The sequence below is a fragment of the Gallinula chloropus genome (assembly GCF_964237585.1).
Source record: "Gallinula chloropus genome assembly, chromosome: 23".
NCBI classification, from domain to species: Eukaryota; Metazoa; Chordata; class Aves; order Gruiformes; family Rallidae; genus Gallinula; species Gallinula chloropus.
The window spans coordinates 480,210-551,007 of NC_140108.1; the positions used below are offsets into that span (position 1 = coordinate 480,210).

The following is a 70,798-nucleotide window of genomic DNA, read 5'->3' on the forward strand; positions in this document are numbered from 1 at the left end:
TCAGCATAAGCTGTAGCTGTCAGAGTCACAGGACCAGGTGTGATTTCCCGTTTGCTGGAATACGGAGCAAATATGGAAACTGGCTCTCGGCTTTTTTTAGCTCGGAAAGCAAGGGAGTCCTTTGAAAGATCCTCTGTTCACCCAATCACCGCTTTCCCTTCCACTGTACAGCATTATAATATTCTGACAGTGTAAATCCTCACATTTGCCTCCCTCCCTCCCTCTCTCCTTCAGTCACTCTCCCTCCCCCTCTCCCTAGGCTGCTGCCATCGGATCTGTGATGATATGTGATCTCCTGGATACAATCACACACACACACACACACACAAGTACCAGGCAGTGCTGCTCAGCTGAGCAAAATGTCTTTCTCTTAGAAATGGTGCTCACCACAGCTCTCAGATCCTTGACGATGTTGCCATGCTTTCCTTTCTGCCTCCTGCCTTTTGCTGTCTTTGTCTGCCTGCTCTTCTTACCCGTGGGTCATTTCTGCCCTGCTGTCTGTAGCTGTATGGACTACCACACTATAGATTGCCGGGATCAAGGACTCCCAAGTGTTCCTAATCAATTTCCATTGGATGTACGGAAACTTCTCATAGCTGATAACAACATTCAGGCGATACCAGCTGATTTCTTTATATTTTATGGAGACCTAGTCTATTTGGACTTCAGGAATAACTCCCTCACCTCTTTAGAAGAGGGCACTTTTAGCAGTTCTACCAAACTGGTGTATTTAGACTTAAGCTACAATAATTTAACACAGCTTGATGCTGGGATATTCAAATCAGCAGAAAAACTGATAAAATTGAGCCTTGGAAACAATAACCTGGTGGATGTGGACGAGGCTGCTTTTGAGAACCTGGAACAGCTCCAAGTGTTAGAATTGAATGACAATAACTTACAAAGCCTAAATGTGGCAGCCCTAGAAGCGCTTCCCTCCCTGCGGACTATACGCTTAGAGGGCAACCCTTGGGTCTGTGACTGTGACTTTGCCAATCTTTTCAGCTGGATACAGGACAATGCATCTAAGCTCCAGAAAGGTAAAGCTCGGTGGCTTACAGTGCAGTCTGTATGTTTCTCTGTATGTCTGTCTCGGAGGGAAGGCGGGTTCTCGGTCAAATTGTGTGTGTGCTGCCTGCAGTGACCCCAACTGTGTTTTGGTCAAACTGTAATTGCATGTTTTCAACAAATGAGTCCATTAAAAGGTCGTTGGCTTCTTTTTAGCAGCAGGTCCTCCTCCCAGTTAAGAAATAAAATTTAAAAATGAAGCCCTAATAATTTTGATTTATACACTAAACTTAAATAGGCAGTGAAAGAGCCTTTTCAAATTCATTCAGCTCAGAGCTGGTTCTCTTCCAGACCTCATTTTCTCTCTGGTAAATGTATTTTCTACAATAAGCCCTTTGAGCAGCAAAGCATTCCGTGCCAGCTCTGTAGGAAAACTGATTTTTCTCTTAATTTGCTGATCAGCTCTAAAGCTGCTACAGAAGAATTAAACCCCCATTTCATGCAACTGGTTGTCACCCCTTTTTCGGAAATATTTTGTTGTGATACCCTGTGTTTGAAACTCTCTTTGGTAGCTTTATTTTGGGTCTTTTCATTAAAACAGCATGTTTCCCATGATTGGAATAAATTTAGATAGCTCTGGAACACCCCAAAATGCAGATACATTATTCTGGTCTTCATGCCAGTAGTTTTCAGAAAAGCATGGGGGAGGAGGTAAATATTAGGGCTGCCTTGTGCAAGGAATTCAAACTCTTGCTCCACATTTCCCACCCGATCCCAGAGCCCCTCTTAATCCAGCTTTAGCAGATCATCTCACAGTTCATGCCGCCCAACAAGCACTAGGGCATAAACTCGTGTCATTGAGCTGCCTGGCTGGTGGCAGAAGGCAAATGGCTTGGAGCACAAAAACTCTGTCAGGGTTACTGAGGGTATACAAGTAATTACCTACATGAAATCCCTCATGTCTGGGCTGTGTATGAGGGGGGGTGCCTGTGTGGAAAACGGTGGGACCTAAGAAGCTGGGTGAGAAGAGCTCAGGAGAATGGGTTGAGGTCAAGCCATTGTTTCATTGAATTCAGACAAGGGAGAAAACCTCAGTGAACTTAACAATTTCAGGGGTCTTTTTTTCTTGATCATCAGAGTCTCTAGTCAGTTATTCAAGTTCATGCTATGCTCATGACCTTGGGGAGTATTTTTTAATACACTCATCTAGTTTGCCCTAGATACTCTTAGCTGTAAAACAGCTGTTTTAAGGAACAAGCCATTTGAGGAAAGAGTTGAGTGTTTTCCTGTCTGCCTCCTTGAAACTTGATTTCTTGAGCATCTAGATTCTTGCTAAACCAAACCTGGGCCTGTACTTCATCTTCCTCGATGCTTTAGCTCAAGTTTGTACTACTTGGACATCTCTTGTACTGTCAGTTCACATTCCCCATGCTTTCCATCTTTTTTAATGAACTTTTAGCTCTTTCCTCTTTGTCCAGACTGAGTCTGTTCAGGTTGAGACTCCATCCCAGACCATCTCTCTTTTCTCTTCTGCCCTGCCAGTGTATTAAAGCATATCTGAACGTATGGCTGGAAATCACAAGTGATTGAGCTTTCCCATAGTATTGCTGGTGTTCCCCAGCGACTTGCAAGCTTAGGGATGCTTTCTCACAGCATTTTCTCTCATCCACAGTTGTGTTTCAGCCAAATAGCTAAAAAATTACTAATTCACCCAGATCATCCAAACTTTCAGTTAGAGTTGATTTGGGAAGACAAGGAGGGTAGGCATATATGTTCAGATGATTAGTTTTATCAGAGTCATTACCTCAGCATGGCCTAAGCAAATGATTTGCATTTGTTCCCAGGAGCAAGTCCCCTGATACCTTTGCAGCCAGTCATATATGAGATCTAGTGCATGTATGCAGAAAAGCATGCCAAGTCAGCTGCTTTTCTCATTGCTTCCGAGCTGCTGCCACAAAAACACTGCCTGTCTCCTTTAATAAACCAGCAAGTTGTTATTATTCAGGAAGGTGAGGGCAAAGCTACGCCCAAGAAAGACAGACCGTCACAGTGACATTTTAAGAGCGTAGGGCCACAAGTGATGAGTGCCTTTCAGAGCAACTTTTGGGCAGTCTGTGTGTGCTGGGTTTGGCTGGGACAGAGTTGATGTTCTTTATAGAAGGTAATACCAGGCTATGTTTTGGATATTTGCTGGAAACAGCCTTGATGATATGGAGATGTTTTTGTTACTGTTTATAATCCCTGCATTATCAGCTTCAGCACAAATCCAAAACACAGCCTGCTACAAGCTACTGTAAAGAAAATTAACTCTATCCCTGCCAAAACCATCACACAGTTTAAAACTATCTCTTAAAAATATGACTTGATTCCTGTTTATATCTAGTTTTCAGTTTTCAAGGATGTCACAACATTATACCCATTAGGAACTACTTGCCTTAGCATTACTTATCTGGTTATACTGGTCCAAAGCCAGGTTTGCCGGGCTTTGCTGTGGAGGAGTGGAAAGAGCAACTTGCTGAAAGATTTAGCGTTCTGACTCCCTGCTGTAAGGCTGGAGACAGAAGTATACTTGCAGCAAACACATTAAGATAAGTAGGGCAGCAGGCATTATCTCTGGAGATACTGCAGAAGAAGACAGGGATACATTTTCAGGGCCCAAGGAAAGAGCTTACTTATCTGGCCTGCTGTGCTTTTCCTTTATAATTCTGCAGCAGCTCAAGCATTTGCATTGCGTGGCCTATACAAATGGGAAACAGGAGCTGGCTGACTTTTCTTTTGGTTTTCCTTAAGAATAAACTGCGATTAGCAGGACAGAATAGTTTCAGGACACATTGAAGTTCCCCAGCATTTAAATGGCAGACTTGGTAACCTGGATTTATTCAGAAGGGAAATGGCATTGAAGGGTAAATGACAATAAACTTGCATTGCTGATCCCCAGTCCTTCCACAAGAAGTACCAAGCACTGCAAAGAAACTAAAGGCTCTACACCGTGAAGTGTCTTGTGCTGACCTGGGATGTGTCACAACGGGTCAGACCCCAAAGGGTCTGATGCCAAAGCATGTCCCAGCCGATCTGTGGGCAAACTGGGATCCAGGGCTGCAGTTTGCAGGTGCCACGGTAGCATCGCAGTCTGGTACCAAGAAACAGGAGACAAATGGCTGGGAGGAACACACTGACAGATTTAAGTTCTGGGCATTCATTTGGATTCCTGATGTTGAATGACACTTAAAGTAGTTTTATGTGTCCTGTCTGCATGTCTGAGAGGAATCACTCAAGCTGCTTACTAAGCCCAGCTGCTGTGCTTCACCTTTTAATTCTGTCACTGTGGTACAGTGGCACCTGAGTCAGAGCAGAAGAAATACTGGGTTAATTTAAAAATCGGGAGTTTTGTAAACGAGACTGGAAATCAGACGGATTGATCCTGAAGCGCTCTCCCTCTGCAATGAAGGCCTCTCAGGGGAACTCGGTGATCTGAACAAAAGCCATACTTCAGCTCATTAGTTTTGCAAAAGCCAGGTCCATTTTCCTTCTGGCATGCTCCCAGAAATAGCTTGTAAAGTTATAACTTCTGCTGACCTGTCTGACCAGCTGACTGTAAAACCTCTTCCCAGCTGGGCCGCCTTTGCACAGCTAACTGGTCGCTTCACACAAACAGCTGGGATTTGAATAATTTTACAGATCCCAGCATTATTCATCTAACCTACCTTTCTAAATCAAGGCGTAATTGGCAGGAAGTGAATATTATCACATGCCAGATTTGCAGACAGGCTTATTAGTGAAACTGCACTAGAAGTTTTGTGGTCAAACTCGGTGTTTTAAAACAGCAAATGGGTTTTTGTACTCAAAGAGATACTAAAACCAGCGTTTTTGTCATACTCCAAAACCAAACCACATTTTTTCCCCTCTGATTTGTGAATTAATTGATCAAAAACAAAGTAGTGTGTGTGTAGTGCAGAGGAGACAAAGGAACTGGGAAGATCAGTGGGACGGTGGTGGTAGAAATGCCAGAGGTCCCAAGGAAGGCCTCGCAGGAGATGTACTAGTGAAGCAGCAATTTATTACACCTTCTTTAAGAGCTGGTGTCCTAGCAAAGTAGGCACTCCTGAGGGCAGAGGTTTCAGCAATTTCTAGGCTATTCCCACTTGAAATCCCTCCCTTGTTTACCTCTGAATTAGGTGCTTCCAAGGTTTACAGGCCTAAACCGAGGGCCTTCACAGCAGTACATCGTATAATCCACATCTCACCTCTGGCAGGCTCCTGCTTTCCCTTGCTGAAGAAAGTAATATGCATCAGTTTACTTAGGAAAAGACAGTACCTTTCTATTTACTGTTTTTCATCTTACACAGCCCTTAACTATTGCCCCTTTGTTAACATATATGATTGACAATTGTCCTTTATCTTCCTTTTACCTTAAGACTTCCTTTAGTCCTCAATTTCCCATAAGGCTACTTCAGTCTTTGGTAAGTGATTCTTGATGAGGCAGCTTAAGTCTCTTATGCCTCAAGTCAGGATCAAAAAATAATATACTTATCCTACTGTTTGCAAAAGCAACCTTCCTCAGCATTTTCTACAGTGATAAGTAGAGAATAGATAACTTAGTTGTTCTCTTTCCTGGAGAACACAAGGTGTTCACTATGAGTCAAGATGGTTAAGTTATAAAATTTATAAAGAGGGTTTTTTTTTGTACAAAGATGTTTAATTCTTATAGGTATTTATAAGGCCTGGGTGGCAGCTTGGTGACCAATAATTTGTATTAAAGGCTTCCCATTTAGGAGGGTCATGGAGATTGAGACAGTTTTTTGGAGATAGAAAAGTTGTACTTTTGCTTGTCCCTTTAAAGGTAGGTGTAAAACTTCCATGGAAAGCTGTAGGGGGGCATGCAACCACTCACAACAAAAAAATCTTGCAAGAACAAAGGTCGAAGTTGGTCTTAAATGTATTACTCAAAGGATTCAAGGAGATTGTATATCTGAGGTGTATGCTATTATGTTCTGCTCTCTGCTTTGATCCATCATCTTGAATTTTATAAAAAGCAATTTACAAGACCAAAGCTCTCTGAAGTGAGAATTAAAGCAGAGGAGGAAGAAGAGGGTTTATTTGGACTCTGACAGAAGAGATTAAGAAAAATATGAATAAAGGCAAGAGAGGTACTGAATAAAGGGAAATCTGGTTATAGGTTGAGTTCAATAATTTGGGGCCATAATGTTTTGAAATGTTTAATTCACTGGAGGCTAAGGGAATTTGGCATTAAATTTTTAAGAACAAGAGTCACCTTTGAGACTTGAATTTTCTGATTCAGTGCAAGCTGGAAATCCTACAAAAATACATGCAGTAATTTCTCATTTTTGACAGGCTTTCTCCTACTTTCAGAGCTTGATCTGCATCACGCTTTATCTTGGCTAAAAATGCACTTTTCCTTTCTTGCTTCATCTCTTCACCTACTTTTTTTAGTAATACTCTTGCAAACTCTGGGCTCATCCAACAAAAGGTTGTTGCTGCTGCACATGCCCTACAGAATAGAGGTTTAGGAACACTCCCTTTTCCCTGTTTAAATACAAGTGGCTTTGGTGGAGTAAACTTTTGGTGAAAGGTGCTGTTTAAAATTAGTGTGTAGCAACGCAAAAGCTGTTTCTTCAGCCCCTCTGAGGATCCCATCTCCACACCAGGATTGGGTTCAGACGAAATGCACGTAACAAAGGAACACAAGTAGCCCTCAGTGCCACACAAAACACTTTGGAGATGTTTCTGGTGTGGATTTTTACTTTCTCTGAACATGCTTTGGGCAGCTGTGCCTGTGACCTTGTTTGTTAATGACTAATGCATTTTTAACATTACTTTTAATTAGGGTTTAAATTCCTTGGAGTGTGACTGTAGTGTCTCCTTTCTGTCATCTTGCCCTCATTTTGCTCTTTACTTTCTTTCTACTCAGTGTCTTTGGAAAAGCCTTTCTGGGGAGTTGTGTAGAGTTTCTGGGATTGCAGGAGATGGTTGGTGTCTGTGCTTTTCACGCTGGGTGCAGTGCTGCTTTCTCAGCCATTTGTATTCAGTGTATGCTTCCTTTCTATCCATTGTGAGATTTAAAAATGTTGCTTTTCACAACTAGATGAGAAGGTTTAGGCTGAGCATCGTTATGTGTGTAACAGATATTTCCAGAAAGACTTGAAAAATTCATTCAGAAACGCCCAGTGACAGATTTCCAGTTAGATTTGTGCTGCCTGTGTGGCAGGTGAAGGAATAGATGTCCTGACCACCTGACATTAGAGTTTTAAGTGGGGGTGGGTGCTCTGAGTTGGGCTTCCCTGTTACAGCTGGGCTTAGGTGGCGCAGTGGCAGCACCCATCCTCCTCAGTGCTGGTGTTTACCTGCACACTGCTAGAAGCACAGCTGGGGAGAGAAACTTGGAGAAGACAGAACTGGGTCCACTTGCAGAACTGTATCATTAACTAAGGTAATCACTGAACTTTACACAAAGCTCATTAGTGGTATCAAATCCTACGTCACAACACACAGGCCATCACTAGCACTGTGCTTCCTCCTCTTGGGCTCTTTCTGTCATTCCACACCACTCTAAGATCTATTACTAACCTTACTCTGTAAGTAAAACAGCATCTTCCCTCAGTAGTCCAGGCCTTTATAGGAACCCTGGGCTCACTGAAAACGTTGAGCATTGTCATCAAAACAAAGTATCATAATTACATGAGAGCACAGGGTTCATTTGACCTTCTAACCTTTTGAAAAGCTGGTGAGAAAACTGAGCATTTTGTTACTCTTCACTTAGCATTCTTTATCGGCGTTTTCTCATCTGCTGTGTAGAGAAGGCTGCCTTAACTTCATCTGCTAATACAGAACTAGAGCAAGCCTCAGCTGCAAAGGACAGGCTGTTCTGTCCATTACAGCCATTCAGTTCTTCCCTAAGCACCAGGCAAGTGCTAGCACATCACCAGTACAGAACAGAACATCCCTTTTTTTTTTTTTGGAAAGGAATTAAAAGCCTTAAGACATTTCACACGTTCTGTGGCTTTTATTCTGTTCAAGCAGAAACTCCTAACAGAAATTAGATTCCCTAACAAGTGCATCAAATCTGCTGCTATATATAAATACACATATATAAATACATAATTTGATATCCTAGTCATTTTCAGTAAAATGATCTGAGTGCTGCTGGCTTTTCACTCGGTTTCTTCCATCTTAAGGTCTTTTGGAGCACTTCCATCTTTCGCGGATTTGAAGATGTGAGGGGACAGCATTTGCAGATGTGAACACCTAATGTTAAACTTTATATTTAGGCATTGAGACAAACTGTTAAATACCCTCTAATGCTGATCTGAGAGACTCTAAGGCGCTTGGCCATATAAAGTTTTATTTAGGGACCTGAATCTAGGCTTCAGCGGGTTTTTTAAGCCTTAATGTTCTGATAGCTTGAGGCTGTTTCCAATGAAATTTCATATCTCTTCAGAGGCAGTGCCTCTCACTGCTTATTACTACATCTAATGCATTAGTGACAGTGTTTAAGTAGACTAAAGAAAAACTATAGCTGGAGGAAAAACACCATACGAGAAATAAAATGCCACACTTAAACATGTTGAGTCTGCATCAACCACATTCAGCAACAGGAGAGAACAGCTAAATTGCACCCAAAAGGGCAAATACCAATTTTATGGGAAAAACCAAACAGCATATCATAGTGGTCTTATATTTATTGTATTTATGTATGCATAAAGCCAGTAGGTCTGGGGAGGTGATTGTGACCCTGTACTCGGCATTGGTGAGACTAAACCTTGAGTGCTGGGTCCAGTTCTGGGCTTCTCACCATCAGAAGGACATTGAGGTCCTGGAGCGAGTCCAGAGAAGGGCAACCAGGCTGGGGAAGGGGCTGGAGGGCAAATCCTCTGAGGAGCAGCTGAGGGAGCTGAGGGTGTTCAGCCTGGAGAAGAGGAGGCTGAGGGGAGACCTTATCACCACCTCCCCTGCCCTGCCAGGAGGGTGCAGAGAGGTGGGCGATGGTCTGTTCAGCCAGGGGACAGGAGATGGGACAAGGGGCAATGGGCTCAAGCTGCCCCAGGGCAGGGTCAGAGCAGATGGGAGGGAAATGTTCTTCCCTGGCAGAGTTGTGGGGCTGTGGCACAGGCTGCCCAGGGAGGGGCTGAGTCACCTTCCCTGGGTGTGTTTAAAAAAGGGTAGATGAGGTGCTCAGAGATACGGCTTAGCATAGGACGGGAATGGTTGGACTTGATCTTAAAGGTCTTTTCCAACCTTGTGATTCTCTGATTTTGTAAAGCTCACTTAAATGATTATGGCTTCAGATACTTCTCTGGATGTTTTTCTGATGGGCACTTTCAGTATCTCATACTGCTGTACACTGTGGAATATCAGGGAACTATTTCTTGTGATCCTCGCTTTTTGTGAACTCTCACAAAGACCCAACAGAACTGAGGCCTCTTTCTCTTTTTTCTTTATTTTTTTAAACTCAACATCCAAAATTGTAGCTGGGAAATGTGTCTCTGAAGGTAAACAGCCTGAAGTAATAATGAATTTCAGTAGTTCTCCAGTAAAAGATACAGTTAGTGCAGGTATTAGCAATAAGCAAGGACAGAAATAGAGTCCTTCAAAATAGTCAGGTAGACCTGGAGTAAGTGACACCTCTTCCAACTTGTCTTTAGCTGGAGGAATATAGAACAAAACCTGCAGTATAACATGCCCATCAGTCGAGATGCTGAAGGAAAAACCCTGTGGGATCTAAGAGCAGGTAATTGCAATGCCCTAATGGTCCAGCCAAAGTATTGTTTGAAACTTCCTGGGCAGACAGCACCTGTGAGAAATGTGGTTGAATTCTGGCTACAAAGTACCAGCAGGATGGTAACAAAACTGGGTATCTGGGGGGTTGCAGGGGTTTTAAGGTGAGAAGATCCATCAGTGCAGTTGTAACTTGGGGTATTACAGTGCCTGTCTGTTTTCATTTATTTCCAAGGAAATTATTAATTTGTATAAAGACTGACTGCAGTCTGCATCCATTTTCCAGGAGTTTCATTTTTACAGGGGAAGTGTTTCAGCCTCTGTGGCCCTATGCACAGTCTTTTGCAGAAACAACCACCAAGTGTTTCTTAGGATCTAGCTGCAGCTTCATTGCATACATTCATCCTCAGTGTTTAAGTGCTGGGTTTCAGTGGAGTTACAATCCTCAAAGTCATATTGTTTTAAAAACTACGAGGGAGTTTAATTGAAAGAAACTACCTGGAACCCTCCTGCATCACTTCTTTATAAACAGGTGTATCTTCTCTTTTCAAATGCACACCTCTCCTTTTAACATTGTGGTTCTAGAATTCTGGCATTTTCACACATCCCATGTAAATTAGACAATCTATTCCTTAGGGTACAGACCCATATTTTTCATCTTATTTTATTTCTTCAGTGTCAAGAGACAAGCCTATATAGAATCTAGCACCAGGGACTTCAAAGCAGTCCCTTTTTAAAAGCAAACAATACATTGCAGTTTGTCAGTATAGTACATCTGCTTCTTTAGATAACATAGCAGAGAGAGAGTGTGTGACATTGTCCTTGGGATAGCTGGAGTTATTACAGATAATGTGATGGCCCTGACCAAAATAACAAGCTATATATTTATAACACACACTTGTTATTTCATTTACAGATTTGTTTGGTATGAAGAAGCAACGCTGTGAACATGTGGGAGCGATGAGAGATATATATATAACTATCATCAAAGGGGGTTTTGCTGCAGACAAGTACTAAATATCAAACTTCTTTGCAACACCCTTTACACAAAGCCTGGCTATTATTTTAAAAGAATAAATTGAGCAGGTTGCACCAAATAAAAATACCACCAACAAAATTCCCCCAAACCCCCAAGTAAACTATAAAGAATTAATACTGCTGAACTGTGTGAAAGTGGAACTCCAAGGTCAAACTCTCCTGTCACCTGGAAATCCTGGTGGTGGGAAGCAGGTAGTTTTACTGAGCCCATCTACATGTGATGATACCACCCAGAGGGAAAACCCCTCACCTTATAATTGCTACTGTTGGCTTTATAGGAGCCATTCTCTTGTTCACTGTTCATGCAGAGGGTGGCATGATGACCTGGGATTGTTTCCTGCCCAAGCAAAGAACAAAACTGGATCTGTTGCTAGGCTTGAATGTGATAGGACAGTGGAGTACAGAACATTAGTTCTCTGCTCATGCTGCCATAAGGGCAACCTGCTTGTAAATAATGTAAAGAAAGTAACATATTGCTATGGAAGGAAGCAGATGAAATGGTATTGTTCATATGTCATCTTAAGCCAATGTGTGTGACCTTCAGGTTATAATGTTTTCAGGTAAACACAAGAGAAACTCCTTGTGCTGCCACAGATATAAGAAACTCCTTGTGCTGCCACAGCTGCAAGTCTTACTGCTGTTACCAGTGAGCCATTTGTTCCAAATTCTCTTTGGAGTGCAAAGAAAAGCTTCTGGTAACTGTACTGGGTTTTGCAACAGAGTCACAACACAGCACAGACAAAACTTTTACTGAACAGGCTGGGCAGATAAGCGTTCCTCTCTCCCTCAGCCACTGGCATGTGCTTCCACCCAGCTCTGCAGTCCTAGGTTGCTTCCAGCAGCATTTTAGGAGGCAGCCCTGTGTGTGGATAGGAGAGGTCAGTTCATTCCCGACTTGTTGAGAAGACGGTGCATATGCAGGGTGGCTGAAACTACAGCTGGGAGCTAGAGAGACCCCTGTACTGGCCCCGGGCTGGTGGTGCTGTATCTTGCCTATTGGCATCTATTATCCTCAGGGACTAAGAACTGTGTAAAAACTTGAGGCTAAACTAGCACGTTGGAGTGTTGCAGAATAAAGCAAGTAGAAAATTCCCATCTTCTGTCTATTTGGTTTGAGAACATGACCTAGATTCCAGTACCCATGGCTACATGGAGAGGAGCCTTTTTATTTCTCGTTATTGCATAATCAGGCTCAAAAGTCATTACAGCACAGTGATTCGCATAACAAGAAGTACCCTCTAAGTAACTTGGTATGTTGCAGCTTCTCTTCAATTTGTCTTGTGTGCTGTGATGTTCAGTGAAAGCATCTGGGGAACAGGAACAGATGAACTCAGGAACTCAGTTTTGAGCCGTTGTAAAACTGCTGCTGGTAATGGCCATGAATAAGCAGGCTCGCTCTTTTCCATCTCCAGGATCCTGGGCAAATGCCACCATCCTTAGTTATTTCTAGAGGCAGGGGCTGCTGTATGTAAACTGCTTGGAAGAGTAGTTTTCTTCTGGAGGCTTTTTTTCTCTGTCTCTTACTTTTTGATATATTCATTTTCTATTTCCTTCCTTCTGGAAGCTTAGATCTGATACTCCAGCTCACCGAGGCCACTCCAGCACAGGGGTGATTTTAAAAGCTGGCAGGTGAGGACACCAGAACTAGGAAAAGTAGAGTTGTTCATGATCATTGGTGCATGCCCTTTAGCCACGCTGGGAGGGTGGCTCAACTGCTGTGAAATCAGCAGTTCTCACCAGGTCTCAACAGCTGTTGTAGTGTTTTGTTTTGCAGAAATGCAGTTACAGAGAAGCTTGGGGGTTTTTTGTGCTGGTTACAAGTGAGATGGGATTAGTTTAGGTGCCATATTCACTCAGACCAGGCTGGTCTGCCGAAATTCTGGAGTGATCTTTTCCTATTTGGAAGAAATTTCCTCTGCAAATGAATTTGTGATGTTACATTCATTTTCTTGCTGTTTCTACACACAGCAGTAACTGCCTTGATTGCTGTGAATTGTATTGAAAATTGTTTGCTTTTTAAAATCAGATAGAAAAGATGCAAGTCTTGCATTCCAGCCCATGGCTTTTCACACCCTTATTTCTTAGGGCTTTAAAGCGAGAAGGATATCCATTTGTGTCCCCTTTAGCTTTTCACTCCCATTAACCCCTGGAGTTGCTATTCCCAAGTCTTGATGAAAAGAAAATATTAACTCAGTGAACAACTCTCACTTCATTCAGAAGTAAGGTTTGTACAGAGAGCTCTCTCACCAGCTATGGAATGCAATAGCACATGCTTCCTCTAGCTATCCATGCAGGCACAGGCATGCCTGAGTATGTCAGCTTGTATACAGGATGCAATATTTGTATACATGAACACTGCAGGTCCCAGATTTCCAGAAGGCTCAGAGGATGTTGGAAACCATGCGACTGTTTCACCTTCTGGGTCAGCTCTGTCAACAGGAGGTTTCGAAGAGCTGCAGAGCAAGTTGCCTCACCATCTGGTATACATTGCTAGTGCATTGTAGGCTCAGAGAAGGAAAATGTAGCATGTAGTCAGGTGGCAGTTTGCCTGGAGGAAAACATTCAGCCTTGGGCACGCTGACTGTGGTCCTGCTCTGCTTGCAGCTTTTATTATGTGGTCAGCGAGAGGAGCATGAGAAAAGAGGGAAGGTGACAGAACTTTTGGGAAAGACAACAGATACAGTTTGGTTTTTAGGGATCAGAATTTAGTACAATTCATCTTTACAAGGTCAAGTGAGTCGGGGTGATAATTGGATCCATAGCAGACCTAGCTGAAACTCCCTCTCGAATCAACGTAACAGCTGGGCTGGATCCAGGTGACCAGTCAGGTTTGTACCACTAATCCTTGGAGCCAGGGTTTAGAGGTAGAACAACATATGCCACAGCTATTCAGCCACAACAAAAATGGGATTCACAAAAGCAGAGGAAATCATGTCATCCCACATTCAGATTTCAAGTGATGGAATGGTTATAGGGCAGAGCTGCGTGCTGGAAGTGCCCTGTTCACCGTGTGCACCCAGCAGTGCAGAGTCAGACCCAGGGAGTCTGCTTTGTGATCATGTGCAGACAAAGAGGGGAAGCGTCTCAGTAAACCAGCAACAGTTCTCATTAGCACACAAGTCCTGTGTTTCCCCTTAATGGCAAGTTAAAATCCCTCTCACCAACAGCAGTGCAGACCTGGTTCCCCTCACTGCTTATTCTGGTCTAGCCCTGATTTAGTCTGCTGGTTTTTATGTGTTATGAACGAGTTGGCCATATGTAGTGAACTGTCCTTTTACTGTCCAGTGTCAAACTATATTTTCACCAGTTGTTAAATTTGGGGGGGAGGGGTTCTTTCACTATGAAGAACTCAGATTTAGGCATTCTTCAGTAATGCGTGGAGGGATCGTGTCTCCTAGTCCGTACAACAGTCGAAGAGAACTGGTGAGAACAGGTCACAGACAAAGCAGCATCCAGTACTCTGATCTGTGGTTCTGACCAGAAGAAAAAGACAACTGTAGTTTTAAAACTAGATGGAAAAAAGTACTGAAGAGAGCACCAAGGTGTGGAAGGAGCTTTGGTCGCCCTGTGACCTTGTTTTGCAGCAGGAATTTATGTTTGGATGGAATAGCTGGGAAGTCCTTCCAGATTTAGGTGCATCCAGAGTTCAGCATTCACTTCAAATCTCAAAATGGTGGTCCCAGGTCATACCTGACCTCCTGGAAGACCAAAGGTGAAATGATTTCCAGGAACCACTCAAGGGGGTTATATAATGGCTTTTGGATAGTGACAGATTTTATTCCATTTTTCCTGAATTTTGTACAAATCCATAAACCCAGAATTAACCCTAAACCTTTTCCTCAACCTTTCAGTCTGACAGGAGCAACAGAAGGATTCATCGACGTTCCGCTGATGTGTTTCCCTCTCCTCTTCTTTGCAGGTCTCCATGAAATCCAGTGTTCCCTGCCTGTAGAAAATAGAAGAATCTTTCTGAATGAGTTATCTGAGGTCAGCTTTAGTGAATGCAAATTTAGTTTGTCGTTGACGGACCTTTTTATCATCATCTTCTCTGGAGTCGCGGTCTCCATTGCTGCTATTCTATCAAGCTTCTTCTTAGCAACTCTAGTGCACTGCTTCCAAAGATGTGCTCCCAGTAAAGATGACGATGATGATGAAGACGACAGTGAGGACTGAACGTAGCCTATATACTTAAGCTTCCTTGGTTTCTAAGATACTAGATGATCAGCCAAAGTCTAGGAAGAAAACTAGTTGAGTAAAAGCTTTAAACGTGAATTAAATTAAATCACAGTGTGTAAGGATCCAGTCTAATCTCATGATGGTTACAGGTAGGAGCTGCCCTTTGCTCTTGAGACTGTTGGCTTTGCTTGCACATGTAACCTGATGTAATGAGACCGGGTTCATTTCTACCATCTTGAATCAAACACTGCATTTGGAACTGAAGATTGGAGGAAAAGCTGGGGAAAGGCAATAAAAAGTTCCGGTGTTTTAAAAGACTAACTCACAGCTTCCAGATTGTCCTTCTGATGGGATGCAGATGTGCTTAATAGCTTGTTCCAAACCCACGTGGAAGAGGACTGGCTAGATGGAGGCACTTCAGCTGGAAAATATGGAAGCAATTCAAAACAGCATCCTTCCTAGATCTAAGTAGGGGGAGACTCTTATTAAGCTCACACAACTTTCTAAGGAACAAAATGCAGTTAAAATGATTCCTAGAGTTGTAGAAAGCATTACAGGAAGGTTGGCATTTACGCTCTACAAATGTGCTCTGTGAACATTCATCCTCCATTTAATGATAGCAGTTGCAGGCATCGTTCAGCCAAAAAATGAGGTTTTTCTATAAGTGAATCTGATTCTAGATCTGAGTCATCCACTGCAGCTGCCTGGCACCTCTTTGGTCCTGGCACAAGTACTAAATATAACATTCTTTGGCATTTTTAGATGGAATGAAGTAAAGGATTTCCCTTCCCTGTAATGCTAGGCACAACGAACTATTGCAGTATTTAGCCCATTTAGTTATTTGAAAATACTAAGGGCTATATTCTTCTCCTGATTATACTAAAGTAACACAGCTGAAGTGAACACCACCCTCCAAATTGGCAGTTGTATAAACAAGAGTGGAATCTGGCCAGAGATGTTTCTGATTGTATTATAGATTTGTCAAAACTTGAGCTCTTCTATATAACGGTAGATATTTTTGTTAAAATTAAAAAAGACATTTATTACAAGAGATTTTTGGAATAGTGCAGGACAGCTTTTTAGGACAAGTATATTTTTAAAATATTTGTAATGGAAATATTTTTTTAAAGCTCTGTGTATTTAAAGTATTGTCTAGAGTAGCTGTGAGGGCATAAAGTAATAATGTAATAATAAACAATCTTAAGGACTGTATGCTATTATAAAAGCATTAGAGCTGATAAAAAAGTACCATCTATACTGTAAATGCCATTATTCCTTTACAAACACTCTTTGGTTAAAATACTGCCTTGCTCAGTTCATATGAATGGTCTTTTACAGCCAGGTAGTTCCAAATCTTTTGTGTCTGTTGTGCTGATGTTCAGGCAGACAGGAGTGAACTGCCCTCAGTGGGGTAACGTGGTCCAGCAGACAGGGCACAGGATTAGGACTCAGGACTCCAGAGCGTTGTCCTCTCCCAAACGTGATCAAGTAGAAGCCCTTCAGCAGATCCCTGTCTGTCTGTGCCTCAGTTTCACTACCTATAAAGCAAAGACCATCATAGCTATTGATCTTTTTCAAGTGCTTTGAGAGACACAAGTGGGGGGCTGGGAGCAGCATTCAGCCGGGGCTGTGTGCAGTGGTAACACATGTGAGGCTGAAGCAGATGCTGTGCAGTGGGTCTGATCTGATCTCACCTCAGTCTGACTTCACCAGCATCAATGGAGCTCCTCCTCTGGCTAATGGAATCTGCACCAAGCTGAGGTCAAAGCCAGGACCAAGAGTGTTTATTTCTCTCAGCTCTGCAGCTTATTCTATGCCATTTGATGCTACTGGTGTTAAGATTATTATTCCTGAAAACACACTGAAACAGAATTAAGTAGGACAGGGAGAGGCTATCCTGTGTCAATGCTGTCTTATTCTACTCTGATTCTTTAAGAAAACTGAAGTGAACACGATTTTCACTGTGTAGTGCCATGATTATAAATAACACAAATATATTTATAATTTCAGTGTGGGCTTTCATGTTTATTTGTGTGGGTGTGACAAAAGGAGGAAACCCCGTGCCTGGTTCTGTCATCATTTATAAGCAGGGTTTTGCAGTATGGTTTGGAAAGGCCCAACTTGTTGCCTGGTGCACTCCATGAAGTACATTCCCTTTGCAACAACTACGGATCTGTTATCAACAGCTTTATATTTAGAGCTCTGCAAATTGTTCAGTCACGGAACAAGAAACTGGGTCAGGCTTTTTTGTCTGGGGGTTTTATCATCCACTCAAAACTTGCAACCAGTTAGCAAAACGTTTGTCCTACTAAACTTTCCAGCCTGACATCAGTGAATGCTTTAGCAAATGTCTACCTTTCCTTTGGTAACAGATCTATGGGTTGGTTTGTTATCCGGTGAGGCTGAGTGATTTTTGCAGAGGTCACATCTCAAACTCAACTGTTTTGACTGGGTTCTGCTCTTACTTGCAGGTTCATCCTACTGTGGTGCCTCCAAATGAAGATCTAGATTTGTTTATAGTCGGTAGCTTTTTGTTCAACCCAACATAAAGCCCTGAAAGCACTGATTGTGTTTGGAACTTGGCACCCCTCAGAACTGCAAGGAGCAGACCAAGCTGACACCCACATAATCCAGTGCAAGCTGAAGAGTGAGGCTTAGTAGAGCTTTATTTATGAACCTGCCATTCTGGATGCACCATCACATCAAAGGGATTTTGCAATGTATGTTTTTTTCCAGATAAGAAACTTTGATGATGTTTTCCCCTACTAAGTCATGTATATTTCATAACTATTGAACTCATCCAGCTAGAAATATTTATCCATTGTAAGCATCAGCAGTTGCATACTGTTGGTATTGATTGTGCATAATTCTAATTGCTAGTAAAGGAAACAGAACTTGGGTTTAGTTCTTACTGGGATTTTTCTTATTTTATATAATCTTCAGAGCAACACATTCCCCTGCTGAAATACTGCCAGAACCAGTGAGCACCTCAATGATCCCCTGCAAAACTTTGAAAGCAGATTTTGCTGTGCATAGAAAGTGGCCCAAAGGGCCACTTATTACTGCAGTTTTACTTCCACAAAGGGAGGAACGTGCAGAAAATCCCATCTCCAGCTTTGTGGACACGGGATGTCATCGTGTACGAGGCTGTTGCTGTGGGTGGGACCGGGTGAGAACGCGCTCCCTGCTCAGCCTGCCGTAAGCGCCGTCAGAGGAGCCAAGTCACAATGGTGCCAAGTCTAGGAGCTGAATTTAGCTCCCAGAGCAGTACATCCCAGCTCAGGAAGCACTGCCTGGAAGGTGACTGTGGATGTGCAGCAGCGAGTTTGTCCTCATTTGCAATTTTCCTTCTGAAATGGGGTTACTTTAGTCGTGGCATCTCTCACTGTCAGAAACAAGCAGGCATTTTACCTGCTTCAAGGGGAAGGAGAGATACTATGCATGACCCAAAGAAAATGCTGCAGCCTCAAAGAGGCAGGAAGCAGCTGTCACATTGCCTGCAGATATGTCTCCTTGATGAAATGCTGGGTCTTGGTATGTGAGAGGATCCAGAAAATGTGCAAGAAAGCAAACCTGCATGATGTAATTGAGATAGTCTGGTTTTGGGTGTAATGGTATAAAAACTCTCTAATCCACAGAATATTAAAATAAAGACCACCTGAAGCGACTGTCCAAGCCTAGCATTTCATCCATAGCCAGCCAGCATCTTTCTGAGGCAGCTTCCATCCCTCTGTGAGTCTTACTCAGATGTGAATATTAATGGATCAGGTTTTAGGGCAGCGTAAAATGTCCTGGGAAAGAACCTTGAAGGGATGATTCTGGAGGCTTGTGAAGAGGAGCATACTGCTTGCTTACCTCATGTAAAGTAGAGGGCAAACCATTGTACACTGCCAACTAAGATTTAGCCTGCCACATTTAGAGGTGACCAAAAACGGTTTCATCTTCTGGCTGTGGGAAGAACCATGTGTGGATAGGGAGAAGGTGTGTGTGTGTATAACAATACTAGAGCTTGCTATAACTATCACCCCTGTAGACAGCCTCAGTGGGACAGCTGAAGCCTGATGGGGATGCTGAGCCCAGGACAGTCCTTCATCCCCAGAGGAGGTTCCTCTGTGCTGGCTTTCAAACCAACTCTGTGCAGGACCTTTTCCTGATTCAGCATGTGCTGCCTGTCTCCTCCGTGAGTAAATTACTGCAGTTTCCAGGGCTGCTCACTGGCATGTTTCTAAGTTCAGCCTGTGTCCCCCAAAATAAAGGAGCAGAGCTTTTGATAGCTTGACCATTCCTTGGAGAACGATGTCATTTGTGGTGTCACCTGTTTTACCAAGCACTAGTGGCATCTGAAATGTTATCCTGGGGAGGAAAGTTGGGATTTGACTCTTTATTTTTTCCTTTTCCCCCCCTTATTGTTTCTTTTTTTCTCCTGGTCATGCTACTCACCAATAGCTAAGGAAGGTGCAAGATACAAGTTCTGTACACCACCTCAGAACCTCTCCTTAGCTGGAAGAATGAGCAAAAAAAGAAGTGAGGCTTGAGCAGGAAAGCCAGCTTTGTGACCTCTGCTGAAAACCTAAACGTGATGCAGTCCAGCTAACTGACACTCCAAGGAGTAGATTGCTGGTGTGTGTGTGTGGGGGGGGTGTTGCTCTTTAATTAGGGCAAGTGTTGAAAGACATTGCAGTAGGAATAATGTTTGGTCTTCATGGTGCTTAACAGGGAATGAAATGACAGTGGATGTGTTTCACAAATGATTCTGGTCTATTTTTGCCCACCAGTTTTTCTCAAATTGAGAAACCATCGTCCTCCTAAGAGTAGATTAGGTTTGCAATCTGCAGTGGGTTAAAGTATTACTCTTTATCCTTTGAAGATCTGGCTTCAAATGTGAATTTGGGTCACAGGAGGAAATGACCAGAATAAATCCCTTAAGGTCATTTTGGTCAGTTGGGCAAATGTATAGAGATGCCTTTATTAACAATATGAACTGTGCAGTTGATGGGATGACTCTTCTCTGAACTCTAGAAGATTCCATGTAAATATGGCATTTGGCTTTAAAAGCACAAGGCCCACATGATGTGGCTGTGCTGTAAATATCATTAAAAAAGGAAATGGAGGCATAATTGGATTAAGGATAAATATTTTTATAGCTCACCATTATTTCTGAGTTTGTTACTTAGTTGGGTGCTTACCTGACTTTTAACTTTAACTACAGGTTAAAGCCTGTGTACTGGCAGGGGAGTGTGGGATATTGGCTATAAATCAGTACTAGTTACGTCTTTAGAGCTGCAGTGTCCTAACTAATAACCTGAAAAACTGGCCTGCCAGGGCTGATTCACTGTGCAGACCCTTGTTTTGTTCAGAATAATGCAGTTGCCTTGTGATTGTATCAATTAGAAAACAAAACTAGTTTGCAGCTTCAAGAGATGGGAGAAGGAAATGTTCTCTGCGTGGCTTCTCTGCTTTCTTCCCATGGCAAGTCCTAAATGTTGCATTTACTGACCTCAAGTAAGAGTTTGGTAAAAAAACAGCAGAGGAGCAATATATAAATATATTCTAGAAATATATAGGGTAACTTGAGGTTGGAAATTCTCAAAATCCAATTGTAAATTGCTTCCCAGAGTATTATAAATAACGTTGCCAGTGCAAAGTTAGATATATTGTCTGCAGCTTCAAAAACCTTCTTTAAAACAAAAATTGGAAGAAACAGCTGCTTCAGGGGTTATTCAGGCTGGGGTGTTTGGGGGTTTTAACAACCAAGCTCAAATAAACCCTGCAATGTAGGGTTTTCAAGGAAAGCAAAAGTGTGCTGACCATAAACGTTCTATGATACGGCAGGAAAAGCCTCTGGGTTTAACCTGGTCCGATTGACACTGTTCCTTGAGGGAACTGGTTTCATTCAGCAGAGAAGTTTGTATTGTTTTCAGAGGGAAGTTATTTCATGCAGGTGGATTCCTTCAGCATGGGGGTGCAGGGGGTGGGTTATCCACACTGAGCAGCGTGGGCTTTGTGGGCCTGTGCATCAGGGGAGTGATGGCTTTCTGTTTAACCCCAAGTCTGCTCTGACAAAGGAACTGCAGTTTTGTGTTGGTCTGGGTGCTCATGTCAGAGCTGGATTAGTTGGGATCCATCCCTTACCTCATAAGGATAGGTAGGATCCATTAACTTCACTGCTGGGATGTGCTGACTTAGTGGAGATACTGCCTGGACAGTGGAAACTCTGCTGACATGTCTGTGTGTGTGTTTGTTCTCTGTGTTTTCAGACAGAAAGAGAAGGTAACTCTGTGTGGGCCTTCGGTGGTGTTGGCCTGGCAGTAAGCTGAGTTGGTGGTCTCTGCCTTGGAGGGTGAATGCTAATTTTATTTAGGATTATAGATGGCATTATTTGGAGGTGGCAGACACTGTGCACAGAGAGGCTTCTCCAGGTTCCTTCTGGATTCAGGGGATTGTCACTCTGCTCTGTGAGAGGAGGATCTGACCCTCTTAGCAAAACTTGACTAGCTTGGGAGCAACACACAGGTTGTCACTCTGAGCACATTCCCTCTATCTGATAATCACTGCACATCTATGTCCTAGATTGATGATGGATTCATAATGAATGTCTTTAACCTCAGCCTAGCCCAGCCATCTGCTCTGTGGAGCAAGCTGGCACTCCAAAGCCATGTTTCCCTTCAAGGTGTCTCCTTGTAGTCCTACAGAAGGAATAGTGAGTCATCTCTTCCCACAGGAGTAAAGCAAGATTGTAACCTAGCTCAGAGCCAGTGCCCAGGAGGAAAGACAGGTTGTAAGAGCTCCACAGTCAAACAGCTTTGCACTGAAGAGGATAGAGGCTTCACAGGGCAAGTAGTATAGATATATGTATGTCCTCAGCAGGGGCTGGAGTAGTGATTACGTTATCCAGGCTTGTGAGGGGCCATCTCTAGAGCCTCTGTGGTGCTCCAGTCATGTTTTGGGGCAGAGAAATTGGGTAGATGGTGCCTATTTTGTTGTGTTCCTCTTACTGCAGACTTCAGAGCTATTTATTACTGAGCACAAGCACCAGACTTCAGTGTTACTGCTTCTCAGCTGAATCATGCAGAGACAAGGGGTGCATTAGGTATGGGAGTGCTTAACTTTGATGGTGTATGAAGGGAGGGATGTTCTTGCACATGGGATTTAGTCTAGGTGATCCTGCTCTGGCAGGGGGATTGGACTAGTTGATCTTTTGAGGTCCCTTCCAGCCCCTAACAGTCTGTGATTCTGTGATGGGATTGATGTTCTGATTAAAAACAAGATGCTTTTTCTGGATGAAGCCATTGGAGAAGTAGCTCTGCCATGCTGGTTTAATTGATTACTTCTCCAAAGGTTACAGCCAATGATAGAAATTTTAGACCAGTTGCTTGGGTTTGGTTTGGGTTTAGATGATCTTTGGTTTAATAGATACTTGGAAAAGATTTTAAGATGTGGGGTCATTACTGCTATCTCATTTTCATCCCTGCAGCATCCCTGGGTACAGTTTGTTCATGGCACACATGGATGGGAGCACACTTCAGCAGTGTGGTGTGTGGAGTACTTTACATACCCCTTCCACCCTGCTAAATGCACAGAACCTGAGTCATACTGTAGTTTGTCTGTAAAAGCCATGGTCACACAGGGAGTCCAACAAACCTGGGTTTCAACAGAAAATAGTGCATTCAAATTCACCTGTTATTTCACCACTTTGAATCTTTGGAAACCAGATCTAAATCACACAGGGGCTGAAGGCTCCCCACCACTCCCTACTGTGTAGGCTTTTATCAAGCAGAACACCTTTGGATTCTTCCAAGGACCTATGGTCTCTGTATTTATTTAAGGAAAGCCTGTCATTCAGGTAGTTGCCTGTTTGCCCATCCTGAAGTCCATCTGTTCTTTCCTTAGATGCAGGAATTGGGGTCTCACTGTCAGCTTTCACTCTTCTGGCACGCCTCCATCCCATACCCCTTTTGCAGCAAGGTGGGGACCCTGCCCCACGTCTACAGGCAACAGGGGGAGCCCAGTGCTCATTCTGCCTCTTCCCTTAACATTCGATTCCTGAGAATTTATTCTGAAACTTTTATGGCAACTGCCCATTTTTCTATTTAACAGGATGGCTCAGAAGGGGAGTGTCAGTGAGGGTGCTTATTTCATCAGGGGAAACGGTTTGGGGGTTACAAAACTGCTTTCCACCTTCCCACTGTTATAAAGAATGAGCCTTTGTCAAGTCTGGGGGATTTGGGGCTGTTTTCTGTTGCAGCACTAGAAAATTAGGGACGTCCAATCTTAAAAGGAAAAGTATAAGCAGCTTTGTCTCATCAAGTGACATGTAAGACTTGTCTGTCATTTTTTCCGTGTTCTTTACCAACTGATCTCCCCTGCTGCCACCTTCAGATGAAGTGATTTGACATGGATGGGATATTAAAGCTTTAAGACAGGGGTTTAAAATAAATTAAATGCTATCAGGACTGTAATAGTAACAAGCTGTTGTGTCTGCCAGCTGGACAGTGGACTTAATCACTCAGACAAATCCCACTTTCCACAGCACTGCACTTGCTTTCTCTACCTTCTGCCCTTTCACCAAAGTTGCAGCATAAACTCAACGCTCCTGTGGTCTCTCCTGGAGCTGTGGAGGGAGAAATCTTTCTCTGAATTGTCAGCACAGCATGTGCTGTACAGTCGAGTCTGCTTTACCTGGAACATGCTTTCTGAAGTCATGCATGGCATCTGGACAGGCTGGGAAGTTGGGTGGGTAGAAATGGAATGAAATACATCAAGGGCAAGTGTAGAGGCTTATGTATGGGAAGAACAACCCCAGGTACCAGTATAGGTTGGGGACTAGGCTGTTGGAGAGCAGCACAGAGGAAAGGGAAGAGGATGACCATGAGCCAGCAATGTGGCCTTGTGGCTAAGAAGGCCAATGGCATCCTGGGGTGTATTAGAAGGGGGGTGGTTAGTAGGTCAAGAGAGGTCCTTCTCCCCCTCTGCTCTACACTGGTGAGACCCCACCTGGAATATTGTGTCCAGTTCTGGGCCCTTCAGCTCAAGAAGGATACAGAACTCCTTGAAAGAGCCCAGCACAGGGTGACCAAAATGATGAAGGGAGTGGAATCCCTTCCTTATGAGGAGAGGCTGAGGGAGCTGGGCCTTTTTAGCCTGGAGGAGACCAAGAGGTGACCTTATTAATGTTATCAATATATGAAGGGCAAGAGTCAGAAGGCTAGAGCCAGGCTCTTCTCAGGGATGACAGCGACAGGACAAGGGGCAGTGGGTGCAAGCTGGTGCAGAAGAGGTTCCATGAGTTCCATTTTCACTGTGAGGGTGATGGAACCCTGGGACAGGCTGCCCAGAGAGATTGGGGAGTCTACTTCTCTGGAGACATTCAAACTCTCCTGGATGCATTTCTGTGTGACCTAATCTAGGTGATTTTGCTCTGGCAGGGGGTTGGAGTAGATGAGCTTTCAAGGTCCCTTCCAACCCTGACCAGTCTGTGATTCTGCTGTACTTTTCACAGATGCAAAGCAGGATTTGTCACTGCTGACTTGCAGGCTAGTGCTGTCGTTCAGAGGGGTTCCAGGTACCAGCCAGTTCATCTCTCAGAACTCACTGGTTAAGCAAATTATTTCCAACTCAGAAAACAACTTTTCAAACTTTTCAACTCTTTGAGTTACACTGAAGCTTTGTACCAAGTGTAGCAAAGGAGCTCAGGAGGACATCCCAGGGATGAAACTGAATTGTTTTGGTCAAGAAGAATGAAGTTTCTAGCTGTGTCTCACTTGGTTAAAAGAGCCGTTCAGAAGAGAACTGGTTTGAGTGAAAACCAGCATTTCCCTGGTTTGTGCACCAGCTGCCACATCAAGAAATGGAGTATTTATTCAGGTCTGGGTCCTCACTGCCACCAGTGCAGCTCAGTCATGGACAAGGCAGTTAACCTTTCTATTGTGTGTTTAACCATCTGGAAAATGGATATCATACTACTTACCTGCCCGACGCGGCGGTACAGAGGCTTAATTTTTAATCAAGCTCTGTTAAAACCCTGAGCTCACTGTACAGGAGATGCACAGAGAGGCAGAGTAGGTTTATTCTGATAGCATTGCTGCTGTAAGATTGACATTTCCAAGAGAAGTCTGTGGTGAACTAAACCAACGCTCTAGAAATAACACTGAAAAGGAAATAGAGTCTCAAGAAGCGTAAGAGATGTACTGGGATGGAGAACAGACTTTCTGGCAGTCTAGGGTTCCTTTGCTCCTATTAATTATACATGTGGAGCAACTTGTTAATGCATTTCTAAAGACATGTTGACACAAGCTCAGGCCTCTATCCTGGCAGGCAGTCTTTTGAGTTAATTTAACCCCAGGATCGGAAGGAACTGGACAACGTAGTTGAAGGCATTTCTATAACAACCACAGCAGACTGCTAGCACCAAAACAGATTTCCTGGGTCTGTGAGAGAGAACAAGAAGTAATGATACACCTTCGTTGGGAGCTTGTTATGAATAATTTCTGTAGAAGGCCCTGGCATTGCCTTTCAGGCTGATTGTCCGTGGAATATGACCAGGTATCATTCTCCATGTCATTTCTCGACCCCCTGTGCCCTCCAACAGTTCCAAAAATCATTATAAAAGTACTTCATTTTACTTGAGTCCTTCAGGAGGTATGTTTATGGCAAAATGCAGTATGGAACAGCCAACAGAAATGGAAACTAACAATTAACTATACTTTCACAGATTGCCTAATGTGTGCTACAGTAGCCAAACCTTACCTAATATTTTTAAGGAAATTGGTCAGTGTCAGATTTGCAGGCACAACCCCCCCATGAAATGACTGTAATTACTATTTTTTCTGCAGTAGAAGTGCAGCTGGGTGGTGTGAATCACAGAATCACAGAATCACAGGGGTCAGAAAGGAGCTCCAGAGCTCATGGGGTCCAACCCCCTGCCAAAGCAGCTCCCCAGCTCATATTGCACAGGGCGGCGTCCAGACGGGGCTGGAACCTCTCCAGAGATGGAGACTCCACACCCCCTGGGCAGCCTGTCCCAGGGCTCCCTCACCCTCACTGGGGAAAAGTTCTTCCCCATGTTGCTGTGGAACTCCCTGTGCTCCAACTTGCAGCCATTGCCCCTTGTCCTGTCCCCACAGACACTGAAAAGGGGCTGCCCATTTCCCCCTGCATCCCATCCTTCAGATATTGATAAACATTAATCAGGTCCCCCCTTAGTCTTCTCTTCTCCAGGCTGAACAGCCCCAGCTCACTCAGCCTTTCCTCACAGGGGAGATGCTCCAGGCCCTTCATCATCCCCGTAGCCCCTCTGGACTCTCTCCAGGAGATCCCTGTCTTTTTTATCCCAGGGACCCCAGAACTGGACACAACACTCCAGGTGGGGCCTGACCAGGGCAGAGCAGAGGGGGAGGATCCCCTCCTGTGACCTGCTGGCCACACTCCTCCTGATGCCCCCAGGATCCCATTGTCTCTCTCAGCCCCCAGGGCACACTGCTGGCTCATGGCCACCCTGTCACACACCAGGACCCCCAGGTCCTTCTCCACAGAGCTCCTCTCCAGCAGGTCATTCCCAGCCTGTACTGATTCCAGCAGATATTCCTTCCCAAGTGCAAGACTTTACACTTGCTTTTGTTGAACCTCATTCAGCTTCTTACTGCCCAGCTCTTCAGCCTGTCCAGGTCTGTTTCATGAGGTTTCCCTCTTTGTGCCATCTCAAACCTTGAACGCCGCTTGCGTTCTTTGCAACAGGATGGAGAACAGTGCAGCTGGAAACTTCCACAGACCAAACTGTGGCAATTTCTTGAGTATGTAGATAAATAAGGTGATAAAGAACACACACCTCAATGTGATGTGAAGCTATTGCAGGAGATGCAATCATTAGCTCACGAGATTTTTGTTGTCCTTTCTTCAGAGTCACTTAGAAAATTAGAGTTTCCAGGTAAAAAAAGACAACTGGAGTGGTGTGAATTAAACAAAAAGCCTTACTGGAAGACACATCCTCATTGAGTGTCAAAACTGTGCCCTTAGAAATACATTACTTTGATTATTATATGCTGCTGATTCATTTACAGGGAAGTACCCCCAGAGCATCCATATACCACTGTGTCACCCAGACAATTTATCAAATGAATCCTGAAAACAACCAAAGGACTGAAGCAACCCACTTTCTGAAGCAGCTCCTGATTCTGGGTGCAACTTGAGATGTCCTGAAGAACTTGACCTTAAAATGCTGAGCACCTGCTGTCTGGAAAATGCTAAAACTTGGGGGTGTCCAAATAACTTCAGTACATTTGAAAATCCTAAATTGTGTGTCATTACATCTTCACCTGAAGACCTGATCTCTTGTGTAACATGAGTTGCTGTGGAGAAAAGAGTTTTAAAATATAACCAGCAACATTATAGCCATTATCACTGTAACAGCTTTGGATTTTGTGGGTGTAGTGAGCTCTTTTTCCTCTTACTCTTCCTTCCCATCCTGTTCAGAAACATCCATGAAGGTTAAAGCTTTATCCACCAAGATATATCCTCTTCAGGCACAATGCTCCTAATCCATAGCCCAAACAACCCTGCAGTATTTAACCTGTAGCTTATGCTTGTTGCTAGAATTTATGGAGTTTACTGGAGTAATATTTTTTCTACTCTTTACTCAAAAACAGGCTTCTGGATAACCTCTAAGAGCAGTCACATCAGTCAGTGATGCTTGTCACTGTAAAATCCCCTCAAGTTTGTAGCATTCAAAGTGGTTTGGTCCATTTAAGCTACACAATGGTTCTTTTTTCCCTGACTCATTGACACAACTGTGGAAATGCCCCAAGAGTTTACTGGGCTTGTGACTTCACAGGAGAAGAGTTTGGGAGAAAGCACTGTGAGCTGTGTGAGTTCAGGTGAGAACCCTGTTCAAAGGATGCACCTATTGCTGCTTTATATGGAGCTCAGCTTGTGAATTCCAGATCTCTAAGGTTTCTTACAGGAAAAGCTTAGGAAACAGAAACATTTGGAATGAAGTGGAAAAGGATGGGAATACATCTTTCAAACCTGAAGGTAGTCAAGATCTGCCAACAGCCTGTGGGCACTGGGGACAAGGTCCTTCTCCTGGTGTTGGAAAGGAGCAGACCCCAGGCCCAGCATCATGAGACAACAGGACCAGATTTATCAGACATTTCAGGTGGGCTGAAAAAATCCAACTTTAATACCCAGTCAGTATTCCTGATGTGCTCACACCACAGACAGTAGCTCTGCAGCTTCCTCCTTCAGACTGAAGCTGTGCTCGACCTGAAAGAGTTAATGTTTTCTTGCTCTTTTTTTCCCCCCTTCTTTCTCTCTCTACTACTGGCTCAGAGCACTGGCTTTGCTTTGAAGGGCACAGCATACTGAGTGATGTTCACATGATACCAATGACAGCAGCATGATAAGCCTATTTCTGACAGTGTGGCAAATTACTATTATGAAATCCCAGTACATTTGATTGCAGAGTGACTTTCAGAAAGGATCACACATAGCAAGGTTATGAAAGGCTCAGTGTTTACTGCAGTAATGCTGACTTACTGGAATAGAATATCAAGAGCTCTTTAAATAAAAAACCTTGGGAGATTCCCAATTCATAAAACATTTGGCTGAGTATATCCAACCAAGCGTTACGCCTCCTGAAGATGAAAGGGAAAAAAATGATCAGCAAAAATCCTTAGTCTTTGTTTTCTGACAGAGCCCTGGGACAGGCTGCCCAGGGGGTGTGGAGTCTCCATCTCTGGAGATACTCAAGACCCATCTGGACGCCACCCTGTGCAATATGAGCTGGGGAACTGCTTTGGCAGGGGGTTGGACCCCATGAGCTCTCCAGGTCCCTTCCAATCCCTGGGATTCTGTGATTCTCTCCCTTTGGTGACTCAGTGAAATGTGTTTGCTGTACACTCAGAAAGGATCCTCCACTTGATGCTGTCCTTCCCCTCTGACATCGTTCGCTGTAGGCGGTTAGGGGTGTTCTCTCTCTCCCCTAATGCCTCCCTGTTCCAGACAAACGTCAGGATCTCCTCTGTCTGTACAGTGCCCAAGTTAAAAGAAGAGAAAGATTCAGATAAAAAAAAATGATGACAAAACAAAAAGTGGGAGGAGAAATAGGCAATTTATGGGGTAAGGAATAAGGGAAGTTACCAGCAGAAGCAGTGTATCTGCAAAATACCAAAGAGCAGTAACCCACCTGCTGAATACCTGTCAGGGTGTGTTATAACATGGAGATGGATTGTCCCTGTCCCAAACACCTCCCTTTTAAACTTACCTGTGGAGTAATGCAGTCAGGAAAATAAAAACCCCAGGCACTGAAGAGTTCAGGTGTACAGCAGGGTTTTCATCGCACCCATGGGCAACAAGGTATGTGCATGATGCAATAGGTGTTTTGTTCAATTATCAAATAAATAGGATTATTACTTTTTTTTCCCTAGGCTTTGTGGAAAACAGTTTTTGTTGATGTAACCCAGGTAGATCTGTAATTGTTTTTCTTCCTGTTAGTAATTACAAACCCAGCCAGTTGTGATTGCTGTGTTTGTAAGCGATGCTCTCACTGCTATTCTTCATCAGAGCTCACGTGGTCTTTTTCACCTAGAAGTGATTTATATGACGTTTTTTAAACAGCAAAGGAGTAAAATTTGTCTCCAAAAGCCCCCAAACACCTGTAATTTCTATTTATTAAGTAGTCTACTTCTTTTGAGCTAGGACAAACCAGTCAATAGATCAGTATACAAAAGATGATGATTCCCTTTCCTGATTATCTCCATTTTCTTGGCCAAGCAGAGCATTCACATGATGTTTATTCTGGGATACACACACAATAGATTCTTGTTTGTCAGCTGGCTGGAATGCAGCTATTCCAGTCTGCTCTGATGGCTTCTCCAGCTCAGTGAGGGAAGGATCCTGTAGTTTACTAAGTGGAGACTTGCAGGTCCTTCTCTATTCGTAAATAGGAATCTGTTTAGCAGATCATGGAATATGGTTTCCATCTGTAGGTGGCCACAGCCTGTCCTAGGTTTAAGCTGACCAGCCAAGTGTCTGCAGTTAGATGTGTAGCATCAACAGCTGTCTGGTTTTAAAGGTTAGGGTTTAAAGGCACGTGTTCTTGGAATTTGTTGCCTGGATGGCATGTTGTACCATGGAGAGGCCAAGTGTTTAAATAACCTCTTAAACATGTTTTGCACTTTGCTGTAAGGCCTGAGAGCGATTGTCTCTGAAACCAAACTCACTGTCTCTGAAACCTCACTCATTGTCTCTGAAACCAAACTCACTGTCTCTGAAACCTCACTCATTGCCTCTGAAACCAGACTCCTGATGGTGAAAGCTTTGGTGCGAGCGAGTGGATAGGTATTGCCTTTCCCCATCTGTGAATGGGGAAGAAATGACAAATTTGGGATCTCTTTGCATGTCTGACAGAAATTGGGACAAATGAGACTTTTATCTCTGACTTCAGCAGGATCAGAATGTCTTCTACAAGCTTTTGGAGCAGAGAAATGCAAGCTAAACTCCCACAAGTACACAGCTTTGCTGCTGGAAAGCTGCAGCGTTCCTAATACTCCACTCGCATCTGGGACTTGTTTGTAGACCCACCCATGTCTACATCAGTGCCAGCACAAGGGGCTCTCTTGGGTAATTAAACACAGATCAGCTGCAGTCGGCATCTTTTGTTCAAACATCTTTATGGGAAGTCCCAACATTTTGGGAGGAGGAGCACACAAGGGGTTATCCAGCTTTCACTGTGAGATTCTCCTTCTGAAAACAGAGCAGAAACATTTGGTGGTGTTACAGGGCTGTCTGCCACCCTCCCCTCATCATGACAGTCCTTGCTTTGAAGGCTGGTTTAATCTATAAAGAAAAAGGGGAAGGAGGGGGAAAGAATGTCCCCAAAAACTTGGAAGTGAATACAAGAAAAGGGGGATTTGCTGAAAACCATCACAGCCTAGAAATAGAATTATTTGTAATCCCAAGAGTTCCAGTTCTCAGAGCTGAGTACTACCAGCCTGACCCTGAGTCTTTTAAGACAGTTGGAAATCTTTCCACTGTTTTCAATTTACTTTGGACAATATCCTATGTAATGCATCTCATGCTGTAGAATTCCTAATTTCCCTGTGGAAATGCAGTCTGGGTCCCTGCTGGGTTAGATATAATCTGATGCCATTTCCAGCAGAGTTTAAGGACCTACAATGATACGTGCTGGTTTGGCAGCAAATTTTTGTGTAGGTATTTCAACTTAGTCCCACGGTGGCTGATATTAGAGTAAATCCACGTGTCAGTATTTATTTTATATAGGCAATTTGTTGTACTCCTGACATAGGAATCCCATCAGATGTGTGAAAAGAAGGGAATAATTACTACTGCAGAATTGTGAAGGGAAGAGAAAAAATTGGCAGTGGTGGGGTCTCCTTAAAATAAGCCTTAAAAATGTCTGGAAGTTTGTGATGACTCGGTATGTGTAAAGGGAAGAAAAATGTGATTTTAACTATGAAGCTGGCAAATTCTACCATTTTGATTCCACAGCAGTAATCTCAGTAAAAGATGTGATTTAAAAGCTGCTATTTCTCACTGTCTGCAGCTAAATTCTCTTTTTTATTCTATCAAATGGGAATAAAATTAGAGCACTCTGAATAAATTCGCCCTGCCTCTGCGCCTGCTGTCATAGCTTCAGGCAGAGGCAGATGACTCTGATCTCTAAGACTGTCAAACCAGCACCATAAGCCAAAACTATGTTCACCTTAAAAAAAAAAAACCAAACAACCCCATGAAATTCATTCCAGCTTGGTAACAACCTGGTCCATTATTTCAGGGGTTTGGTGCAGGGTTTGGCCATCTGAAACCTCACAGGTATTTTTGTCATTTTCCTATTAACTGGGGTTGTGTCTGGGAGCCTGAGATGGCTTTGTTTGTGCTCAGATAGAAGCTTTTAACACCTTAAATCTGCCACCAGTTCTCTGGAAGATGCTATTTTGATTTTCCTTGTTAGCAGCTCTGAGAAAGGGGGGGAAAAAATTAGCACATTTCCCGTTTAATATTAATTGGAACATGTTTTTCCCTGTAGCAGTTTGCTGATGAGGGGATTTCAATGCCACCCACTGAGGTGGCTTTGCAAACAGTCCCTATAAATAGAAAATAAGCTGTTTCTGTGAAATGACCAGCTAGAGAAATTAATTCCCCATTAATTGGGGAAACAGGTAGGGACCAACAGCCCTGCCTGGCACCAGTGGTGTCTGCAGAGCTCTGAGTGTCTGCACTAACGTTCTGTGGGGATGAAGTTTGGCAAAGTGTTTAAAATATGGAAACCAGGGTGGTGGTTCTCTTGCTGAGGCTGCAGACAGATCACTGTGCCTCCTTGTGATTACAAAGGGCTGGTTTCCCACTGAAAACTGTGGGAGGGACATTTCTGGCTATGGCAAGGTCTTCAGAAATTACACTGTGGAGCGTGGAAGGTGACAGCAAACAGGGTGTAAATCACAGGAACTGGTGTGACGGTGCAAATTGTTCATGTTAAAACACCCCAGGTCACTTGGGGCTGGCTTGCAACAGCCTTTTCTGGTTTCCACAGAACCTGTGGGAAGTGTGTTGACTATTTCCAGAAAAAAAAATTAATTCTTCACAAACAAGAGTGAGACCTCTTGGTACTTCATCTGTCAGCCATGTACCACTTCACAGCTGCCTGTGCCAAGGGCTGGGTTTGTCTTGGCTGCGTAACACTGAGCGGGGCAACCTTCAGCCCTGCTTTGGCCTTGTTTCTACTGTCATAGGAATAAGGAGGAGTTAAGAGTGGTGCCTTTCATCTCCAGGGACTTCAATATGTTTGGAAAAGCTGCATCCTCTGAACAGAGCTGTGGAGCTTAAGTCAAAGAGGGGCTTTAGGGCATGAGGGAGCCCCCAGCCACGGCCGTCCTTGGGTATGGAGGCTTTTGCACACTCTTGGGGTGTCAGGGCCCAGCAGCCAGAAGACAGCTCTTCATAGAGAGGAGCATGGAGACACCAGCAGCCCATGCAATAGATGGGTACAGTCTTTGCTGGGTGAAAAACTGGCTGGATGGCCGGGCTCCGAGAGTTGTGGAGCTAGATCCAGCTGGTGGCAGGTCACAAGTGATGTCCCCCAGGGCTCAGTGCTGGGGCTGGTACTGTTTAACATCTTCATTAATGACCCAGAGGTGGGGATGGAGCACACCCTCAGAGGGTTTGCAGGTGACACGAAATTGTGTGGGAGTGTGGATCTGCTGGAAGGCACCAGGGGAGAATTTAGGTCAGAGCTCAGGAAGAATTTCTGTACTGAAAGGGTTGTCAGGTGTTGAACAGGCTGCCCAGGGAGGTGGTGGAGTCACCATCCCTGGGGGGATTTAAAAGGTGTGTAGATGAAGTCCTTAAGGACATGATCTAGAGGAGGGCTGGGCAGGGTTAGGCTGGGGTTGGACTCGATGATCTAAAGGGTCTCTTCCAGCCCAGGAGATTCTATGAGTCTATGATAAGCAGTGTCAGCTGCTGGAGAACCCAAGGCAGCGTGGTGCAGTCTTTGTGCTAAAGCAGAGCAAATTCTGCCACCTGCTGCTCCCCTACACATCCACAGTGTCTTTACTCCCAGTGCAGCCCAAACCTTGGTCTGCTTTAATCTGGTTCTGGCTTTACTGGGATTGGGTTTACTAGTGGGAACGCTGCACTTAAGCCTCACACCTTGAGAAGCTGGACACTGCTCTCAATGCTCATAACAGGAGCAATGGAAAGGGTCTGTGCAGTTTGTAGCAATAGACTTGGTGAAGAATGTCCACTTGGACTGTGCTATGTATTCCAGTATACATTGAAAAGTGAAATTACTGATAACACAAGATGTGGGGAACGTTGAGGGAGGGTGGGTGTCCAGTGAAGCACCGATGTAACTAAAGGTCCTTTCAAAGCTCAAACGTGTGAGGGAGCAGAAGAAGAATGCAGGATTGCCTGTACAGCCTGGTGGACTTTTATAGCATTCCTCTCAATATCTCCAAGGGAAGAGTTTAAATTAGAAAGCTGACTCTGTGGGCAGTTATCAGCAACCAGCATGTGCAAAGCTGTAGCTTCTCTGTCGCTGCAGGAATTCGAAACTGCTTTATTTTTAATGTTCAAAACCCAAGATTTTCTCTTTATGGGCTGCCAGGCTGAGACACCCAAGAAGCTTAGGCAGTGCCTAGCCCCTAAGCCTCTTCTCCATAAGCACTTTCCTGGCTGGTGTGAGTGTTCCCTGCCTTGAGCTGAGGACAAGGCTCTAAGCTGCAGCTGAAGCTGCTGCGGTGCTGATACGAGGGATGCCAGGCTCACTGGGACACAACATTGCTGTTTGGAAGTCAAGGGAGACTTTGGCAGCGTTCCCTTAGGGAGCCTTAACTAACTCTCAGGCCAACTGCTCTCAAGGACAAGGGCTACCGTGGGGTCAATGTTCTCTTTATTTATAATGCTAACTAAATTTAGTGTTAAATCTGCTGTGAAAATTTACAGCTTGTAATATTTACCTGACAGGAGTCCAGACCCTCCTGTCCAAATACACAGTCCCTTAAATTAGACACAAAATATGCCATGGGGCAGCAGCCTAAATTACATATTTACAGCGCTCGAGCAGGTAAGGGTGTTATTTAGACAGTTCTTATTCAGAAATAAAAAGGACCAGCTTGTTCAATAGATTTTTTTTCAATCCTGGCAGGGTGTTTGAGTGGTCCCAGGCTCGGGGTTGTCTTTGCATTGTCTGTTTACAGCCCAGTTCTGCACACCCAGCACGGTTGCAATTGGAAGAATAAAAGTATGTGACAATAATGAGCAACTCCCCATAGAATGACTGGGCCTAGAGGGGGTTTTTCCTTCCTACCAAACGCTATTGCCCCAAAACAATGAGTATATTATTTACATAGCAATTCTCTTCTGGGTCATTGTTGAATAGAATTCAGGTCCTTCCATACCCAGAGCAAATGCCCCCATCACTGCAAAACTCTTTCCTTCATACGCTGTCAGGATGGAGTTGTTCTCTACACCAAGTAGCTGAGGAGCTATGGTCACAGTTACCTCTTCTGTACTACAGCACTTTGTCAGTACCCCAAACTTCCTCCTTGGTGATCTAGTTCCCACAGCCAGCCTTTTGATTTTGTGTAGATTTTGTATCACTAGAAAATGAGACCAAAAAAAAGAACCAGGGGAATGTCTGTGTTAGAGCCAGCTCGTGGCACAGCCCAGGTTCTCAGCGGGCGCCTGTGGCTTGGTTCCTTACAGCTCCTCTCAAAGACAAGCAGCTTCTTGGAAATGTGGCTGTGGAGTACAGATTAAGATGGCTCTGCAGGAACTGTGTCACGTTTAGAAAGTTGATGGACTCTTCATAGGGGTGAGTAAGCAGGACCAAACCCTGCTTAATGGTTAACTTAGTCTTACTGAAACCCGTGGGACTGTGCCCTACGTGGTGCTCCATGCCACTGGTGAGAGCTGTGTGATCATAGAATTGTTAAGGTTGGAAAAGGTCTCCAAGATCATCCAGCCCAACCATCCCCCTACCACCTCTGTCACTCACTAACCCACGTCCCCAGTACCTCATCCAACCTTCCCTTGAACAACCCGAGGGACGGTGATTCCACCACTCCCCTGGACAACCCGTTCCGATGCCCAACCTCTCTCTGAGAAGAAATTCCTCTTCATTTCTAACCTGAACCTCCCCTGGCACAACTCACAGCCATTCCCTCTCGTCCTGTCGCTGGTGATCTGTGAGAAGATGAGCCCAGCTCACCCCAACCTCCTTCCAGGGAGTTGGAGAGAGCAGTAAGGTCTCCCCTCAGCCTCCTCTTCTTCAGACTGAACAGTCCCACCTCTCTCAGCCCCCATCAGACTTGTGTTCCAGCCCCTTCCCCAGCCTGGTTGCACTTCTCTGGACACACTCCAGGGCCTCAGTGTCTCTCTTGGAGTGAGGGGCCCAAACCTGTACATGGTATTTGAGGTGCAGCCTCACCAGAGCTGAGCAGGAGGAGACAATCCCCTCCCTGGTGATACCGCACTTGGTTCAGGTTTTGTTTGATGACAGTCTTGGTGGGACCTTAGTTCCCACTGACATGTGACACTATCTCCGTGAGGAAACCTGTGCTGTCTAGAAAAGAAGGACCAAATTTGAATTCTTTTAAAAACAAGCAAGTTAATTTTCCTCCTGACACGTCACAGCCCCACACAGCACTCAGACTGCCAGCATGGGGGCATCAGTGCGTAGCAAATGAAAGCTGGGCAGACTGATTGGGCTCACAGGGTAAAAGAACGACTTCAGTGGGGGTGTTTTAAGATGATGCCTTCTAAGAGCTGCTGGATTCAGCTCAGCTCAACAAACCATAAGAAATTCATAAAGGGAAACAGTAGTTGCTGCTGGCAAGGGGATGTTTGCAGCACCGATAGGAGAAATAGGCCTTTGAACATACAGGCAGCTTTGCTGGGTTTACCTGTGCCTTGGGTAGCTGCCATCAGAGGAAGCTGCTTGATGCTTGGGGGAGCAGGGTGAGTCTGAATCCCAGTCCTGGTCTCCAGACGTTTTTGAAGGTGCTGCACAGAGACATCAGTGTGGGAGAGAGTGTGGGTTTGGAGGATGGGCCTTGGCAGCCGTTGTGTCCTGGTTAGGCAGCGCTCACGTTCAGACCAGTGGGGCTGTTGTACCAGTTAACTGACTTGGGTAGCTCTTTTTAAGCACCTTTCAAGGGGTATTTATAACTTTGAGAGAGGCTTTCTGCCCATGCCAACAACCTCTTGTCAACAGCCTGCTTCTCCCCAGCCCAAAACCCTGCCATTTAGTTTCTGTGACCACCCTCACTTTGCAGCTGGCACCCACGGACCCCAGTTACTGCAGAACTTGCCAGCCAGAATCAACGTCCCTTGTCTGAGTCTGAGATGCTCAGTCCAAAGAATCTCTCTTCTTGTTTATGCAGCTCATCTAGGCTGACATCGGTCTCCTTCAAGGCAAGAAATATGCTTGCTTTGAGAGATGTGCATCAATTCTAACTACCACTTGGTCTCTTTAATGTCACAGAAGTTCAACTACAAGGCTGATTTCATGCATTCAAGACTGTCTAGAATGTATTCATAACAAAGAGTAGCATCAAAGCATTTGCTCCATAAAAAATTGAAGAGACTGGTGCACTCCTGCTTTCCAGTCACCGGTGACCACAAGGCCCTGAGACTGAAAAAGGGTTTTTCAGAAACAAAATAGCTTGAATAAAGCTGACACATCAGCACAGTGTGGTCCTTTGCATGTTATAATGACTCTCAAGCGTTACAAATTGTTTGTTGTACATTAATGAATCATACTTTACAGCATCATCCCCCTCTACTCTGCCCTGGTCAGGCCCCACCTGGAGTGTTGTGTCCAGTTCTGGGCTCCCTGGGATAAAAAGGACAGGGATCTCCTGGAGAGAGTCCAGAGGGGCTACGGGGATGATGAAGGGCCTGGAGCATCTCCCCTGTGAGGAAAGGCTGAGTGAGCTGGGGCTGTTCAGCCTGGAGAGAAGCCTGAGAGGGGATCTGATCAGTGGTTATCAATATCTGAAGTGTGGGATAATGAGGGAATGGGCAGCCTCTTCTCAGTGTCTGTGGGGACAGGACAAGGGGCGATGGCTGCAAGTTGGAGCACAGGGAGTTCCACACCAATCTGGGGAAGAACTTTTCCCCAGTGAGGGTGAGGGAGCCCTGGGACAGGCTGCCCAGGGGATGTGGAGTCTCCATCTCTGGAGAGATTCCAGCCCTGTCTGGACACTGAGCTGTGTGACCTGTCCAAGGGACCCTGCTTTGGCAGGGGGTTGGACTCAATGAGCTCTGGAGCTCCCTTCCAACCCCTACAAGTCTGTGAATCTGTGATTCTGTGATGAGAGTGAACCAGAATAAACATTACCTATTAACTTTTCTGATAAAACTGTACTGCAGTTCCAAACTGGATCCCTATTTCAGAGGTCTCCAAGTTCAAGAGTGGTTTTTGCACCAGGTCTGTAGTTCAAGCTTCTTGACTGGCTTCTGTTTTCTTGACTGCTTTTCCTGTTTTCATCATTAACATCCCCTCTTCCTGAAAAGTGGACATCTTCATCGGTGGAACCCATCCTCTCTGGTGTAACTTTTCATTAGTCAGACACATTTTCTCTTTACTAGTAAATGGATTTCTGGGTTATTTCATATTTCTGAGCCATTGCAGATTTTTTAATGAGGAAACTTCAGATTTTCTCACCTCTTTCCCATGGCAGCTGTGAACATCTTAATTGTTCTTGAAGCACAGGCGAAAGGACCTCTCTTTCAGTGGGTTTATCTTGAAGAAAAGTCCTTGTAATTCCTGAAGATTCCACAGAGTTGGAAAATATCTTTGTGTTAGACACAACCAGGGTATTTATTATTAAATATCACAAGTTATTCAAGAGCATCATTTGTCTCAGCACGAATTGGTGTCTGTAGGTGGAGGTGTCCTACTTCAACGCGCTTCTCCCAAACGCAGCATCCTGCTTGGAGGAACGTGTGCACATGCCCACCTCTACCTGTTGGCAGCAAACCAGAGCTACAGGATCAGAACCTGGCATCCTGACCTAAAAATGGGCAGTGAGAAGATAGAAATGAGGTGCCCTTGGTGTACCCTGTGTTTGCAGCGTTGCTCTCAGCAGGGGCTGGACTTCATGGTTCGGGAGGGGGTCAGTCTGGAGTAATCTTTGTCAACTTCATCTTGTAAGGAGAAAAGCTTCATTACCAGTGCTGTTCCCACTGAAATTCTGTCTTGCAGAGTACTTGAGCAATGTGTTTGAGATAGAGGTACGTTCATTTGGGTTTTGTTACTGGCTGGTTGGTGTTTGCTTCAGCCTCCACTGAACTCCACCTGATCTGGGGATGGAGAAGCTGGAATCTCTCTGTCAGGAGTTCAGCTTGGGTCTTGAGTCCCCAGAAGAAGCAGGCTTGGTATCTGTGATGCACATTTAGTACTGCTGGCGTGAAAACAGCTAATCAGTTCAACAGCTCAGAGCAGATACTTTGCTTCACTGAGTATAGTTACCTGCAACTGGCGTGGCTCGTGGAGTTGTGCTGTCTTTTACTGAAGCAGCTCTCCATTAAAACACATTTCATCCCACCAGCCAGCGTGCTTTGTTTGGTTCCTTTGGGTGTTGCAGTTGTATATTTTACTTGAGAATGGCTCAGCAGTTGGAGAGATCAGACCTGTGCTTGGGGCCCTGCCCTGTCAGCGTTCAGATCTGGAATTAATGTTTTCATACAAATTTCATAGGTGGTACTCGTGCATCTCAGTAGTTCCCAGCACATCAAGCTGGTAGTTCCTTTCCATATATGAGCTTTGGGTTTAGAAGCACAGTAGATATCAACCATAAATGTTTCATTTCCTATAAATATTTAATAATTATGAATGATTGATGATCAGATTTTTAAGGAAACTGATTGGAGTTGCATGAGATGAAGGCTACCTGTGCATACTGTCTAAACTGTAATCCAAATATTACTCAGGCTTGTTGTGCTATTAAGATGTGAGTCTGCTTGGGATTTTCATTAAAAATATTAGCATGGGTGCTATTAACAAAGAGAAAACCCCACTTTTTGTAGTTGTCTTGGCAGTGAAGTTATCAGGATGGACTTGCTTGTGGGTAGGAGAATTGTTGTATCTGCTGGTGTTCATGCTGCTGGCAGGCAATGCCTCTGTTACCCATTAGTATAAAGAGGGTTTTTTTCCAGAGAATGTGTTTTTCTAACACAGCACTAATAGCTGCCTGTGTCTCTGTGGCTACTTTCACCTATTATACTTTCATTTTTTTCTAATTGCCTTTGATTTCCCTGGGGCTTTGAAGCCACAAAGAAAAAAAATCCAACCCCCACATAATGTTTTCCCTAATTATCAGGGCTCTGGCATCTCGAGATTTCATTCCCAACGCTGCTTTCTCATTGGTGACAGCAGCTGAGGGGCTGGGTGGTGAAGAGTCCTTTTGCCAATAGGTGCCACTGTTGCTCTACACAGAGAGTCTGAATCAGCAGCGTCCTTCAGTTCTAACTCCAACCTTGAGGAAGCCAACCTAAATCACAGAGACTAAAACGTTGCAGAGGGAAAACTCTGTACAGACCACGGCCAGAGGCTTGTCCGTGCCAAGAGTAAGGTATATGCTTTGTTGTGTGTCCAAAAATAGCTCTATTATCACTAATCTCAAGCAAAATTGATAAGGAGAGAAATATGCATTGAATTAATTCCAGATATATTTAATCTAAGCCTTTATCGTGCTGGAGGTTTATTGTTGAGTCTCTGTCTGATAGCAGCTGAGCCTTTGAAGTGTCTGCTCTGGAGTAACTGTGATTTAAGTGCAGAAGCAGCACATCAATGCACTTAAGAATGTGGATTTCTGTCAGCACTTTTAGGTAGGTGGTTCACGTGCTTTCCCAACTCAGTGTCAGGGTGGCCTGTCCAGCAGTGTATAGGCCACCTATTTCTTCTGAGTTTACTGTTTGGTAATGTAAGGTCAGCTAATTCCCTTTGCAGCTTATCTGCACTAAGTGCCATTCAGTATGTAAAGCCAAAGGCAATCAAGGTCTGCTTGCTTCCTGCTTCAGGAGAGACCTTGGTTCACCTTGTCCTTAGGCATGTGGCCGTTGCAGATGTTTGATTCATTCTTGGAGGTTTCAGACACATTATGGGATAACACAGGTTTTTTTCTGACTCTTTACACATAACAGGGTGTGTAATAATAATGTAAAAACCCCAAACTCAACCAAAACAACTGAGGACAAAGCAATTAAGAGATTTATATCCTTTTGTGTCCAGCCTCACTGGTGTTTTTTTCTCACCACAGCTGTTCCTTCCCTAGAAACCAACAGATGAAAATTTTGCTTGCAGTGATTTAATTCCTGCTGGAATATTCCCCACTGTGTGCAGGTCAGGGTGTAACCAGGCAGCTTGTTCCAACTAGTAGAGAGCCCTCTGCCTAGCTAACCTGATTCTCCTTCCCTCTGCATGGAACACACCACTCTTACGTACATGAGCAACAGGCTATATTAAGCAGTGCTTAGGATCACCCTAAGCAGTTTAGGCAGAGGCATCCCTTGCTGTTGGGTGTCTCATCAATACCAATGGCTGCAGGTATTTCTGACCCACTCCAAGTCCAGGAGTCTTTGGGGAAGGTGCCCCTGGTTGAAAGGGCAGTTGTAAGTTTGAGCTGGTTGTCTCAGCGGTCGAGTAGTGAAAGCAGAAATCAGGGGGCTTTCAAAGGAGACGGTGTAGACGCTGCTCATCACTCCAGCTTCTTTGGGGTGCCATTTCTTCTTCAGGTACTCAAGAAGCCCGTAGTTGGTGGGTGGTTCTGAGACAGGAAATAATTGTTAGAATTAAATTAGAAATGATAGAATTAAATTTTTGGTCAGGGCATTTTTACTCCACGTCGTAGATTAAGGACAAACCAGATCTTTTTATTCCCAGGGCATGTATATATCTACCCTCTGGCTGGAAGATATTGGTAGGAGAGCAGTAGCAGCATATGTGCAGGGAGTCCTGATTCTTCATAGCCTCTCTGGTAGATATTAAAGAAGCAGAGTGTGCGTGTCACTTAAATTCAGACACATCATAACACTCCAAGGATTCTCCTGCTAGTTGCACCTCAGAGCTCTCCTACTTTTCAGCATGTGTCTTAGCTTATTGCACAGGGGAGAGAAATCAGTTAATTGATACTGTCCTTCCCTGCTGCCTGTGGTGAGCAGGGATTGCTTTATGGGTCACATTCTCACTGTAGCAATCCAAAACATAAGCTACTCGCTGGGTAAGAGAGTAGCCAAAAGTCACCACAAGACCTGTTTTCAGGGTTAAAACAGGAGGAGGCTCCTGGCTCTAAGTCAGTACATTGATCACTGCACCATGTTCCATCAGATTGAATTCATAATGCCAAAAACTACCAAGGATGGGGAAATCTGATCTCTCAGGCGTCCAGGCAAGCTTGTGGCAATCCCAGCTGCGGAAGGGAGGCAGGGTGGGGTTGTAGCCGTGTCTGTTGTATTTATCTTCATACTCTGATACTAAATTTCGGCTTCTTGGCTCCTCGTGGTGGGTGAAGAAGAGCTGTAGTGGCAGACCCTGCAACGAGATGTTCATGAAGCCAGGCTGCCTGCGCAGAGCATCCCTGTGGCGTTGCACGGGACTGCACTCCCAGTGATACCATACCCTTTTACCTAGAATTTAATCCCTGAGAATAAGAGCATTGGCATTTCAAGTAAAGTAAATTTCCAGTTTAATTAAGCAACTACCTCTGGGTGACCTGAGACAGGTTAGTCTGATTTCAGCACATGCTTCAGAGTTCTGCAGATGCATTTAAGAAGGCTGCGAATGGAAAGCTGATTGTCTTGTGCTGCTGAGGTGTTTCACTGTGCACCAGCATGACACATCCTACCTTCCAACTGTCCTCAGGAGAGAATGAGAAGAATATTTAGGGTTGGAAGGGATGTTCTGCCAGAGGATATTCATGTGAAAAGTATTACTGTGAAGGATCTGGGACTCGTTTAAGTGCAGTTCATTCCTGTGAATCAGAGGTGTGCTGATGAAAATAATCCTCTTTTAACAGCAAGCTCATGTTATATAGCCCAGGGGATGGCCTGAAGACACAATACCTGGGCTGAGCTGGTAGCAGCACCCTGATTTTCTCTGTGTGCCCTGGATACCTTCTGAGGCAGAGACTGGGAAACAGCTGGAGAGTACCAAGGAGAGTACCAAGAAGGAGAGTACCAAGAAGGAGAGCACCAAGAAAGAGAGTACCAGGAAGTACATGCTGTTTGTCTGCCTCTGAAAGGCATCCTGCTTTAATCAACATACGAGGGAGCTCCAGATCCTGTAAACAGGCCACAGAGCTCCAGTGCCTTCTTTAATACATGTAGTTGTTTAAGGATATAAAGTATGATTTAAGTATTGCTCAAAGATCATCGCTGTCTGCAGGGTTGGTGCACACAGCCCTAGATTTGAAATTTCTTTTACTTACCTCATATTTTTCCATCATGATTCTCCTTAGTGTTTGGTCTGGTTTGTGATGTAGGAAGCAAACGAAGTCTGTGCTGTATATGCTGCTGTGGGGTTTCCAAGTGTCTCTTACAAACTAGAGAGATTCACAACACTCAGTATAGCTAAGTCAACCTGATAATTACAGCAGCTCTGATGAAATGCTGCTTTCTTCATCTGTGCATGTAAAAAGCACCTATTTGGAAAGAAGTTGGCGCTGTGTGCTTTCTCTCAGGCAGTGAAGTTGGTATAATCAGCCACCATAAAATTCTGGATTGTTTCCTTGGTGGAAATACAGGTACTGTAGCGCCCTTGAAAACTTATCTGTGGTTTGGTGTTAAATACTTGCCCCTGCCCTCTGAGCCAGCATCCGAAAAGGATGAGTAAACCCTGGGGGGTTTTTGTCCCTTTGCTCCTGCTTCTGTGCAGCAGATCGGTCTCTGCTGTATAGCCCAGCAAAAAAAAAACCCAGCTCTAAAGGAAGCAACTTTAGCAGAGTCAGGAGGATTTGCCCTAAAAGCTCCAATATTGAACCTAACTGGCGTGTCCTGACAAAGTGAAACGTCCAACAATAAAATTTTGCTCAGCTCTTCAGCGGGGCGTGGAATTGCTGGAGCAGCTCTGCTGGCAGCGCTGCTTTTGTTTAGACAAGCCAATGAAACCAATAGCCAAATTATTAAAGGTCTCTGACACAAATAATAATGAGGATTGATTTATGGAAGGGTTAATGAAGCCTCTCATATAATATAGGTATATGTTGTCTGTAATTAAGGTGTATAGCAGTCTGAAGTGATTGCCACACAAGGCACTACAGCGTTTTGGATTGCCTAATGTTCTGTCTGGGGTGAACCATGCAATATATATATATATATATATATAACCCATGCATGGGCATTGCTCCTCTCCTGGCTTAAAGAGAATGGCAGATCATTAACAAAACAAATATAGGCCCAGTAAGGACACAATGCTTCTCCTTCTCCCTGTCACTACTCCCCTGAGATGACCTGGACTCTAGCTAGTGACCTCCCCTAGCGACCTCTCCAGTGCGCTGCCTCCCCAGCACTGGTTCTGACCCGCTCTTGTCCCTGCTCTCACGCTTCCTGGTCTTACCCTTTGGCGGTCTTCCAGCCAGTTTCCAATGAGAACCTTATTAGAGTACTTGGGTTCAATTTTCCACCAATCATGCCCATCTCTTTGCGATGCAGTCATGTTTCTCTGTCTCAATGACACTGCCCTCCCTGGTTGTTGGAGCTGTCAGTTCTGTGGGTAAATAACTAGGGCAGAAAGGATCCCCACTTCAGCCTGCCTGTGTGCTGAGGAGCGTGGCTGGTGTGTGTGACTGCTGGGCCATGGAACTGTTTGTGTTTGCTATCCCCACGGTGACTGTTGTTCCAGCCAGGGAAACAATGGCTCCTAAGCCACTAAAGTCAGCTGGGCGTTTGCTGTAAGAGGTCAAACTCATGGCACAGAGTATGTCTCAAAACACGGTGATGTAAGTGACCTACCCCTCTACTGCAGCACACCACACAGCCACACACCACACAGTTGCTCTTCACAGACACACATTTTAAACAAGTGGGACAAGGAGGATGCCCGTTCAAAACAATGTTGTTCTTTATTGACACAGCTAAAGATAAGGGCTTGCAGCATGGTACAAGTTTGTGTAAGGTTTGCATATTCCATGTTCCAACTAGTAGCTGGAATGAGGTTCTGCTGAGCCTTGTTTATCATTGTTAATGACTGCCCTTGATAGACTATCCATCACTTGATATTAAATATCCTAAAAAGATATTTTCCTAAGTTGAGGCGTGAACAGACTCATGGAATCTAAGATGTTTACTATAAGCTTTTAAGGAAGTTAACAACGCTGTCCAGTCCCCTTTTCCCAGATGGAAACGAGAAACCACAATAATCAAATAAGCTTATGATTCCATGGAACCCATCCTCGAGGTGGTACCAGGTCACTCGAACCCCGTTGTCCTCCAGTCTCTTCTTGTACAGCAAGCCATCGTCCCTCAGCACATCATACTCGCAGGTCAAGATGAAAGTCTCAGGCAGCTGCTGAACAACAGCATCTTCAGCTAACAGGGGGCACAGGTTGGGCTCACAGAACCTTTTCACTGTCTCATAAACTTCAGCTATGAAATCAGTTGGCCTAAACGGCTTCACGCCTCTGACTTTAAATTTTTCAGGGATGTTATCTGGACTCACCCACTTCCTGTACTTAAGCCTCATATCTGGAGGAATATGAGAGCCCTCCAAGACCTCTTGCATGTGCAGTGCATGCCCATTTAGGTACTGCAAAGCAAAGAAAGCAGCACGTTCTCGGAATAACAGGGGGACGCCTCGATTCTGCTGGTAGGATGGTAGATTGAAGTCCAGCGCCTGAAGTCCTGGGTAGATCAGGATCTGAGCACGGAGTCTGGGGAGCTCTGATCTACCTACAAGGGTCTGGCTGACAGCAGCTGCTAGGTTGCCCCCAGCACTGTCCCCACAGACAATGACACAGGCAGGATCCACCCCATAGTGCTCGATACTCTTCAGAAAGTGTATGGTGGCACTCAGACAGTCCTCGTATGCAGCAGGGTACTTGTGCTCAGGAGCCAAACGATACCTGGTGCACAGAAAGAGAGAAGTATAAGAGAAGGGAATGTCATTAGTATTAGTCAAGACACAGTATCCTATGTTGTCTTCCAGTCCTATCATTTTGGGGTGGGATATTCCTCGCCTCCTAAGCAGGCACTCCTCAGTGATGGTGGATAACCTGTACACTGTCTATTCAATCCTGAGGGCTCAGAAAAGGAGGACTGTCTTCTGAGCAAGTCTTTGGACATTTCTTAGTCATGGTGAAAACTCTCTGGGTACTCTTGAGAAGATAATTTTGTGCCTCTGCTTCCCATGTATAAAATGCAAGTCACAGAGTATGATTATTCTCTCATTTTCTATGAATCACAGTTGTTTGGATCATCTTATTACATGTCCATATGTTCAGCACAAGTAAGGCTCTTTCACTTAAGTTTTGGATTGGCTTTTATAAATTCTTTGTTAGCATGTCAGCTATGTCCATTTGGGTCTTCTCTGTCTATCAGGGCATGAACAGTTAAGAGCTGTGAAATCTCTGTTACCACTATTTGTCTCTTTATGGACTTCACCAAATTCCATAGAAGTTTCTCTGCAAAAACAACCCGTGTCCAAAACCAGTGCAGCTCTGCTGTGACATCACAGCCACAACGACCTCCAAACAACAGAACTGGGTAGGGTCACTTACTGAACAGATACAACTACCGATTCACTTTCTCTGGATAAGTAGCGGCACACTTTTTCATAGGTATCTGAAAAAGAAATATTTTCATTAATTCTTTGCTATTTCCCTAATCTTTGAGATGTTGAGGGAATGTTCATTCCAGAAGGGCATGTATTTGCCCTCAGACATCCTCACAAACCACATGCTGAAACCCCTTCTTAATATTTCTTCCTACATCAATACAATTCCTCCAGAAAATTCCTTACCAAGACTTCCAAATACCCAGCCTCCTCCATGAAAGAAGATGATACCTCTCCTTCGCCCATCAGAGGTAGCTTTGGGCTGATAAACCCTCACGGGTACTTCGTTAAACTGCAGATCCTGGATAAAGAGCTTTGGATCCACTCCGAGTTTCCGTCCTTGTCGCACGTATCGGCCAAAAGTGAGTTGACTGCAAAGCCCAGTCTTCTCCAAAATCCTCCCCTGTTAAAAGAATTGAAGGGAAAGTCTTGAGTTAGCCAAGGTGTAAGTACTCTGCCTCATACTCACACTGTATTTGAGGGAAATTTTAAAGAAACACAAAGCTTATTAAAAAGAAAACCACAAAGCCAGTAAGTGGTAATCTGAAATACAAATACTCTGTAAGAAGATGCAAAAATAACAGCACAAGAAGTTAGAGTAACTATGGTGAGGACTGTTCACAGGGGAGGATAATGGCTGTGTGTCTTCCACTCTCTAAAAGGCTTCCTGGAGGCTAAGTACTGACAGGAGAGTTCCTTCTAAAAGGTTCTTTTTTAGTTCTTTCAGGTTTTGCCTTCAGATACTTGTGGGAAACCGCAAAGAAAAATAACTGCACAGAGTTCTTGATAGGAATGCCCAGTCCCAAGGAACTGAGAGGTCCCAGGACAGAGCCAGAAAACAGGATGTGTTTTACCAAAAAGGAGAACTTCTACCTTTTATCAGGCCATCTGGAATCCGAAGATCCAGGAAGAGTTAGGCCTCATATACAGTAGTTTGATTCAAGAAAAACAGTTTCCCCAAGTTCTCATATCCCACAGACTGTAAAAAATTGACTTCCATTACTGAAATCCATATCATTCTACTGTCACATCTGTAATTTTATATAGCCCCTCCAAATTTGCCATCCTGACATTCTAATTCTGGATATTGACCTGCACACCTTTGTGCTCATTCTTGCTTCACCTCTACAGGGTAACAATGATGAAATGTCATATAGAGATAAAGCAATAAAACCTTTAATAGTTCTTCATTGCACAAACAAATATGCCTGAATTAGACCATAAAACTCAGTGAATTAGCAAATCTTGATTGCTGAGTTGTGTTCTGCAAGCTGGCCACTGCTTTGTATTTGCACTACGGATTTACTGAGCAAAGTCAAGATGCTTCCTTTGCCAAAGCTCTTGCAGTGATCTTGTGGGCTAGACTATAAATCTGATGTAGGAAGGGAACAAACAAGAAGCTGGGGACCAAATTAATTCATGGAATCAAACAAATATACTATTACAGTTTGGTTACTGAACAAGATCCCAATTTTAAATGCTCAGTGAGAGTCTCTATCCACACTGCTGTTGTCACGTGCTAGCGGGATGCGGGAGCGCAGGGTAGGTTTGTCTGATTTCAAGAGGATGTAAATGGTGTCAAACAAGGTCTGTGTGAGAGCAGAGGCGATGGATGGGGTGGCTGAAGGGATGAAGGAGAAAGCTGAAGATTTCGAAACACCAAAAGATGCAGCAAGTGACAGCAGAAGAGTTTAGGAGAGCTCTAATGCTGTTTACGCAATGCTGTAAAAGGGAGTCCAGGGATTAAGTAAAGCAGCCCTAACCGGATTCTGCACCAGAAATGTCAGCCGTGGCAGGAGCCCTTGAAGGGCTGTAGTTTGTTCCTTGTGCAAGGTGACTTCGCCTGGAGCTGGGGACAGTTATCAGACAAAACACCGGCTCAGCTCTGCATTCGAGTATGAAATCAGCACGGCGGCTCGGCGGTGCCTGCTGCCGAGCCCTAGCACGCTACTTCTCAACCCGACATGGGGTTTGCCCCGGGCACGGCGAGCAGCGCCCCGGTGGCGGGGCCGCGACCACCGCAGGCGGGCGGCAGGCAGGGGCGTGCGGACCCTCGGCCGGGCTCCTTCCTTCCCTTGTTCTCGCCCCTCGGCGCAGCCCGGAGGCCGCCCCGACTTTCGTCCACCTTCGCCGCGGGGGACGACCCCGGCCCGGGCGGACCTGCCGAGACCCCGGTACCCTCCCCCGTCCCCGTGCCCCCCCATCCTCCCCCAAAAGGGGAACCGCGGCGGCGGGCGCGACTCACCAGGGCCGCCGTGCCCAGGAGGATGGCCAGGACCAGGCGCAGCTTGGCGGGCTGGTTCACGCCGGGCGGGATGTCGTAGCTGGGGAGGCCGAGAAGCACCGTGGCCAGCGCCAGCGCCGCCAAGGGCAGGAGCAGCAGCAGCAGCGCGGGCAGCAGCGCCATGGCCCGGCGGCGGCCCCGCGGGGCTCCCCGGCCCGCGGTGGGGCCCGGCAGCGGCCGCCCGCCCCCCTCCGCGCCGCGACCGCGGCCAGGGCCGGCGGCGTCACGGGGCGTTTGTGACAGCTCTGCAAAGCCGCCGCCGGGGTCATGGCGCGGGCGGCCAGCGAGCACCGGGGGGGAGGCCGCGCCGCCGGTGTAATCTCGGTTCAAGGAGGCAGTGCGTGACCTGTGCGGGCGGCAGCGGGGCCGCTCCGTCAGGCCGCTCGCCGCCGCGTCCCGGGAGCCGAGCGGGAGTTGGCGAGGAGCCGGGGCACCCGCGCTCCGGAGGGACTCGTCCTGCGGTGCCGGGGGCGTGTCGTTTGTCCTTGATGGCAGGGATGCTTTGTGTGGAGGCAGCCCGCAGGGAGCTGAGGGAAGTGCTGCTTTGCGCTGTGAAACCCAGGTGGGACGCAGCGCTCGGCTTTGTGAGAATTTCTGATTCCCTCCGTCTTGGGATGTTGTTTTTTTCCTCAAAACTCTAATTTCCTCAGTTTGGCCGTTTTGAGTATGCTCACCAGTGCTTCTCCTCGCCTTCATCAGCAGGCTATAGAGAGGCATCGTATCATGGAACACGCTGCCTTCTCCTGTAAAGACAACTCCAACCACAGAGAAACAGCACAGCACAAATCCCCAAAACTTTGTACTCGGGAACCACTCTCTGCAAGGACAGGAAAACGTTTTGGTTCATCTTTTGTCTCTCTTCTGCCAAACACAGATCAAGAGCTCACCGATACTTACTGTCTTTCTAAAACCCGACCCAAGTGCTCCCTCTCCACCGGTGTCACTTGCCTGGAGCTTCAGTGGGTATAATGGAGACACCCCCAAATTAAACGGGAGTTCATAGCACTACGGTTAGTTCAAAATCAGGGCAGCCCTCACCTGCCTCCTGCACAATGTCCCAGTTAACTCAGGCCTCCTACACTGCTCTTGCAGATGTGGTTCTGCCATGCCCACTAAATCTATGTGGAATCTCCTGTGATCTCCATCTCTGGTTTGTCCAGAGCTTTCTTCTATCTCTTTTCTCCATCTCACTGCATCTAATCTGTACTTTTTAGCTGAAGAAAATGAAGGCATGTTTTGGGGCTTACCAAACAGACATCACACAGATCCTGACTGTAATCGACAGGAACTGTTTAATCCAAATCATTCCACAGACATTATTTACATAGAAGTAAATAATCCAGTCATTAAATACAAGGAATCAGATGCTGATTTGAACGAAATGGGAATGAAACATAGTGCATGGAAAATATTAAGACTATAAAGGCTGAACTGTCAATAGCTTCACAAAACCAGTGTTCAGACAAGTTCATGAACATCAAAACTGGTATGAGGCACATTGGAGGGTATCACATTTTTGCTGACAATTACTACCTGAGGTTTGAGAGCTGAAACATGGATATTAGTGGGAGAAGCATAAAGACAAAATGTGGTTTCTACAGGCCTTTTATGAATTTAACAACACTGGCCAGTCCCCTTTTCCCAGATGGAAATGAAAACCCACAATAATCAAATAAGCTTATGATTCCATGGAACCCATCCTCGAGGTGGTACCAGGTCACTCGAACCCCGTTGTCCTCCAGTCTCTTCTTGTACAGCAAGCCATCGTCCCTCAGCACATCATACTCGCAGGTCAAGATGAAAGTCTCAGGCAGCTGCTGAACAACAGCATCATCGGCCAACAGCGGGCACAGGCCGGGGTCACAGAGTCTTTTAACTTTCTCAAAAACTTCAGCCTTGAATTCATGTGGCTTGTGAGGTTTGTAGCCTCTGACTTTAAATTTTTCAGGGATGTTATCTGGACTCACCCACTTCCTGTACTTAAGCCTCATATCTGGAGGAATATGTGAACCCTCCAAGACCTCTTGCATGTGCAATACATTCCCATTGAGGTACTGTAACACATAGAAAGCAGCACGTTCTCGGAATAACAGGGGGACACCCCGATTCTGCTGGTAGGATGGTAGATTGAAGTCCAGCGCCTGAAGTCCTGGGTAGATCAGGATCTGAGCACGGAGTCTGGGGAGGTCTGATCTACCTACAAGGGTCTGGCTGATGGCAGCTGCTAGGTTGCCCCCAGCACTGTCCCCACAGACAATGACACGGGCAGGATCCACCCCATAGTGCTCGATATTCTTCAGAAAGTGTATGGTGGCACTCAGACAGTCTTCATATGCAGCAGGGTACTTGTGCTCAGGAGCCAAACGATACCTGGTGCACAGAAAGAGACAACAAACCTATAGGAAAGTTTGAAAGGAATGTCATAACTGTAAATACAGATATCCTGCAGCACCTTGGCTTTCTTTGTGCCGTTGGAGTATTTTTCCTGCATCAAAAAAACCCAAACCCAGTGTCCTTATCTGCTGAAAAGGTGTTTGTCTGGCAGCTTATCATAGATAGATGATAGCTGGTAAGATGAAGTTGCAAAGACACAGCATAGTTGGGATCTTCGTCTGAAGAACAGCACTGAGCAGAACTTGAGTGGTACAAGTTCATTTCACTCTTCTGGTGTAGTCTGCATCTGGGTTTTGGATGAAGTGATGAAATCAGGCTGCACCTCACCTTTATTTAGGGCATTTCCTCTTAAGAATTTGTTTGTTTATTTAAATAACTGGGACAGATTTATGTTTCTCTGTGTTATCAGTACTAAAATAGATTAGCATTTGATTCTTAGTTAGAGAAACTACTTGAAGTGATTACATCTAATAAACAAATCGCTGAATCACCACCTCCCAACTTCATTAGCCAGTTCTGACCACCTAAGACCACTCTCCTGGAAAGCATTCCTCCGTTCTGTGTGGTGCCAGCATAGCTCTGCCTTGTGAGGCACAGGAACCTTACTCTGGGGTGTGTTTGCGCTCTCCCTGCATTAGCAGATTGGGTTGGGGAGGGAGAGGAAGAAATGCAAACAGTCCCCTTGAAATCCTGCCTAACCGCCTGGGGAATTGTTTTACCGAGGGCCACAGGCCGTGCCGCGCTGTGCTGCTGAGGAGGGAGAAAGAGCAAGAAGGTTTCCTTAGGGCAGCGCTGACATAACTCACCCCACAGACACCACCACGGATTCGCTCTCTCTGGCAATGTAACGGCAGATCTTTTCATGGGAATCTGCAAAACGTTGTGGGGAAGGAGAGGTGTTAGCTGCCCGCCCAGTCTCCAGATGCGGTAGCCGAGGAAGGGGGAAGCCTTTTCCCGCCCCCGCCGTGCCTTCCAGACCCTCACCTCCCCTGCCCTTGTCCCTCCTCCCCTCAGCCCAGCCGCCTCCCCTCCAGGCAGGCGCCCCACCGGGAGCGCTAAGCTGGCCGAAGATGACGGGAAAGCTCGGCCGGATCTCAGACCTTCCGCCCGGTGTCGGGGCAGCACTATCCCCGCCCCCCCCCCCCCGCCCGCAGCTGATAACCGCGGTAACGCGGAGCCGCGCTGCGGCGGCCCGTCCCGCCCTGCCCTGCCCTACCGATGCTGCAGTACAACCAGCCGCCGCCGTGGAAGAAGATGGCGCCCGGCCGCAGGCCGGCAGATGGCGCGCGGGGCCGGTAGACCCTCACCGGCACCCGGCCGAACCGCGCGTCCCACAGCGAGAGGTGCGGGTCCGGCCCCAGCTTCCTCCCGGAGCGCACGTAGCGGGTGAAGGCGAGCTGGCTGCACACTCCCATCTTTTCCAAAATCTTCCCCTGTTCGGAGAGAGGGAGGAGAACCCGGTTGAACGGACGGCGGACGCCTCGGGGGAAGGCTGCCGCTCGCCGCGCCGGGCAGGTTGCCGTGAGGGAGAACCTGCGCCTGCCTCCCTCCCTCCCTCCCGCCTTCCCCGGCCGCTGCGAGGCCTGAGGGAGCACCCGGGCTTCGTGTTGGCGGGGATCTGCCTGCTCCAGAGCTGCTCGCCTCTACCGGCTGCTCCGGTTTGGTCCTCTCCAGAGAGCTGGCACAGAAGATGGAGCCGTGGCGGTCCCCTGTGAGGCTACGCGCCTGGGGAACCTGGGTTGCTTTGGCACCGTGCGCCTGAGCAGGTAGGCCCACGCGTCCGACTGACGCTCTGTCAGGTAAAATTGGCTTAGGGGAGGAAAAATGAGTTTCCTTCTCAGCATCACTGAGTCGCTCGGTTTCACACAGGCTTCCCACCCCTTGCAGGCATACAGCCCAGATGTCAGGTTTCCCAAGAGACTGGTTTTACCAGCTTAAGAAGCACCCAGCCTTCCCTCAGTGTTACTGGAAAGCCCAATAATGGCCTAAAAACATCACCTGTGCTGAGCTACAATGGAAATCAAAGCCATCTCATTTTTATAAATAATTAATTTTAACTGAATTAGGGAAGCTCAGCTGATAAAACGTAGACTGTCACGGTTGGCTTCATCCCTGTGCAATAGGGACAACTTGACTGAAATGATCTGAGGTCTAACAGAAATGATTTAACCAAAGTTAGCCTCCAAAGCCAGCCCTGGGCTTCACTTAATACAGCCAGCAGGATTCTGGTACTTACACAGCATAACCTTACACAAATAGTACCTAAACCACATTTCTGGAAGAAATCATGGCAGAGTAACTCACCAAAGCAGATGTACTAATCACAAAAGCAAGGACAACTCGAAGCTTTCCAGGATGATTCACTCCAGGAGGGATATTGAAATTGGAGTACTCAGATTGAATTGTTCCCACAACTGCTAGTATGAATGAAGCAGTAAAAATCACCAGCACTATCGCTAGCAATACATAAAATAATGCCATTTCACTTAACCAGAGGTGAGGTGTCTGTACACCTGCCTTTGATTTCGCTTTCTCAGGTAACAGTAAAGCTCAGACCAGTGCAAATTACAGCAGGTCTCTCAGGTGCCACACATTTTAAAGTCCTTATAAATGTTGTGCAAGGTGCCAGCATGCATCACATTGGAGAAGAGTCAGAGGAGACTATTTGATTTCCTGTTTATCAGTTGTGGGATTGATACAGGGCCTGGTATTCTCTGTGGCATTCTTGGATTGCGGATGATGTGAATGGCTTCAGAGACAGCAGTACTGAATGGAGTTCTAGTTTATGATGCGTATTGTGCACATTCTTTAAGCAGTTTTAACAAGGGCATTTAGAAAAGACAACTGAAACTAACATGAGGAGAAAAGAAAAGCTAACTAAGGTGTCCTCTGCAAAAGTAAATGCATCAAACGTTATTTTGTTGCTAGAGTAGTTAAGCACAGGAACAAGCTTTTCAGCACACCTATATGTTTGATAAACAGGAAAACAGCATTTCCTCTGTTGTAATTTGAACAAAGCTACTAATAGAGTATCTTTGTTGGGGGGGGGGGGTTGTCTTCGTTTTTTCAAGTCTCAAATACCAGTTACATGGCCCATAGATGTCTCCTGCAAGTCTGTGACTGGGAGTCTTACACTCAGATGCTACGTGTAGGATATGGCACAGGCACTGCATTAGTGTAACAGCAGCATCTTTCTCCTTTCCCAAAACACACAGTCTTCTAGGAAGAATGAAACCACAGATCTTAATTGACTAAAATGGGTCAGACCAGATGTTGGTTTAAAATTTTACTGCATCTTTAATATTTACTCAGAGAGTAGCAAGTGTCTGTCCAACTATATCATAAAAATAGGCAGACTGCACATGGAATACTTCAGGCAGCACTAAAAGAAACTTTCATAGCATCCTTAAGAAGCTCTTCCAGTGGTCACACTGGCATAATTGCTCATCGATTTTTATCTATATGTGTGTGTAAATATATACATATAAAACACCTTTTTCATTGAAGCAAGAAGCATAAAAGACCACAGAGAATTGTTACTTTTACAGAAGGAAAAAAAATTGTTCCTATAAGCTTTTGAGAAAGTTCACAATATTATCAAGACCCCTTTTTCCAGATGAAAATGACAACCAGACACCATTAAACAAATTTATGATTCCATGGAACCCATCCTCGAGATGGTACCAGGTCACTCGAACCCCGTTGTCCTCCAGTCTCTTCTTGTACAGCAAGCCATCGTCCCTCAGCACATCATACTCGCAGGTCAAGATGAAAGTCTCAGGCAGCTGCTGAACAACAGCATCTTCAGCTAACAGGGGGCACAGGCTGGGCTCACAGAACCTTTTCACTGTCTCACAGACTTCTGTTGTACTGTCAAGTAGTACATGAGGTTTGTAGCCTCTGACCTTAAATTTTTCGGGGATGTTATCTGGACTTACCCACTTCCTATAATTTAATTTAATATCTATGGAAATATGGGAACCCTCCAAGACCTCCTCCAGATTTGATGCATTCCCGTTTAGGTACTGTAACACATAGAAAGCAGCACGTTCTCGGAATAACAGGGGGACGCTTCGATTCTGCTGGTAGGATGGTAGATTGAAGTCCAGCGCCTGAAGTCCTGGGTAGATCAGGATCTGAGCACGGAGTCTGGGGAGGTCTGATCTACCTACAAGGGTCTGGCTGACAGCAGCTGCTAGGTTGCCCCCAGCACTGTCCCCACAGACAATGACACGGGCAGGATCCACCCCATAGTGCTCGATATTCTTCAGAAAGTGTATGGTGGCACTCAGACAGTCTTCATATGCAGCAGGGTACTTGTGCTCAGGAGCCAAACGATACCTGGTGTACAGAAAGAGATGACAAAAGTACAAGAGAGAAATACTAGTTTTAAATACATTCCTGAAAATGCTGGTTCCTGCAACCAGCAATACCCTGGTTACCTCAGAACTTTCTCTGTTTCCACAGGCCGATCATAAATCAACTGCAGGTAGTTGGAGCAGGTGGTGCACACAAACTTGCTGTGATATCATCTGTTTGGGATGTTTCCCAGGTTTTCAACAACACAGGAGTCCTCTGCTGCCAATTATGTGTAGACTTTACTGACAGTCTTTCAGTAGGTATGTGCTTTAGATTTCCGTTTGTCAGATGCAAACAGCACCACTCTGGGATTATGTCTTGTTAAGTACAAAGATGTCTTTATAATCCTAATCATTCTGTCAGTATATTGATGCTGTTAGTTTATCGTTCACTTAGTGCTTCTGTAAGCATCAAGCAGGTTTGCCTTCTATAAGGATTGAGTAGAATATATGCTTACTATCTGTTTACTATCAATTTTGAGTTTAGAATTTGAAAACTATTGATTGACAAGTCCCACAGAAACAATTCTCTGAGAATGACTGTGTCTATGAGCAGCAGAGCTGCAATGTGATATTTACACTATAGGAAATAATCTCTAGAAAACAGCTTGAGGAAAGACTCACCCAACAGATACGACCATTGATTCACTTTCTCTGGCAATGAAGCGGCATAGCATTTCATGGGTCTCTGGAAGAAATGTATTTGGTGGGTTTTGGGTTTAGTTTGGTTGGTTTATACCAGAATACTAATGTTGTCTATTGCATAATTCAAAGAATTGCAAGAAGAAAATACTCTCTACTTTTTCTACCCCTTCCTGCATAGCTCCTCAGATATTTTGTGCCCCCTCTTTCAGTATTTGTTTAGTGTGTTTTTGTCCCTCATGTCTCATTGTCATTGTCTTTAAAATGCACATAATGCACAGCAGATGCTTGCTTCTGACAGCAAGACTCAGGAGAGTGCATCTGTGTTTATATTCAAACTTCATAACTGCCATAGATCAAGCAACAATGAACCATTTATGAAGTAGTTACTTCTTTAACTAAGTTACAGCATGTTTTCTGTTAGGTGTCTTACCAAGACTTCCAAATACCCATCCTCCTCCATGGAAAAACAGAACTCCTCTCCTTTGGCAGGCAGGTGGACCCTTAGGCTGATAAATCCTTACAGGCACTTTCTCAAACCACAGGTCCTTGATGAAGAGCTTTGGGTCCACTCCTTGAAACTTTCTATCTTGCATGTACCGGACAAAGCTAACCTGACTGCAGATGCCAATGTTTTCCAAAATCTTTCCCTGTTGAAAGGCAAGGAGAATAGAGAGATCACTCAAAAGATTCCAAAGTAAAGGAACCCTGTGGGCAGTATACTTGTGCTGTCCAAGTCTAATATTCTAGGCCAACCATAAAATACCTGAGTGGTTACACAGGTACAGTGCAACTGAGCCACTAACAGTAGCATTGTGTGAGGTTATGTGAGCAGCAGTGTTTGCTGAAGAACACAGTCCCAAAACAATGCAGCATTACCACAACTGGTTAAATATATTCCTTTGCTTTCTCAGTGTGTCCTTTACCTAACTCTGAAAATGGGTTTGGTTTGCACTGATTATTCTGCCCTTGTCCCTGAGAAGATCTGAAAACACAGCGAAAGATGGGAGTTCTGCTGCTGGTTGTCATGATATAGACACTTGCCCAAGAGTTGACTTAAGGTGAGAATAATTTTCGTAATTGCTTTTTGATTCATCTCAGAAGTACTCACTGATGATGCAATGGACTGGCAAGAAGATCCTGAGTTATTCAGTAGGTCTAAACCTCTGTTCTTTCTGTATGCCACAGTGATAGTTGTGCCAGGAACCAGGAGAGGAAAATGCAAATGAGAGCTACTGGTCCCACTGAACTTTGCAGAAATAATGCTTTAAAAAGGCAGAAACTCTGTTTGGAAATACATTATTTAGTCATGCCAAAGCAGTACTTTGGTCCTTATGAAGACGTGGATCAAGCTTAGTATTCACTGTTTTGTTACAAATATTTCTGTTAGACTGCCACTGTACATTGTCAGTACGGTGTTAGGACTTTCAATACATTTACAAGACCTTTTCTTCAGTGACTCCAGCTATTTATAGTGTTCCCTGTGTTTGTTGATATTTTCAGCCTGGTTTTGAGGCTGCAGAAGCCAATACATTTTGCAACAAACTGATTTTAATTAATTAGAGAAACTAGTCTTACTGTCTGTGATTGTACACAAACATGATAAAACTATTTATGCTTTTGAATTTGCTGTTTTCCAATCAGAAATAGAACAACTACAAAGAATATTTTCACCTTTACATTCAAGTTGTTTTCTTACCCCCTGTGCTGTTTACACTGCAGCATGCAATTCTGGTTTATGGTACTAATGGGCAGTGTATAGATGATAAAAAGAGAACTGGCTTTTCCAGCTGCTTGAGGGAAGTAATCACTTTGTAATTACAACTTGTGTGCAGCCATGGCATGAGAGAACATATCTAGAATCTTTTACTGTGGTCCACTATAAACTAGAATATTTGTGACAATTTTTTTTGCCTTGGGTTTTTATCATTTTAAATAGTTGGTCCCTCTTGGAGGTGTTTAAGTAATTTATTAAATACTTGCACAACTTCTACTCTCTAACACCTAATGTCATCACAGCGTCTATACATCTGTCAGTACATGGAAAGATTCCTAATTCAGTGAGATCCTTTGCCAGCAGAGATCACCAGAAGCTGAGTGCTGATAAGAACTTCAACTCTTGCAGGCTGGTTAGCTTCCCACCCTTTCACAGGCCAGTTCACCTAAAGGACTTTGGCTGGCCAGAACCCCTCATTCCTATCAGAGAAGCCTGCTCAGTTGCTGCAGGAGTTATAAATACCTTTTCAGGGGAGATGGAGTTCCTTCAGCTCCTCTTGGGTAGCATTACCTAATTTTGTCACTTGTCTGATAAAAAAAAATCCCCCTTCCCAACACTAGTTCTCAAATGTTCAATTTCTAATTTTATTTTCAAAGTAAACACATAACTCCTTATCCCCAATTCCAAGAAAAGCTTGGCCCCAAGACATCTGATACATTCTTAACCTGGAATGGAAATATAAATGCCCAATATGTCTAAGCATTCTTAATCAAATTATTACTAGGTTAGCACAGCTCATTGTAGAAGCACAATCAGACTTTGAAAATCTTGACTTAGGCAGAGTTTACCTACTGTCTGGTGCAGGAGCTAGAGAGGACTGTAACAATACAGTGTAGTGTAAAAGGTTTCTTTAGCAAAACTGAGCTTCTGAGTACAGCATGCAGCACAATAGCTATTCCAAGCAGCATTCTAGCATTCCATTAAGTTAAAAGGTTCACTGTTCTTTCCCCCAGCAATTGTACCAGGTTAACTTACCACCACAGCTCTGCTTATTAAAATGACATGAATGATTCGGAGCTTTACAGGCTGATTCACTCCAGGAGGGATTTCTGAGTTGGAGAAATCAAAATTCATTGCCCCCATGACCAACAATATAAATCCAGCAACAAAAACTGCTAAGAATAACACCAGCACTATGTAGATTGCCATTTTGCTGAGCAGCAGAGAGATCTGAAATGCCTTTGACTTGACTTTCCCAGATATCTTTGGCTTGTTACTTCCTGATTCTTTGTTCGTCACAAGGTTGATCTAGCGAAACCCTTTCTCCTCCCTTTTACAAATACATTAGTAAGTATCTTTCCCTCTTCCATCCTCTCTCTTCCCCTTAGCTTTATTGCACAAAATTAAGTTGGTTGAAGCCCTGAATTCATTAAAAGATCATTTTCCAGCATTGTTTCAGAATTTTTGCAAGAAACCAGACCTTAGCTGGGGGTGGTATGAATAAACTGCATTAATACAAAATTAATGAGAGGTGGAAATGAACATGGGACATTTGAGTGCTTCTATAAAACACTATTCAGAAGAAGAGTTTCTCTAGGCTTATGCAGAGAGAGGAACCTGCATGAGATGACTATCACTCCAATGAATTGTCACCAGTGTTGTTTGTTTGAAAAGGTGCATTCATAAAGTTATATCATTACCTCAATCTCATTTTTTTTTTAGTATTTGTGTTTTCTTCTACAGGAGGAAAGTGGTTAAATAAACCACAGGAGGCTGAATTTAGTTTCATGGTCAGGTTACCTCATATCAGTAAACTTCAGTAACACTCTGTGCAGCAGGTACAGCATAACATTGTTTAAGGTAACCAGCAATTGAAGAGTTTCAGATCAAACTGCTTCATCTTGTTGTGGGATGGGATCAGGCTAATGTAGAAATAAATGCTCCAGGTTAAATGATACTGGAGATACCAATTGTGACTCTGAGTGCACAGCTCTTCACACCAGGATATCAGAAGGTTATTGAAAGTGCCATGTCATTTTTGTTGGAAAACTTTATAAAAAATGAAATTACGTCATTTTTTCCAGTGAGAAGTTGCATGTTTCTCATAGGGCACATGGTCATTGTAAAATACTCTGAAGGAGAAGGAAATACTTTATTTACAAACAGCAAAAGTCCAGATTAAAGAAGTAAAGGGGGCCCACCCAATGGTGCTTTGAGTTTGTGTTACATTTCCACAGTCCTGCGGTCACACACAATAGTTTTAGATAGTCTGGTTGTCTGATAAATTAATTACTGTGCAGAGCATATACTTAACTGGGCAGAATTAGCAGATTGTGGTCTAGCTGTCAGCAGTGCATTGTTCCTTTCACCATGAGGTGTTCATTTAGGGTTATCAGCCAGTAGGTGTTTCACAAATGTAACTTGCTCTTGTAACAGAGACATTTGAAGTGCCAGGTTTTATTTTGTTGTTGTTGAAAGCATCACAGAATTGCCACAGCGTTCTAGTGATAAGGTAATGGAATATTGTGCTTCTGCCTGCATACATCTCTGATCTTCTGAAACTTTTCAACCAGCATAGCATAACAAGTAGGCTTGAGCAGAAAGTCTTGAAAGAAGAGAGTACAGAAAGGAAAAGGACTCTCACTTCTGCACTCCCCTGACACGTACGCACTCCCTAAAGTCTAGGGATTCAAGTTTAAGAATCGAGTTCCAAAACAAAACAGGATTTCTCAGATTCCAAACAAAATCAAACCCATACTAGTTGCAGTTTGGATCTTCTGCTTCAGACAGAAACCTTTCTTTTTAACTACACTTGTTCAAGAAAAAAAAAGAAGTGTAGTCTTTGTGCAAATTAACCCTTGAAATTAAAATGCATAGCTGCATTTTCACTGTCAGACACAGGTCACTCCATTTGCTACCTTAAACACCTCCTGTCTTCCAAAAGGGCCAAAGTCAACTCTAGCTGTTGTCTTCAGGATTTCTGGGCAGCTAAAGAATCTTCAGGAAGAGCTGTTCTTGCTGCTTGCCTGGAATGTGTACCAGCCACGCAAAGAGACTCGAATCGCAGGAGTTGAAGTGAAACAATGTGTGCCAGGTGCCTTCCTTTTGCATCTCAATCTTATTGTTGTGGTGTTATAGTGATGTTTTCTAGAATGGTGGTGCTTGAAATAATCTGAATGTTTGTTTGAGAGTGATTGCAGAAACAGAAATTAGAAAGCATAAAATGCAGTCAAAATCCAAAACATAAATCAGAAGTGTTTACATTCTCTGCCAAGCATAAATTCACCAAGGGTAATGTAAGACTTGCATCTCTGTTCTGAAAGATACTTTTATAGACTGTTTATATAATTCACAGTACTATCCAGTATCTCTTTCCCAGATATAAAAGATAAAATCCCATAGCCAAAAAAGGGTAAAGTTCCATGGAAACCACTCTTAGAATGATACCAGGTCACTTGTACGCCGTTGTCCTCTAATCGCTTCTTGTATAACAGTCCATCATCCCTAAGGACATCGAACTCACAGGTCACAATGAAGGATTCAGGGAGCTGGCAAATCACAGAGTCTTCAGCTATGAGTGGGGAAAATGTGATTTCTAAAATTTCTTTGATCGCTTCGTGGACTTCAGGTTTATATGAAGTGGATTTCAGTGGTGTGTAGCCTCTAACCTTAAATTCATCAGGAATGATGTCAGCACTTATCCATTTTTTATACTTCTGTTTCATACTCTCAGGAACATGGCAGTTTTGTAAGATATCTTCCATAAACAAAGGTTCTTTATTAAGGTAACGAAAACAGAAGTAGATAACTAGCTTCCGAAACAACAAGGGGACTGAAGCATTCTGCTGATAGGAAGGCAAGTTTAAATCTACTCCCTGTAGTCCTGGATAAAGTAAGACCTGAGCACGTACTTTTGGGAGATCTTTTTTATTCAGCAGCATTTGGCAAATTCCTGTAGCAAAATTAGCTCCACAACTGTCACCACTTATGATGATGAGAGCAGGGTCCACATGATACTCTTCTAAATGCCTCATGAAGTATAAGGTGGCATTGAGACAATCAAAGTACTGCCCTGGGTATGGGTGCTCAGGAGCCAGACGATAACTGAAATGTCACAGATATTGTGGTTATTGTCACAGTAATTGCAAACATTTAATTTGTGTTGACTGTGATTGACATGGTAGTTGTGGGGGTCTTTTTTTCCTAAATTTTAAAGACTGTATTTCTTCTTAATGAGTGGAGCTTGGAAAAATCAAACCCATAGTGTTGCAGCTATTTTAGAACACTTCCCCTATAAGCTGATTTCTAAATGCAATGAAAGGCTAAAGCCAGAAATAGGCAGCACGATGGAAAATAGGAAACCTTTTCAGCAGATTTTTCAGAAATGTTTCAACTGTGAATTATGTTACTATAAATACTTCAAGGTAAAAGTAGCACTTACCCAACTGACACAACCACTGAGTTGGATTTTTTGGCAATATAACGGCAGACTCTTTCATAGGCTCCTAAAGAGAAAGTTTATCAGAAAGGATGTTTTAAAAATCAGATACCCTTTTGAGATGAAAATACAGATCCTTGAACATATGCTCTGTGAAAGGTACTGCAGTATGAGACCAATGAGTAACTTCTGCTATGCAGTGGGGTCTTTACATGTTAATATTTCTCCTGGTTATTGGCTGGTGGCTGTTAGGGCATAATATAAGAGTGTGAGAATGGTAATATTAGGGGAAAACAGAAGTCTGTCTAGGCTGGTATCACATCTCAGCTGGTGGGGAACAAAAGATGTGGAAGCAGAAGCTGAGGAGAAGCATATAGTAGTAAAGAAGCATGCAAGACATGGACACTCAGAGCACTCCTTAGAAACAGAAACTGTCTTTATATGTAATGCCCTTGATTAATGTTTCTTCTGTGAATTACTCAAAGCACTTCTCAAACCCATGATTTTAACATTAACAACTCTGCAATGAAGAATTGTGTAACTTTGCTTACAAAGGTGTAAAGAGCAATTTCTGGTTTTTGTTTCATCCATGGCATTCACTACTTCCATCTGGTGATCTTAATTCTACTACTGCAAGAGGTGGTGGATTATCATTCCCTGTTTGGCTTCTCTTGCTTCTCACGATTTTGTAGACATTTACTGTATCTGCCTTTACCCACCTTTCCCAGCCTGAAGAGCCTGTTCTCTTACTCTTTTCTCATCTATGGAGGCTCACTCTGAGTCCTTCTGGTACTGCTCTATCCTTTCTGAGGTATGGCAACCAGAACTACAAGCAGTATACCATACTAGATGCACCATGGATTTATTACAGCAGCATAAAGAAGTTTCCTGTGGTATTTTCCTGTTCCTAACAATAATTCCTATCATTTTGCTTTTGACTGCTCTGTACACTAAGTCAACATTTTCAGGCAATTTTCTGCCATAATGCCAACATCTTCTTCCTGCAAGGGAAGATTTCCTGCTTAGAGTCCTCTGCTTGCCTTATAAAGCTAGGATGCTCTGCTCATCTGTTTGACTTCTCTACACACCATGTCACCTGTCATTTTATTGTCGAAGTCTTTGATGTCATAAAGACATTCTGCAGTTTTCCAGCTATTCATTTACTCCCTGGAAGGGCTTAGTATCCTATCAGCTTCCATCCTCTTTTCTAGTTTTGAATATATTGATTAGTGCTGGTCCTAGCACAGCTCTCCTTATGGGAATCTGATAGGAACCTCCCACAAACCACCCTTCTTTCTCTTTTAATAAGTTTTTATCCAAATAAAAGATCTTCCTTCTTGTGTCATGTGTGTGTAGCCTCTTTAAGAGACTCTTTGGGAAATCAGCTTATTAACTAAATCCCCTTTATTCATGTGCTTGCTGACTTGTTTAAAAAGCTTAATTTGGTCTGTGAAGCATAACTTCCATTTGTATGGATTTCAAGGAGTAAGCCATATTTATCTGTCCACTGATTCTGTTGTTTGTTGTAGATTCTGCTGATTCTTATTTTGTAGATTCCCCCAGTCTTTAAAACCTTGTAATTATGTTAGTTGCTTTCCTGTTCCCAAGCAGTGACAGGAATCCAAATGAGAGGTCACATACTAGAGCAGTGTATCAGTCTTGTATGAAGACATGGCATGTGATAGAGCTCCCTCAGTGTGCTGATTGTGCAACAGCGGCTGTGTTGTGAACAACTACAACTAAGCAACTTCATGGTGTGCTTTTTCTTCTTCCAAGCATAAGGAATTCACCTTTCCCTTAGATTACAGAGGTTTATCTCTTAAATCCTCACTGCCACCCAGACTAGCTCTAGAACCAGAGGCATCACAGCTGGTGTCAGCCTGACACCTCCAACATCCTCTGCAGTAAAACAAGGGTAGATTATTTCTGCCACAGTGCAGAGTGGGACCTAAATTGCTAGAAGTTCTGGTATTGTTTCTGCATGATGCTATACAAAGCTGTGTAGACTCTCAAACTAATTGGCAGATACTGAAGTTTGCCTATGATAGTGCTGGTGGAGACTTACCCTTTGAAACAGTAAAGGATTTAAAGCCCACAGAATTCCCAATCTGATTGAGGTGGTTTTGGATCACAGTTCTGGATTTAAAAGTCTCAGATGTGCTAAATCTGCTTTCATCAACTTTACCTGTGGCCCAAAGGAAGTAGAAATGGGATTACCCCTAACTGTGCTCTAAACTGTTAATTCCACCAGGTGCTCTCCTGTGACTGAAAAGACTATTGTCATGAGCAAGGACAGGTCAGAAGGTTAAAATGTAAAAGCTTGGATTTGATTTTTAAAATAGAACTTGCTGATTTCTTACTAATGCTCCCAAATGTGCCAGCTCCTCCATGAAAATAGAGTATTCCTCTTCTTTTGACAGTCGGTGGCCATTTAGGTTGATAAATCCTCAGTGGTACCTCATCTACTTTGAGGTCTTTGATAAGAAGTTTGGAGTCTCTCCATGGTGGGATTCCATCCTGCACAACTCGCAACACGCTCAAATCACTGCAGATTCCCAGCTTCTCCAAAATCTTTCCCTGTTGAAAAGAATTTGGGGAATGTTTAGTGTGAAAGATCCCAACTCTCTTTAATGTATAAATACCCTGGGTCTATTTGGCTGCGTTGTATTTCAGGAGATAACTGGAGACAGTGCTTCAGTGGAGTTGTACTGAGTATTGAAAAGTCATTGAATTAAGTGTTGCTGAAGATTACAAAAAAGTAACATCGACCCCCTTCTGTGTGGCCATTTGGCCTCTTGCTTGTTATTTGTTTTCCCCTGTTTATTATTATTAATCTACAAATAATAAGAAATGTATTTACACTGTCAGTCTTGGGGAAAGGAGAAGACAAGGCTTTGATTTTGAAATGTTCGACTGACTCTGGGTGTGAAGGGTGATGAAAGCAGATGAGAACCTAGTTTAGAGGAATAGGCTGGGCTAAAATCTATGGGATTATCATAGCACAGTCACAAAGACAAATAGCACTTGTTTTTATTTCTTACAGCTGTATTGGAAGTAGGGCAACATTTTGGAAGATACTTTGGTGTTTCTTGTATTAAAGACATTATGTATTTCATATGAAAATCTTCAAAGAAAATTGTGTTTCCCTAAGAAGACATTTTTGAGATTTGGTGGGAAAGAAGAGACTTTATTCAAGATGTGCCATAATGTCTGAACTTTAAGACCAACTGTTTTGAAGTCCAATATCAAAATAGTTTGCTATTTGTAAGAGAGCAGATTCAGTGGTCACTTTTAGCCCAAGGAAATTAACATTTTAAGACTAAGATACACAGATCTAGAAGGTGCTTTAACACACTCATTAAAAACTTGGTTTATCTTTTTTTTTTTTGAGGTCTCCAAAACCCTGTGCTGAGTTTCTATGACATCTTGATAGTTTTTAATTCTGTAGCATTCAAGAAATTACTTGTCAACCCCATAATTGTTTGTGAAAAATTAGTAGCTTCGTTAGTATCTGGAACTAGATTTGCTTCTGAATAGATAGGATTTTTATACAGACATGCACTTTAATAGGTACAGCATACATTTAGTTAGTTAGTTAGGTAAAGCACTTTTCCAGTATAAAGTGGCTGCAGTTTGACAGGTGCTCTGAAAAATCTAAATAAGCTTTCCAGATTAACCATATCAGTTAAATGAGGCAATATCATAATGACTTAATAATCATGAGTTTATATTATTTGGTTAATATAACAGTGCTTACAGGCTTCAGGAGGGTGAATTGCTGCATCCTTTTTCTTTCTTTTAAGCCCTTATCTGCCAGCTCCCAAATACCCTACCAAGCTAAAAGCAAAGTCCCCAGTTAGAAGAATGTTAACTTACCAAGAGCATGGTTGTGATCATCAGTGAATGGAAAAAACGAAGCTTTAGAGGTTGCTCGATGCCAGGTGGCAGTTCTGAATTGAAGAAATCATAAAATAATGCCACCCAAAACAGTGCTGGCAGTATAACAGGAGAAATCCAGACCATTCCTAAGGTTGCTAAAATTGTATAAATGGATGTCATTTCTCTCCAGCAGAAGCAGGTGCTCAGACCCCCTATGCTCTCTGAAGCCTTGTTTCTCAGGTGTTTCTGAGGCGTCTTCACAGCAGACTAAACACTCAGTTCATAAGCAGAAATGAAAAGTTTATTACTGTTGCAATACCCTAATTTTCTCCACCCTTCTTTCGCTAATGATATTATTGGCAACACTTCCTTCTACTGAAAAAGGGGGAGGGAGAAGTTTTCACCCTCTACAAAAGGTGGCATTCCAAGTATATGGAATTGATTTATATCATGAGTTATTATGTAAGGATTGTCTGTTTGCTTTGTTGTTGATTCCTTGTGGATGGATGTTCCTGTTGTACAATGTGTGGGGCTACTCACAGCTCTCATGAGGTATTTACTTCTCAAATCCACTTTTTTTTTTAAAAATAAACACTGTGGGGTGTGCAGACACACTCAGGTTTTCATTCTGGTTTGAATGAGAGTCCATTTCTCGGTCTATAACCTGTGACATGCTCCAGCAGAAAGATTTGCTCTGCTCATGTGATGTGTGTCTTTATTACATGAGCTGCACGAGGTGTTTCCTACAGGGACACTGTTCTTTGCACTGGAGTAGGAGTACAAGTAAAATCAGTGCTAGGCAGTGCAAAGCCTTAACGTAGGGTCAGGTCTCTCCCAGTACAGGGTGTCTGTTTTTGCTTCTGGTAAAAGCTTCTAATAAATTAAAGTCTCAGCATTTTATATTCATAGCAATTCTTGTTTGGAGTTGAATGTAGAGGTATTATGAGTACCTGTGTGTTGTTAGTGAGGGAGGCTTAAACTTGGTCACAGTGGTCTGGGGCTATAACTTTTCTGTTCTGTATTCTTCTCATCGGAATTTCACCTTCCACACAATTTTAAAGCTCCCAAACTTTTTTCCTGTCCTGGCTTTTAAAAGGAAATCCCAGTCTGAAAACTGAATGAATCCTTAGCTTCATCAGCATAGTACTTAAAGCAAGGCAATCATGACAACTGATTTGCACAATTTTAGCTTTTGGAGAAAAGAATGTGTGCTAGAGCAAGGTAGATTTGCACCAGTATTTGTGAAATAGGAAAGTCCTCAGCTGCTCACTGAAAAGGCTTTTTCTGTGTGGAAGTTGGCTGATTTGGGACAGCCTTTCCCTTATTGGGCACATAAATTCAGCAATATAGTTAGTTCAGATGTCAGACTGTGGTGTTGAAGCCAAACCCCGATACCCCTGGTCTCTTCTGGGCTTTGCAGTATCTATCCATAGGCTTTGTCTGCAGCACAGCAGGGCCGTCCCATTGATGCTTTTAGCTTGGAGCTTCGTAAATGGTTTCTACACTGTGTGATGTTACAGCATAGCCTGTGGGGTTTTATTATTTATTTTGCCATATATATTCCAAGCAAAAACAGCAGAACAACAGAGTACCTTCTTTCTGATGCCTGTGCCATCCATCAAAATATCCTGAAATAAACTACCCCATGGAGATCAGCTTTGAGTGCTGTATTGCAGTGTTCAGCTTTGAGTGCTGTATTGCAGTGTTCTGGACAGTTTCTTGTGTTGGAGTCCTCAGAGAAGGAACATTCTGGAAAATCCTGGGCTTTCAAAAGACCCTGTAAATCAAGAACAGTAAACTCATAGAGGCACTTACTGCTGCAGTGGCAGTAATGAAACTTGAACCAATAGCAATGTAAATAAACACCTGATATCTGGAATAGATGGGTTCAGATTCTGTGCACTTCATATCAAAGAGGACATGTGTGTCTGCCTTGTCTGTATAAGCTGTTGCTGACACCACATTGGCAGGAGTCTTTTCTTCACAGTATTCAGTAAGTCAATAATTAAACACCTTTAATCACAACCAAAACACCTTGCCATCTCTGTTTTGAAACTTTGATGGATGTGATAGGGTGGAAGGAGTATTTCTTTAATGGTTTTTTTATTTATAGTGAATATAAAAAGGATCAGTTTATGGGGCTTGCTTTGTCTTCTTCTTGATGTTATACCTGGACAGTTGTCTTCAGTAAGAATGTGCCGTACAGCTGAGACAGTCTGAACAAATATCTTTCAGTTATGCATTATAGCCCCACTGTTCTTAAAGAAACGTTCAGTAATGTGATATTTTACCCTTAGTATCTTAACATTTCACTCAGAGTATGCTCAGTTACATCATTTCCATGTTTTTCCAGAATTAGGCAAATCCCATGGATTTAGAGCCCCTGGGTCCTTCTGGGGATGCTCCTATTCACAACTGTTTCATGATAATTGGTGCCTTATATTCCCAAATGATCATGTCACTCAAATAATCATTACTGCTGCATGTCACCTTCCTGCTGATACTTGTTCAGAGATGCTTTAGATATTTCCAGTCTGCCCAGTCATTCCTGTACCTGCAGATGTATGGATAGAAATACCCATCACTGTCAGTCTCTCATGTTTATAACAGTCCAATTGTTTTTGAGGTGTTAAAGTGTAAAAAAGAATATTTTAATCCCTTTCAGTCCACTCCATGAAGTGAGCCTCTTGCCTCTGTGCAACCAAAAAGGCTTTTCCTCTTTTCTGGCAATAGATAGATACCCATCTTGGATAAAAAACTGTTACTGGTAGCTCTTTAAACTGTAGGTGTTTGCTGATGTGTTTTGCTGCAGCCATTCTTCTGTTCTTTCAGCCAGCTCATTGCAAAACCCTGGCTTTCACAAAGTCTTTATCTTATCCATAGATTAGAACAGCCTTGTATTAGCTAAAGAAGAGTGAAGATTTCACTAAATGGGGAAAATTAAAACAGCCTGGAGTTTGGCATTGTAACGTGTACTATGGATATACATACAGTTCGTTCTTCTTTTATCACAAAATTGATACTTTATTAATTGAATTTAATGTTGCTGAAGACTGATGTATTTAATCATCAATTGTTGAGTTCAGAATTGATGATCACAGAATCACAGAATCAAAAGGTTGAAAGAGACCTTTGAAGATCATCGAGTCCAACCATTCCCATCCTGTGCTAAACCAGATCCCTAAGTACCTCATCTACCCTTTTTTTAAACACATCCAGGGAAGGTGACTCAGCCCCTCCCTGGGCAGCCTGTTCCAGCCCTGACAACTCTTTCAGTAAAAAATTTTTTTCTAATATCCAATCTAAACCTGCCCTGGGGCAGCCTGAGCCCATTACCCCTTGTCCCATCTCCTGTCCCCTGGCTGAAGAGACCATCGCCCACCTCTCTGCACCCTCCTGGCAGGGCAGTGGAGGTGGGGAGAAGGTCTCCCCTCAGCCTCCTCTTCTCCAGGCTCAACACCCCCAGCTCCCTCAGCTGCTCCTCAGAGGATTTGCCCTCCAGCCCCTTCCCCAGCCTGGTTGCCCTTCTCTGGACTCGCTTCAGGACCTCAATGTCCTTCTTATGGTGGGGATCCCAGAACTGGACCCAGCACTCAAGATGTGGCCTCACCAGTGCCCAGTACAGGGGCACAATTACCTCCCTAGACCTACTGGCCACACTGTTTTTGATACAAGCCAAGATGCCATTGGCCTTCTTGGATGTCCGGGCACACTGCTGGCTCATATTCAGCCTGCAGTCACCCAACACCCCCAGGTCCTTCTCTTCCTGACAGCTCTAATTAATTAAGTAAATTCTTCCCATTTTCACATCAGTGAGCTTCCATTTAAGCAAGAAGGTAGTTGCCTCTAAAATTCATCCTTAACATTTCAGCATACTTCAGGTGGTGATGGTAATGATGGGAAGGTGAAGTATTATAACAATACCTATTCAAAGAAAGATTAACTTTGCTGTTTTTTTTCCCATGCCTAACCTATTGGTTTATACAGATTTGGAATCACAGCCTTTCTAGAGTGAGAATGCATAAAACTCATCAACATCTCATCAGTTGTTTATCAGCGTAAGAGGCAGCAGCTTTCAGAGCAAAACACTACTCAAGACAAGTGTCAGGGGAGTTGGTGCTAATGAGTTATGTGAATGACATGTTACTGTTTTTCTTGTAATGTTTTTCTCTAAAACATTGCAAAACATGTAACTTCTGATTGTGGGCTGTGTTTCCTAATGCAACCTACACTTAGCCTATAGTTACTTGACTCTTGCAGAGCTACCATGTGTAATACAGGAAATACTATGAATATTACTAAATCATCATAAAGTAGTCACCTGTAATGACTGAGGTATAGATTCTATCAAATAAAGGTAGGCTAACTAATTTGAAGGCATAAAGCTAAGAAAACAGGGAAAAAATACCCCAAAGAAGAATGAAAAATAGAAATATTACCTTCTGATATGTTCCTTTTTATTTTTAAATATACATTTCAAAGTGAAACACTCTGGTAAATATCCTTTGCCTGGCTTTGGGGATTTTTGTGGGTTTGGTTTGGTTTTAATTTACTCCATGTAATTTAGCAGGACAAGTACAGAATCCCAGAGCGATGGGTGTTGGAAGTGACCTCTGGAGATCGTCCAGCCCAATCCCTGGCAGAGCAGGATCACCTTGAGCAGGCTGCACAGGACAATGTCCAGAATAATGGGGTTTGAATGTCTTTGGAGATGGAGACTCTCCAACATCTCTGGGCAGCCTGGCCCAGGGCTCTGCCACCCTCTCAGGAAAGAAGTTCCTCCTCAGGGTCAGGTGAAACTTCCTCTGGTCCAGTTTGTGCCCATGGCCCCTTGTCCTGTCCCTGG

At 44.1% G+C, this 70,798-nt stretch overlaps 6 protein-coding genes across 6 annotated transcripts; 1 reads left to right on the plus strand and 5 right to left on the minus strand.

The window, feature by feature from the left end:
* The first annotated feature begins 394 nt into the window (after positions 1–394).
* LRRC38 (leucine rich repeat containing 38) lies at positions 395–15,073 on the plus strand. The gene is made up of 2 exons (XM_084274708.1): positions 395–1,037; positions 14,696–15,073. Exons 1-2 carry the CDS (start codon positions 410–412, stop codon positions 14,947–14,949), a joined length of 882 nt encoding a protein of 293 aa, XP_084130834.1. The 5' UTR covers positions 395–409; the 3' UTR covers positions 14,950–15,073.
* Positions 15,074–41,001: 25,928 nt separating this feature from the next.
* Positions 41,002–44,125, minus strand: CFAP107 (cilia and flagella associated protein 107; the record flags this gene model as incomplete). The annotated part of the gene is made up of 4 exons (XM_084274465.1): positions 41,002–41,240; positions 41,827–42,004; positions 42,900–43,013; positions 44,027–44,125. The coding sequence occupies 4 exons, from the start codon at positions 44,123–44,125 to the stop codon at positions 41,002–41,004; spliced, it is 630 nt and encodes a 209-aa protein (XP_084130591.1).
* A 630-nt stretch (positions 44,126–44,755) lies between these two features.
* LOC311200389 (arylacetamide deacetylase-like 4) lies at positions 44,756–48,647 on the minus strand (the record flags this gene model as incomplete). The annotated part of the gene is made up of 4 exons (XM_084274608.1): positions 44,756–45,530; positions 46,185–46,248; positions 46,427–46,643; positions 48,486–48,647. The coding sequence occupies 4 exons, from the start codon at positions 48,645–48,647 to the stop codon at positions 44,756–44,758; spliced, it is 1,218 nt and encodes a 405-aa protein (XP_084130734.1).
* A 1,472-nt stretch (positions 48,648–50,119) lies between these two features.
* LOC311200264 (arylacetamide deacetylase-like 4) lies at positions 50,120–53,399 on the minus strand (the record flags this gene model as incomplete). The annotated part of the gene is made up of 4 exons (XM_084274466.1): positions 50,120–50,894; positions 51,725–51,788; positions 52,135–52,351; positions 53,223–53,399. The coding sequence occupies 4 exons, from the start codon at positions 53,397–53,399 to the stop codon at positions 50,120–50,122; spliced, it is 1,233 nt and encodes a 410-aa protein (XP_084130592.1).
* Positions 53,400–54,394: 995 nt separating this feature from the next.
* Positions 54,395–58,844, minus strand: LOC311200265 (arylacetamide deacetylase-like 4; the record flags this gene model as incomplete). Its single annotated transcript, XM_084274467.1, has 4 exons — positions 54,395–55,259; positions 55,901–55,964; positions 56,352–56,568; positions 58,671–58,844. 4 exons carry the CDS (start codon positions 58,842–58,844, stop codon positions 54,485–54,487), a joined length of 1,230 nt encoding a protein of 409 aa, XP_084130593.1. The 3' UTR covers positions 54,395–54,484.
* Positions 58,845–60,964: 2,120 nt separating this feature from the next.
* On the minus strand, positions 60,965–66,132 carry LOC311200388 (arylacetamide deacetylase-like 4; the record flags this gene model as incomplete). Its single annotated transcript, XM_084274607.1, has 4 exons — positions 60,965–61,739; positions 62,077–62,140; positions 64,434–64,650; positions 65,950–66,132. 4 exons carry the CDS (start codon positions 66,130–66,132, stop codon positions 60,965–60,967), a joined length of 1,239 nt encoding a protein of 412 aa, XP_084130733.1.
* Positions 66,133–70,798: the final 4,666 nt, after the last annotated feature.

What these genes read in the sequence shown, in the direction of transcription:
- LRRC38 (XM_084274708.1), top strand. Translation starts at nt 410, where the DNA reads ATGTTGCCATGCTTTCCTTTCTGCCTCCTGCCTTTTGCTGTCTTTGTC. An exon ending in TGCATCTAAGCTCCAGAAAG is followed by an intron (nt 1,038 to 14,695) that starts GTAAAGCTCGGT and finishes TCTTCTTTGCAG; the next exon opens with GTCTCCATGAAATCCAGTGT.